A 72,089-nucleotide genomic window follows, 5' to 3' on the forward strand; every position below is an offset into this window, starting at 1 on the left:
TCCATTGAGTGTTTCGGATTTAGGATTAGGGATACTTCACAGGGATTTTGATATGGGGGTAGATGATGTTTTTCCAAAGGTTAATTATAAGTGCCCAGTTGATTTACATACTAGACTGGCACCGGATAAACTTGGCATTTTTCATTTGAATTGTCAGGGGTTAAATAGTACATTGGATTATTTGTCGGAGCTGTGTATGATATCTGATTTTCATATTCTTGCACTTACTGAAACATGGTTAATGAATAATAATTCTGGACTATTGGATATTTTAAATTATAATATGTATGTTAAGAACCGTACTCACCATCAGCATGGAGGACTTGCCCTGTATATTAGAACTGATTTGAATGTGAAGGTTAGGGATAATTTGTCTGTTAATAAAGAGATGATTTTTGAGTGTTTTGTTACGGAGGTTGATAAGAATGGTGACCCATTTTTTATTGCTGTTTGTTACCGCCCCCCTTCAGCTAGTGTAGATTGTTTTTTAGAATTATTAGAGCAAGAAATGGACCTTCTAACTCGTAAGAACATGCCGTGTTTTGTGTGTGGAGATTTTAACAATGATTTGAAATTATTAGCATCTAATTTAAAAGCCCGGAATTTTTTGAATTTAATGTTAGATTATGGGATGCATCCTGCTGTAAATATTTGTACTAGAGTGACGGAGTCATCTTCATCTCTAATTGATAATGTATTTTTGAATGTTCCCCATGATTCGTCAAGTGTTGTGTTAAATGATGTTTCGGATCACTTTGGTTTGGCTATATTAGTTCCGGGTATATTTATTTAAGAATATTAATATTAATTGTGATGCTCGCCCTAAGCCTAAGAAATTATTAGTTGATTCAAATACTATTTCAAGATTTAAGCTTAGGATAGAACAGTTAGACTTTAAATTTTTACAAGAAGAATTAGATTTAAATTTGAAGTTTGAGCTTTGGTATGGTAGGATTAAGGATATGTTTTTGGAATGTTGTGAAGTGTCAGGAATACAGAAGAGAAGAGTTTCTCCGAATAAACCTTGGATTACAAAGAGTTTGTTACAGTCAATTAATAGAAGACGTTTTTTATATAAGTTGTCAACAAGGAGCAATGATCCTCATGATAAAGTAATATATAGAGTTTATAATAGTAGGTTAAATGCTGCACTCCGACTGGCTAAGGTAGAATATTATAAGGTTAAATTTAAAAAAGTTGAGGGTAACCCGAGTAAGACTTGGAAATTGATTAAGTCGGTGACTTGCCCTGGTAGCGTCTTGATCTGTCCAGATAATATGGGAATGAATAATAATGTTGCAGATGAGATGTGTAATCACTTCGCTACTATTGGACAGCGTGTGTCATCATCGGTGCCAGTATTTGATCAAGATGGAGATTTCTGTCAGTTCCTACCTGAAGATTGTGATGTGTCTGCGTACCTTAAATCTGTAACTATTGATGAATTATTTGATGTTAAAAATAATATGAAAAATTGGTGCATCAGGAGGCAATTTTATTTCGTTGAAGGTTTTGAAGTCGATTTTACCTGTTATATCTAGTCATTTTTTAGGACTGATAAATAATTGTTTAAAAGCTGGAATATTTCCCGATTGTCTAAATTGCGCGAATGTTATCCCGATATTTAAAGGAGGGGATAATAAATGTTTTAGTGATTATAGACCGATTTCTTTACTTCAATTTATTTCTAGAGTGTTTTAAAAGTTGATTCATAGTAGGATGGTAAGTTTTTTCGAGAAAAGACAATTTTTTAGTTCTAGTCAGTTTGGGTTTAGGAGTCATCATTCTACAGAGCATGGAGTTTTGTTCTTAACAACTTTTATTAATGATGCTTTAGACAAGGGTCTGAAGATAGCTTCGATATTTTTGGATATTACTAAAGCATTTGACTCTGTTGATCATGACATACTAGTTCAAAAGCTATATAGTAGTGGTATACGTGGTGATTTTTTAAATGTGATAGTTAGTTTTCTTAGTGGAAGGACTCAGTGTGTCGTCATGGATGGAGTTACATCTAAAATTGAATATATTTCGATTGGAGTACCCCAGGGTTCCGTTTTGGGCCCTTTGTTGTTTTTGGTTTATATTAATGACCTTTGTAGAGCTTCAAGTAATGTGTCTTGTTCTTTAGACCTTGATACTTACGGTACTAATGGAATTCTACCATGTTTTGCTGATGATGCCCATTTCACTGTAGCTGCTAGAACTGAAAATGAGTTGATGACTATATTGAAACAAGGTATTTCTTCGATTGAAAAGTGGATGCGAGTAAATAAATTGAAACTGAATCATAATAAGTCGAATTTCTTTATTTATGGTAGAATTACTGGACACTATCCATGGATTAATAGTATAGAAGTAGGGCACCATACTATTGTAAGATCTACTAGTACTAGACACCTTGGTGTTATAATTGATGAAAGCCTTAGTTTTAAAGACCATATTGCATCTGTTAACAGCAAATTATCTCGTAATATTGGTATTATGCGTAAACTTAGGTATCTTTTTCCGTGTGAAATTCTGAGAATCTTGTATTTTTCTATGGTTCACCCCTATCTCATTTACTGTTGTATGGTTTGGTCGAAAACACTCGTAACTAACCTCCATCCGCTCTGTGTAACACAGAATATGGCAATTAGAGTTCTGTATGGTAATCAAATTGACATATCTGTATCGGTGAGGAATCTTTACCGCGAGTATAAAATTCTACCGTTAGCAGGAATATGCGTATTCTATAATGCTCTGTTTATGTTTAAATATTTAGCTTCGGAGTTACCATCATGTTTTTCAGGAATGTTTAGTCTTGCGTCTACTATTCACGATCATTTGACAGCTATGGTCACGTCTAGGTCTAGGTTTTCAATTCGCCATGTTGTTCCGTTAGTTTGGGAGAGTTTGCCAGAGGATTTGAGGAATGTTGGGGGTTTGCAGGAGTTTCGTAAGTCGCTAAAGAACCATTGTTTTGATGTGTATATTTTGAATGGAGTATTCCACGCCACTTAAGTTTTGTTTTTGAGGAGGGTTTAGTTGCAGCTGAATATGTTTATAATTATTATAATTTTGTTGGGTGTTGTTTGGAGGTTCGTTGGTTTTCGGGTCCGGTAATTTGAGCTCTAATTATGTTTTTTTTTTTTTTTCTATTTCTTTTTTTTCTTCTTTTTTTTATATATTTTTTTTTGGTTTATTGGTTTTTTTATTTATTAGGATGGTTTTCTCCCGCACAAGCATTGCTTCAGGGAATCGATGATGTATATGTTTTTTTTTTTTTTAAATAAACCCATTGTTACTTAACTACGTCTTAATTATATTTCTATGTCTTAACTTTATCTAAAAAAAAAACATAAGTTTAAAAACTAATATAATTAGATTTATTAAAAAAAGAAGAGAATTGAAAACCTCGAATTATTTCCCTTTATGTGTTATTTACTTTGTCTTTAATAACTCGATGACCTGTGTTTCTGAAGCTAGAGTCTCGCAACAGTGACGCAAAACATTTGTTTTGACGGCAAAATTTGATTGCAAATATTCATTCAAGATTATTTCTGGTTAAATGGAAAATAAAGGTTAGTAAAATATTATCACCTACCGATGCTTTCCCTTCATTTTGTTAATATTTCTATTATATCTAGGCAGCTATTACGCCTACATAATGCTAAAGATAAAGAATAAATAACAGACAATGCCATCTTTAATTTTAATTAAAGGCCTCATTGCTATTGTATGATTACTTTCAACCAATCAGAGGCCTTTTCTATTGATAAGCCTACGGAATTTAATAGTAGTTAGCTTAATTAAGCGCGGGGTTCAATTCTATTATCTTTTCTTATTACGGAAATTCTTTGGCTAGCCCAGTATCATCTTCACCTAGGAAACAAAATTAACTACTTAATAGATACAACTAGATAACAACTTCATACAACTAGTTCATACAATTTAATACAACTGGATACAACTTAGTTAGATACAAACTTATCTAGACACAGAAATGAGACAAACAGTTTCCTTAATGATGGCCAATTTTTTTCAATTTCCAAAAAGTGGCCACAAGTAGTATAATCCTGTTAGTTCATAGAGCTTTTTTGTGAAATGAATCAGAACGGGAGATTGTTGACATAGACAATTTTAGAGGTGTGCTCATATGTCTCTTGTGTAAAACAAGACTTTCATAAATATAACAATAAATTGGGTATTCAGCTATTTGTGACAATCTCTTTGGATTTTTGACACACAAGGGAAGAAAGCAGCAAGTTCGTTAATGCGTTAAAATGCGTTTTAACGCATAAAATGCGTTTTTGCAGCGACATTTGCGCCATTTTTGGCCTTAACAAATTTATAGAAAAGAAAGTTAAAACCAAATAGCAATAAGACCCTCTCCCCCATATTCAGAACACAGTTTTGAATCTTACCCATCCATAAGACTAGATTTTATAGGTAACCCTTGCCTTGCAGAGTATACTTTTATTAGTCGTATAAAGGCTGACAATTTCTTCCTTGTCCAGGCATAGATAATAACATATAATGGAAACTACAAAACCAGACAAAAAGGAGTATGTAAAACATTTAAAGATACATTTTTAACTTGTTTTCAACTGGATGCAAGTCATTCTGATGCAATCATACTTAACGTTGACAGCGTTGGTCCCTTTTCCTGAAAAGAGACAAAATGAATAGTAGCATATCTTATTACATTAATCGAGCAAAAATTGTACAAGTAAATTTTTTCTCGGAATATTTTGCAAATTTTTTTTTTTTTCTGAAAATTGACATACTAACATTTTTAAAAGACGATCTAGATACGCCATAACTTTGGGAAAAATTCATTTCCCCTCTCAGCCCACTTTATTTTTTCCATAAATCGTCTGCTGACTGAATTTATAGACCCATGAAAGTTGAAAACCTTGAGTATGAGTAGTACGAGTCTCAAGACACAATTTATTTGTCGACAAATCAGTTGATCCAAGCTTGTGTCGAAATATATTCCCGCTTGACAGCTATAAAGTGAATATAGGATTCTCAACTGCTTCACATTAAAGGCTACGTATTGCAGCAAAAAGTTACAATAATAATTATATACCAGGGGACCGAGTTTCACTCACTGATTATTGTTTGTTTAATAAGGTTGTTAGTAATAAGATAACTGCTCGTTGTCTGATGCGAAAAAAGCAAACAAAAACAATCTAGATAGGTCACAACTTTGATAAAATTCGTTAAGGGCCTTAAATAATCGTGGAAATTTTTTTGTCCATATGTTTGACTTCAAAAATACCCTGATGCCCTAATATATTACTCTCTACAACAAAGAAAATAAAATAAGTCCTGTGGTGGCGCAGTGGGTTTGATCTCAGCTTGGTAATACACAACCCAAAGTTCGAACCGAGCTGTAGCACCACGCTGCAGGGCCGACGCACGGACCCTAGTAGTCAAGGACTGCCGTTAATCCGACACAATACAAATACAAAATAAAATGTAATTAAAGTTGTTCGCGAATGAGATTAAAAAAACTGTTTCTTTTCATCAAACCAATCCTATACTATACTATCCTATACTCTGTTTTTGTGCAAAGGACGAAGGAGTGAAGGAGTTAATCAGCTCTTTTTGGGCCATCTTACTCTAAAGATTGGTCAGACTGATACGCATTACTTCGTCTATCTTTGATGAACAGCCATATAGCAATTGCTAAATTACTTTTAAATTACGACTGTAAAGTTAACAATAAAAATGGAACGCGTTCCGATACGCCACTTCATTTGGCTGTTAATAGTGGTAATATAGAAGTTATTAAAATGCTTTTGGATAAAGGTGCTAGGATTCATGCAAAAAAAAAAAAAAAAAAAAAAAAAAAAAAAAAAAAAAAAAAATGTGGCGAAACTCCACTTTCTGCGCAGTAAGAAAAAATAATATCGAAACTACATAATTACTTTTAAAGTGTAGAAGTGATGTTAATTAAAGAACCGAAAATGGTGATAGTCTACTTCGTTTAGCAGCTCTATACTATAAAGATACTATCCTATGCTATAAAAGAATATTTGAAAAGTCAACGTCCTAACCGCTGGAATTCAAGAGAAATCAACAGTATTTTAGGCCATTTAATTTCAACTAAAAAATAACAACTTCCTGGTTTTCTGTGTATTTAATAATCTTCATTTGATTTTCGAACGCTTGTACTACAATATGCATGGCCCCTTTGGCAAAAAAATTAAAATCAGGAGTTTTAGCCTGATTAATTTAATATCTGAAAAAATAAATGGCTCGAAAAGATCTCTGGGCATTAATGAACCATTGTCTTTAAAAATATGCGTTCGGAGGGACTTGAAGCCACGATCTACTGTACATTGACAATAATTGCTCGCAATAATTTTTACCACGCAAATTTGTCTCCAAGATTGGTCGGGAGGGCCATTTTTTAGAATTCTTACAAAAAATTCTTACAAAAAGAATTCTTACAAAGGAATTCTTACAAAAAGTTACAATGCATGAAAAATCAGCCTAACACAGTGACAAGAGATAAGTAAGATATAGAAATAAAAAAAACCAAAATTTTAGTATATAGCTGTGGTGGTAAAAAAAAAAACCGTGTGGTTTTACAAAAACAGTAAACACATTTTTTTGTCAAAAGCCACCAAATATCAAAAACTAAACGGCAGAAAAAATGTGATAATTAGATATACCATTTATCTAGGAAACTATCTCACACGATGATGCAAAATAGGACTTTTTCTTTGATCTTAATGATGAGAATTAACAGAATTTATAATTAGCCAAAATTATTCGAATTGAAAGAAAACGTGGCGATTTATTTACGAAGTTATTAAAATTACAAACACGATTATTAACTAAACCCAAGGGTGAGTGGACTTATTCACGGGAGTTATCCCCCATCCCATAATTCAGACAAGTTAGAAGTGTGAAACCAAATTGAGAATTTTTATTGCGTACAAAAGAGACTTTTATGTTATTTGCCTGTTCTGTAATGGTCTTTCTGTTATTATTGTTAGTCAAATTTTATAAGTGGGTGATGGTACTTGAAGCAGTATGTAAAGCAGATAGTATGTAAAGCAGATAGTATGTAAAGCAGTATGTGTATCTCATGAGTATGTAAAGCAGTATTTTTCAATTAGTTTAAAAGTCTCGACGTTGTTCCTCCCAATTTTGTTTTATAATTAATTTAGGCGTATTTAAACTATGAGTTTGAAACATTCGACAAAATTATTTAAAATAAGATTAATTTAATAAAATATATTAATTTAATTTAGGATTAATCTGAAAGACAAGTATATTGGATTAACGTTTCTCTTTTATCACGCTTAATTGAAATATGCAACATATTTACCATGGCTAGTCTTTTCAAAGACAACCTAGGCCCTGCGAGGTGGAAAGGAGAGGTCCCTAACAAACCCCTCAGTCCGACTGAACATTAATGAGATAAAAATAAAATCATAAAATGTTATTTTATAAAAACATTTTCAGCAGTGTAAATATAAGTATATACATTTAAATATAAGTAATTTAAAAGTATAATCGTATTATACCGCTGTTGAAATTAAATAAAACAGCACGCAGTAGCAGCCTTTCACAATGAGTAGTTTAGTGGGAATTGTCATCTTCAGATTAAAAATAGAAATAACTCTTATAGAAATAGAAAATAGAAATAATAATAGAAATATAAACAAAACAGCAGCCATTTTCAATAAGTAGTTTAGTGGGAATTGTTATCTTCAGATTAAAAATAGAAATAATTCTTATAGAAATAGAAAATAGAAATAATAATAGAAATAAAAATAAAACAGCAGCCATTTTCAATAAGTAGTTTAGTGGGAGTTGTTAACTACAGATTAAAAATAGAAACAATTGTTGAGATCGAAGAAGAAGCATAAAAAAGGGCTCAAAATTTGCTAAAAGTGGCAAAAAAGAGGAGAAATGTAAGAATAAAGAAAATTAGGTAGAACTTCATTAAAATTAATTTACACCATCTTGCTAATATAATCAAAGTGTATATTAATTAGTTTCATTTAAGTCTATGATTAGTTGGTATACAAAATTCCCCCCCAGGAAAAATACGAGGCTTTAAAATGTCTTCGGTAAATCCATTAAAACGGACGGTTTGTATCAAGCGAAAGACCTCCGACAAGCGTGATGAGGGAGGAGGTGACAAATTAGATGAGCCTGAATTGTCTTTAGTCATCTTCATACAATTGTCTTTATATCATCCTAAAATGACCGGGTTTCATGGGTTTTATTTGATTTTGTGAGTTATTAAATTTTTCCTTTTGGCATCTTAGACTCACCATGTGAGTCGTTTATAAGAAAGAATAAATTTTTGAAAAACAAAGCCAAAAGAGTGTAAAAAAGGCCGCAAAAGGAAATTGGTCGAAATGGACGGAGGCAATTACTTCAAATGAGGCCAGACCTTTTAGAAGGGGAAACGGAAAGGGGGGCAAAACAGGGGCAGATGCTTCCTCTTATGTGTGGGTACCTAATACAGGTAATCAAAATCTTGTATTCTTACCAGACACGTTGCTTTGGCGATTAGAAGAATCCGCCATGGTAAAGCACCATGAGGTGGTGACATTTTTCTTGACATTTTCTGACGTTATGGTGGACTGCCAAACAAAAGGCTCCAACCTCCCACTGAAAGAAAGATTGCAATGAAACTAAGTCCCTAAACCAAACCTTAAAAGTTAAATTTTTCCAGCTTTTTGCAAATACAGCGTTGGTTATTCACTAATGACTCGCCGTCTAAAAATTGTTGTTATTCTTAGAAACATAAGATACTGGAGTCCACCGTATGTGTAATTTAAAAAAAAGGAGAAGACGGAAGATAGATGATCATTAAGTCAAAATTTGAGCACAATTCAGAAAAGGACAAAAAATAGGAAAGGAGAGGAAAATTCGTGTGATAAAAAAATACTAAGTAAATACATTCGACAATACTAGTCAATGATCTTGTAAACATAAAACAATTTATCGATTTATTGCCTGATTCTTAGAATAAAGTCAGGTTTTTCCCATCACTCAAATTTTTGCCCAACAGTTTCAATAGTTTTCACTTACTTACTTACTTACTAACTTAAGTCCCATCCATCCCGATGGGACGTTTTGGAGCCGCTCCTTTCGAAATTTCATGAACCAGTGCTCGACATTGCTCGATATTCTCGATATGTGCGGTTCTAGATAGTTGGGTGATATGTTACCAATCAAAGTTGTCAACCCACCTCTTACCAGGTCTTCCCCGTGGTCGAATAGGGTCCATTTTCTTAACGTACCGAACCAGCGCAGTTGCTGTCTTCGAACTTCACGTCTAGTGGTTTTAGTCTTCTACGAACTTCTTCATTTGTGACACAGTCATTGTATTTAATCTTCACTATCCGGCGTAGGCATCTTATTTCAAATAAAAGAAGGATGTCCTCGTCTTCAGCTTTTATTGTCCATGTTTCACACCCATACAGTGCAATGGCTATGATCAGGCTGTTAAAAAGGTGAGTTTTCAGATCGTTCGAAAGTTTCATTCTTATTTTATTTATTAACTCGTCTTTCTCAACTCACCGAGTTATATTTTTGACACATAAACCCGCTGAATTTGTGAGCCATTTTTTAACCACTTCCGAATGTTCAGTCACTTCCTAGTTGTATCAATATAAGCACTTCCGATGACAGTGCAACAACATAACACCTAAATTCCTCCTCTTGTATCAATAAAACAGCAAAAACGGGTAATGGGGCACAGCAAAAAGAATAAAACAAACATTATTATACAAGACTTGATAGCGATAAGACAATTCTTTTTTCATTAGACAAGCTTATAGGAAAGATATCTTGCAGAGAGGCTGCAATAAAGGAAATGGAAAGGATGCGGAACTATCAGCCACAAAACTGAAGATTATCGGTATTTTTCTCTGTTTATTATCTCTCACTTCAGGTTCTATATATCTTCATTTGTTTGTCGGTTTTTGTGTTTGTTTATATGTTTGTTTTTCGTCTGTGTTGGTTCAAGGTGTGTCCTACTTCAAATGGCTCCAATTCTGGCTCAAATGGCTTCTTCATAAAACTGGCTCCAATTGGAAACCGAGAGGACATAGAAGCTAGAAACATGAAATGTATAGACATTTTCAGAAGAATAAATGCACTTTCATGATAATAAAATCGGAAGACTAAAAGGTCGAAAATAATAAGTGTAAACAAATCAGTTTTCTTTTATCTCATTTACAAAATGGACTAAAAATTACAGTTTTTTTCTTAGAATCTACTAATATAAGTTAAACCTGGGGGCGCAAAATAGATTCTTAATCTTAAAATCAACATGAATTAACTAAATTAATTTTTAATTAGCTTGATCTTTTTAACAAAATTAAATAAAAAAAACAAGTTTTTTAAACTGAAAGTAAGGAGCGACATTAAAACTTAAAACGAACAGAAATTATTCCGTATATGAAAGGGGCTGTCCCCTCCTCAACGCCTCGCTCTTTACGCTAAAGTTTTTTATTGTTTTAAAAAATAAAGTTGTGAGACAGAGTCAAACTTTAGCGTAAAGAGCGAGGCGTTGAGGAGGGGACAGCCCCTTTCATATACGGAATAATTTCTGTTCGTTTTAAGTTTTAATGTTGCTCCTTACTTTCAGTTTAAAAAACTTGTTTTTTTTATTTAATTTCTGATCGTTTTTTAGTTAATACAGCTTTTATTTTGGCTCACCGTCATTGAATAAGTAAAAAAAATTTGCATAAAAATTTTACTTTTCTTTTGCTAAATGGCTGTCTCTAAATTTGGTTCTGACGTAATTTACAAATTATCTTACGTAACGAACTTCTATATTCGTATATTTTTCTTCTGGCAAAAAATACGCAGATAAAAAAGTTGCAGATATTTGCAGATATGAGCTTGAAATCTATGTAATAGGGTTTTCTGATACGCTGAATCTGACGGTGTGATTTTCATTAAAAATTTTTCACTTTTAGGGGATGTTTCCCCCTCTTTAAAAAATCAGGTGAGTTTTCTGAGGCTCGTAGCCTTTGATGAGTAATACTAAACTTAATAAAATTCATATATTTAGAATCAGCATTATAAGCCCATTCTTTTGATACATTTATTGACATCAAAGTTCCGTTTTTAAAAGTTTCGCTTACTATTGAGCCGTATCGCTTTATTTTTTTTTATTGTTTTTTTTTATTGCGTATATGTTATTACGTATATGATGGAGTTCTCCCCTTAGTCAATACCACGCTCTTTACGTTAAAAGTTAAAAAAAATTTTAATACACAAACCCCTGAATACCAAAGACCGTTTAATTAAAATATATAGCTCTTTCGAAACAGCTAAAAAAAAACCTTTAGCGTAAAAAGCAAAGTATTGACGTTGGGGCGAACCCTTTCCTATACGTAATAATTTCTCTCCATTTTAAGTTCTAATGTTGCTTTTTACTTTCAGTTGAAAGTACTTGTTTTTTTTAATTTAATTTCTGATCGTTTTTTAAATAATGCTCGGCGGCGCCCCCTTCATAGAAATGTCCCTTACCCCAAAGAAACATCCTCCACGGAAAGATTCTCCCGAGTAACCCCCTACTCCAGCCCCCCTCCCCCCCCCCACCAGAAAAAAATTCTTCCTGAAAATGTCTGTATACTTCCCAATAACAAATACAATATGTAAGCAATGGGCAAAGTTCATAACTTGCAGCCCTTGCCCTGGGAACTGTGGGGGATTAAGTCATCCTAAAAGACTTATTTATTAGATTTTCGACTATGCTAAACACAAAGGCTATCTCAAAATTTTAATTGGGTGACTTTGAGAAAAAAATGAGCGTGGGGGGGGCCTAGTTGCCCTCCATTTTTTTTGGTCACTTAAAAAGGGCATTAGAACTTTTAATTTCCGTTCAAATGAGCCCTCCTACGATATTCTCGGACCGCTTGATCGATACGATCACCCCTGGAAAAAAAAAACATATAAAAACGCATCCGTGATCTTTCTTCGGGCAAAAAATGGAAACTTCCACATCTTTGTAGATAGGAGCTTGAAACCTCTACAGTAGGGTTCTCTGATACGCTGAATATGATGGCGTGATTTCCATTAAGGTTCTATAATTTTTAAGGGGTCTTTCCCTCCTTTTTCGAAAATCAGCCAAATTTTCTCAGGCGCGTAATTTTTGATGGGTAAGATTAAACTTGATGAAACTTATATTTTTGAAATCAGAATTAAAATCTGATTCTTTTGATGTGTCTATTGGTACCAAAATTCCGTTTTTTAGAGTTTCGGTTACCATTGAGCCGGGTCGCTCCTTACTTACAGTTCGTTACCACGAACTGTTTGATTTTCTCAACTCGCCGAATTTTGTCATTTACGTATTTATAATTTAGATAAATTCTATGTATGTGTTATGTAAAGCCAAATCTGTTCCACCATTCATTTCTACTTATTCATAGATTCTCGAAAAAAAAAAAATCCATTTTATATTTTAGTCCATTTTGAAAACAAGTTCTAAAAAAATTACTTTTTTTCCGAATTTGAGTGTTATTATTTTTTCAACGCAGTCTAGTTATTTCATATGTTCTTTCTGTCAACTGTAACTTTCTATTAGAGTCTAATTTATTTTTAGCACCCATAATTTCTGGGTAATCTAAACTTTGTTGTCTAAAACACCAGATACAGGGACATATACCATGGATACAAAAACTATAAATAAATAAAAAAAACTGCTTATTATAATTAACATACAAATTTATTATTTATAAGTAAATAATAAAAAATAACAAAATTTAACTGCATTTTGAATTATAGCATAAGACGTTACATCAACTTTTTTAAACAGAAAAAAAAAATCTAAAATACTCAAATTTCTCCAAGATAATAAACGAAAAAAGATGTGTTATGCAAAGGCTATATAAAAATTGGAGCCCTATTGAAGACAGCATATTTGAATTCACCCAAAAAATTTAACCAGAATCGTCTGTTTATTATTATTGGTTTGAAAAGAAAAATAAGAACATTAGCAGTACAATGTATAGGGCGGTCTTCGCGACATGGAAAGCAGATCTGGAGCCACTTTCCATGTGTTTCTGTGGATGAAGACGGAAAGGAATCACTTTTTGATCAGGTTTTCATGACTTGGAAACGCTTTCTACTTTTTTGGAAAGCGAATCCAGACAGGTCGTGGAAAGTGGAGTTGGAAACGACATTTGTGGCGTTATTTTCAAAAAGGCCGAAGACCGTGGCTAGATTTGTGAAAGAACATTTTTGTGGCACAAATTAAGAGGGTCAGGTCCTATTACAAAGTGCAGATAGGCTAGATAGTGGTCCTGAAACTTATTCCACTAGTTTTCCTGCTCCAAGCGTCATCTTCAGTTTCTACTTTCTCATTTTCACTTTGCAGCAGTTTTTGAAACGTGCGACCGAGCAGGAAAGTGTTTCTGGAAGTCTCGCGTAACCGCCCTTATGTTAATGTCACACAATAAAACCAGCAAAGTTCACTGCAGGGCGTTATTTCTGACGAGCCGCGTCTTAGCAGCTGAAAAGTGCGAGTCGCAAATATATAATAGGAAGCGAAGCTAGCTTATAAGACGTATACCGATCCTCCTGGTACCTGGTTGGTACCAGGTTGGCAGGTACGTACCTGGTTCGCAGGTACGTGGTTGGGTGCAAATCATCTAACGCTTCCCGTGTTCTTCTCCTAGATTTCTCCAGGTACCCATTTAGAGTTGAGTGGACTCTGGCTGAGCTTACAGAGTCACATCATTCCCCCCCCCCCTTCTAAACCAAATAACCAGCGACACCAGGGCTCGAACCCCTGTTCTCAGGATTTCAAGTCCAGTGCGTTAACCACTCCGCTAGGAAGGCTCAAATAGACCTGCTTGTAAAAATTATCGAAACATCGACTGGAGAAAAAAAATTATTTGAAAAATAGATTTCCCATGTGATGCCATGTTCTCCCATAGCTCTTACGTAGTAAGACAAAACTACGTTTAGTAAAACAAAACTCACCAAACAATCCCCATAATGCATAGGATAGTGGGATAGCAGATAGGGTAGGAAAAAATAGGATAATTGTAGCATTTTAAAACTTAATGGGTTCCTTTGTGAAATTGCAATCTAATAAAAAGAACTAAAAGTGAAATTCCTCATGACTGGTTCTTAAGTATGAAACTGTAAACCACTAAAATGAACAAATTTTTTTTGAGTCGCAATATTTTTTGCAAGTAAACGCCCTGTTTCACAACCCTGCTTTGCTTCCTTATGCTATTCACTACGAAATAAAGAACATAGTCAAAATTGTAAGCTTTTTTTAAAGCTATGAGTACAGAAATTCGGATCCAGCGCTAAACTTACTAACCAAAGACACATTCAGCTACCATCAGGATTCGCCTTTCAATTCTAGCTATTTCTAGTCCTTTTAGAATTATCGGCCTGGTATCTTTCCCATAGTCACGAATATCAGATGAAAAGCGAAGCTGGCTCATAAGACCGACGTATCATAAAATTATCATAATTATCATATAAAATTATCATAAAATCATAATATTATCACAAATATAAACTAGAAAAGCAAATTATTTAAAATTGCCTTTTTCATTTCATGCCATGTTCTCTCGTAGCCTTTGTCCTGGTCCTAAGGACAAAGTATACCGAAATAATCGGTATAAATACGGATTGGACACAACTCTTTCTTGTTTCCTTAAGTTGTTGAAAATGGAAATAAGGAAAAGAGTTAAAATTACAAGTTTTTATTTAATCTATGAATACAATAGTTTAAATTTAGTGTTAAAAACTACTAACCAAAAACACCTTCCGCTAGCACCTGGATTCACTTTTCAAGTCTTGCCAAAATAGGCCTGACAGCTTTCGTGTAGTGGCAAATATCAGATGAAAAGCTAGGCCAGTCACAGACTTCACTAGGCAGTTCGCAAACAACGCCCTGATGCCACAGCAACAATTATTAAGTAAATCCGATAGTTTATGAGGCGGAATTCAGCCAGGAGGTGGCTGAATTCAGTACAAAAAAATCAGATCAGGATCGCTCACTCATTATTTTTTTTCATCAAAAAAAAAAAAAAAAAATTAAAATCAACCGCTAAACTTTATTCATTTGAAAAAAAAAATTGTAGTGCAATCTATGTAGACATCACATGACAAGAAGAGCTTAAAAAAAAATTAGAAGAACTGAAAAAATTTTCTTAAAAAATTGTAATTAGTTATTTTATTAGAGCATCTAGTAAGAGGTAAATAAATTATCTATTTACTGAGATGATATTTCTCTGCAAAACAGTTTGGCAAAGAACTTGAAAAAGGAGAGTAAATGAAGTATGAAATTAATCTCCAACTTAAACTGAAAAAATGATTCGCAGCACCAAATATCGATTGCCTTAATATGGAATAAACAATGTCATGTTTCGTCTAGAAATTTGTTCTTCCTCGTTTTTCCTTGAACTGGCCATGTGATCGTACAAAAGGATCCTAGTGTCACAGATTCCGTCTATCCAATACACTAGGCTATGCGTTTAAATTAAACATGCACAGGAACTCTAAATCATAAAATGACAAAATATAATAAATCTTACTTTTCCAGAGAAGAACGGCTAAACAAGTGACCCTTCAGTCTGTAGTGCTAGGTTATCCCAATAGAAATATAAAGAAACAAACCAATAGGCCTATAAATGAAACAAACAAGATATTTTCTACGAATCGCTAGTCAGCAAAGCATTACCTTTTTAATAGCTCTGCTAAAAAACCCATAGGAACGTCAAAATCAACAGACGTCAAACCTTTATCGTCAACTTTCAATGAAGCAAATATCTTATCCATAACATTGACAACTTTGGCTTGAGGAATTTTGAGATTCTTCAGTATCAAAATAGACATTTCAAGTACCAAATGAAAGTGTTTGAGAACCTTGACGGATTCATTTGCGTACTCAATGAAGTCAGAATTTATTGAATCAGGCAGGGCTGATAGAATTTCTTCCTTGTTTGCCAAATTTGCGCCTAAAATAAATAGAAATTTTAGGGGATAATATTTCCAAAAACCAGAAATTGCTATTTCTCTGACATAAGTACATAAATTGTAATAATTGAATGCAAAAAGACTTTTAGCCTAAAAAATCTTAGATAAATAACGTTTTACGACTTGGAAAACTTCATTTTAAATATTAAGAGATTAATATAGCAATCCACATATTTTGAAACTTGGCTATCGGACAAATATTTTCTAACTGCGTAGGCCCAATATATCCAATTACTTTTCAGAGAAAATCAAGGGTAACGTCATTTATTATTATTACTATCATTAATGATTTTATATACTATTATTAATCATTTATTAATTAGTTAGGAACACTTACCAAAATTTACTTCTAGTTACCTTATCTAAGAAGTATGTTTTATCTAAATTTAAGACGAGTAAATTTTGAACATTCTAATGGACAATGTACTGCTTAATTTTTTATTCAATTAAATAATAACCGACAAATTCAACTTATTAATAAACCTTAATCTTTTTGATCTTGTGTTTCTTTAGAATATCAAAACAGTAGGTTCATACTGCTTACACACAGTTAATTGTAGAACTTAAAGAAAAAATAGAGCTCTTGTTCACATCATAATCACTTTTTTTTAGCCAAAAACTAGTTTTTATATTTTTAGCCAAGATGTCGTTTTTTTACATACACTTCTTTATAGTTTCTAAGCTAATAAAGTTTTTTTTTTTGCCAAAATTTTTGTCGGATAGGAAATTCAAATAATATAATTAGTCAGACAAGGCTTACTTGGTGATGCTCTAATTCAAAGGCTTTTATTTTAACTAATAACATGATCTCAGATAGATGGCACTGCGATTACATTCTCAAAAGATTATAATTTCTACTCTTTTAGTGTGAGTCTAGCACTCGTTACCACCTTTTTCTAGTGTGACTCAATACTGCAAACGGTCAATAGGTTCATAGTAGGCTATAATGTCGAACGTCCGTATAAAGGTTTGTGAATCCCGTTCATTTTTCAACAAACAGGGCCTGCCTAATTATCAAGGGTGACTCTTTCCTTTTACATCTCGTGACGTTTGTGGCTAGGAATAGCAATATGTGAAACTCCAACTAAATCACTCATAAAATGAACCACTAACGCTTCTTGTTTCTTTCAGTTTCTGTTCTCGTTTCTTGTTAAGTTTCTTTCAGTAAGTTTCTTGTTTAGAGTATATTTTATTGCGAAAATTGTAGAGGATCTCAATCATAACATATTTTCGACGCTAAGACTTACATTTTCCATCTAGAAAAAAAAAACCAGTAATTCCCTGACCGATTATCTTTTTAGGTAAGACCGGTGATATTGTTCAATGTTTCCAAATGTCACAGTTTTTAATGTTTCATTACACGGGCATCAACATATGAATATATTATGTATATGTTCATGTTGTATGTGAAATACCCCAAATTGGTAGTGTAATTTATTAAATAGACATTATTTCAGACTGCAAGGTGGATTAAAATATATACAGCAGACGGAGAGTGGATTTAGGTATCATCATACTTGTTAAAAAAATATCTTTTCCCGAAGTGGCTGTGCAAAGAAAACAGACCTTGCGCATACTTATATAGCTAATATTATGTTCAAAGGACAGTATAATAATAGTACAAATTAAATCAGAGCAACTAAAAACAAATAAACCCAACATAAAAGTACCAAGGAAAGTGAAAATGAAATCTGATTATTTGAATTGATTAAGTGGAAGCTTACCCAACCCTACATGTACCTCAGCCTCAACCCAACCTCAAAGGAACAAGGACAGAGAAAATGAAATCTGATTGCTTGAATCAGTTAAGCGGAAACTTATCCAACCATACATGTACCTCAACCCAACCTCAAAGGGCCAAGGAAAGTGAAAATGATTATTTGAATTGATTAAGTGGAAGCTTACCCAACCCAACATGGACCTCAGCCTCAACCCAACCTCAAAAAACCAAAGATAGAGAAAATGAAATCTGATTGTTTGAATTGGTCAAGCGGAAACTTACCCAACCGTACATGTACCTCAACCCAACCTCAAAGTGTCAAGGACAGTGAAAATGAAATCTGGTTGTTTGAATTGGTTAAGCGGAAACTTACCCAACCATACATGTACCTTAACCCAACCTCAAAGTGTCAAGGTCAGTGGAAATGGAAGCTGTTTATAAGAATTGTTTAATTGGAAACTTACCCAACCATACATGTTCCTCAGCCTCAAATTATCAAGGACAGTGAAAATGAAATGTGATTATTTGAATTGATTAAGTGGAAGCATACCCAGCCCTACATGTACCTCAGCCTCAACCCAACCTCAAAGGACCAAGGACAGAGAAAATGAAATCTGATTGTTTCAATTGGTTAAGCGGAGAATTATCCAACCATACATGTACCTCAACCCAACCTCAAAGTGTAAAGGACAGTGAAAATGAAATCTGATTGTTTGAATTGGTTAAGCGGAAACTTACCCAACCATACATGAACCTCAATCCAACCTCAAAGTGTCAAGGACAGTGGAAATGGAAGCTGTTTATTTGAATTGATTAAGTGGAAGCTTACCCAACACTAAATGCACCTCAGCCTCAACCCAGCCTCAAAGAACCAAGGACAGATAAAATGAGATCTGATTGTTTGAATTGGTCAAGTGGAATCTTACCCAACCATAAATAAATCTCAACCCAAACTCAAAGTGTCAAGGACACAAAGTTTAGTTGAGGAACATACATGTTCCTCAACCTCAAATTATCAAGGACAGTTAAAATGAAATCTGACTATTTAATTTGATTAAGTGGAAGCTTACCCAACCCTAAATGTACCTCAGCCTCAACCCAACCTCAAAGAAACCAAGGACAGAGAAAATGAGATCTGATTGTTTGAATTGGTTAAGTGGAAATTTACCCAACCATAAATGTATCTCAACCCAACCTAAAAGTGTCAAGGACAGTGAAAATGAAGTTTGATCATTTGGATCAGTGGAAGCTTACACAACCCTACATGTACCTCAGCCTCAACCCAATCTCAAAGGACCAAGGACAGAGAAAATGAAATCTGATTGTTTGAATTGGTTAAGTGGAAACTTACCCAACCATACATGTACCTCAACCCAACCTCAAAGTGTCAAGGACAGTGGAAATGGAAGCGGTTTATTTGAATTGGTTAAGTGGAAACTTACCCAACCATACATGTTCCTCAACCTCGAAGTATCAAGGACACTGAAAATGAAATCCGATTGTTTAAATTAATTAAGTGGAAGCTTACATTGCCCTATATGTACCTCAGCCTCAACCCAACCTCAAAGGACCAAAGACAGAGAAAATGAAATCTGATTGATTGAATTGGTTAAGCAAAAACTAACCCAACCATACATGTACCTAAACCCAACCTCAAAGTGTCAAGGACAGTAGAAATGGAGGCTGTTTATTTGAATTGGTTAAGTGGAAACTTACCCAACCATTCATGTTCCTCAGCCTCAAATTATCAAGGACAAAGAAAATAAAATTTGATTGTTTGAATTGGTTAAGCGGAAACTTACCCAACCATACATGTACCTCAACCCAACCTCAAAGCGTAAAGGACAGTGGAAATGGAAGTTGTTTATTTGAATTGGTTAAATGGAAACTTACCCAACCATACATGTTCCTCAACCCTAAATTATCAAGGACACTGAAAATGAAATCTGATTATTTGAATTGATTAAGTGGAAGCTTACTCAACTCTACATGTACCTCAGCCTCAACCCAATCTCAAAGGACCAAGGACATAGAAAATGAAATCTGATTATTTGAATTGGTTAAGTGGAAACTTACCCAAGCATACATGTACCTCAACCCAACCTCAAAGTTTCAAGGACAGTGGAAATGGAGGCTGTTTATTTGAATTGGTTAAGTGGAAATTTACCCAACCATACATGTTCCTCAACCCAACCTCAAAGTACCAAGGATAGAGAAAATGAAAACTGATTATTTAATTTGGTTAAGCGGAAGCTTATCCAACCATACACGTACCTCAACCCAACCTCAAAGTTTCAAAGATGGTGGAAATGGAAGCTGTTTATATGAATTGGTTAAGTGGAAACCTACCCAACGATACATCTTCCTCTACCCAACCTCAAAGTACCAAGGATAGAGAAAATGAAAACTGATTATTAATTTGGTTAAGTGGAAGCTTACTCAACCTTAAATGTCTTGAACCGGATAATGACTTTTTAATGAAAATAATCACCGTATGCAGTTGTACAGTTTTTGGCAATAGCGGGTACCAAGTTTAAAAAAAAAAGAAAATATGGGGTGAAAATCAGCAAAAAATAGATAAAAACAAGCTGCACCAAAAACCTTAGGAAGCAAAATGTAGCTTATAGCAAAAACATATCAGATGTAGCTGATAACTCACTGGTGAAGGCGTGCACGTAGTCGTGTTTGAATTTCTCGATCCCGCAATCGACTAATAATTGTAATGGTTCTACTTCTCCAAAAACCGGGTTGCTTGATCCACGCAGACTTTTAATTAAGGCCTTACCCAATAAAGTCTTCCCTATCGAAGAAATCTGAAATATAAATATATACATAAATATACGCAGTCAGCCACAAAAAATACGTTAAAGGGGGGGGGGGGAATCTGAAAATTTCTAGGGGGAGTGTGATGCTTGAAAAAAGCAGCTTGTTTTAATCATTTTTCAGGATTTTACCAAATGATAATTTTACTAAGACATTTTGGCGTTTTTTTCTTTATATATAATATTCTAGTTAATTTTCATCCACTGTCCTAAATCCAGCCTGAAAGTACAGAATTCAAGGAAGTACGCATGCTTGAAAAGAGCTTGTTTTAATGATTTTTCATGATTTTACCAAATGATTAATTTACTAAAATATTTTTGGCGTTTTTTTATAATTTTGCCGTTATTTTAACCCACTTTCCTAAATCCAGTATAGAAGTAGGGAAATAAAGGAGTGACAATTTATTATACACTGTCTTCGTATTATCTCTGTTAAATATCAAATTGACCTTAGGATTGCGTAGTAGAGATCCCGTTGAAATATGGATTTAAAAAGAATCTGGAAGTCATAAATAAAATGAAAGTAAATGCCATTAGATGTGTGCCATTAAAAATGTTGTTATTAAAAACGTGCCATTAAAAACGTAAAACATTGAAAATTTGTCTCAGCTTTAGGTACTATGTTATAATTATGTGATTTTACAACACATTAATTAAAAAAAAATTTCCACAAAATAATTTTTTCAAAGAAAAGTATTATTAAACAAAAAATGAGCAAAAATAAAATCAAATAATCTACGAGGCGTGAAACTACCACAAATCAGCATAATAAATGAAATCGATAAATAAATGAAACCCAAAACGAACAGAAATTACAATAAATAACCAAATCAAACTCAAAACGAGCAGAAATTAAAATAAGTTGGGCTCAAAATCCCTATGCCTTCCCAAGGCCAGAACATAATTTGCACTTCACTGAAAAAAAAATATAAATGTTTTTACTTTTATAACTTTAATAAATCAAATAATATTAACATTTTGATTACTAAATATCAGTAAATATATATTAAACTGACACATTTGTATTTTTTTCAGTAAAGTGCAAATTATATTCTGGCCTTGGGAAGGCATAGGGGTTTTGAGCCTAACTTATGTTAATTTCTTCTCGAAAAAAAAGGCTATCTCAAATTTTGATTGGATGTGTTTCGGGAAATGGTGGGCGTGGAAGGGGTGTTAGTTGCCTTCAAATTACTTTTGACTATTAAAAAGGGGACAAGCCACTCCAATTTCCAATTGAATGAGCCCTTTTCTAAGTTTCTACAACAACTTTTTCGATACGAAGTGCCATGCTCTAAAGGAAAAAATAATAGATAGTGTACTGGGTTAACATCGTTCTTATGAGCCCTCAGGGCATAGCTTAACACCCTCGCCTTGAGGGTTGTGGGTGAGTGTCCTCCTCAAAAACATATTTTATATCAGAAAATCAACTACGCTGAACAAAATCGCCATCTCAGAATTTTGATTGGATGTGTTTCGGTGAATGATGGGCGTGAGGAGGGGGGCTATTTGCCCTCCAATCACTTTCGACTATTAAAAAGAGCACTAGCCGTTTGAATTTCCAATCGAAAGGGCCTTTTTTGAGGTTTCTACGACAACACCTTCTACAAAAACATTATATGCCCCCAGGGCATAACTTAAAACCCTTGCCCCGAGGGTTGTGGGGGAGTCTCCTCCTCAAAAAGATATTTTCTATCAGATAATCAACTACGCTGAACAAAATGACTATCTAAAAATTTTGATTGTATGTGTTTAGGGGAATGATGTACGGGGGGGGGGGGGCTAGTTGCCCGCCAATCACTTTCGACTAATAAATAGGGCACTAGCCCTTTGAATTTCCAATCGAAAGAGCCTTTCTGGAAGTTTCTACAACAATGCTTTCTATAAAAACTTTATATGCCCTCAGGGCACAACTTAAAACCCTTGCACTAAGGGTTTTGGGGGAGTGTCCTCCTCAAAAGCATATTTTATATCTGGAAATCAAATACGCTGAACAAAATGGCTGTCTCAAAATTTTTATTGGATGTGTTTGGGGAAAGGATGGGCGTGGGGTAGGGGTCTAGTTGCCCTCCAATTACTTTCGACTATTAAATAGGGCACAAGCCACACCAATTTCCAATTGAATGAGCAATTTTCGAAATTTCTACGACAACTTCTTCAATACGAAGTGCCCTGCTCTAAAGGCAAAACAAAATGATACATTGTGGCAACATCGTTCTTATCTCAGGGCATAATTTAAAACCCTTGCCCCGAGGGTTGCGGGGGAGTGTCCTCCTCAAAAACATATTTTCTATCAGGAAATCATTTACGCTGAACAAAATGGCTATCTCAAAATTTTGATTGGATGTGTCTGGGGGAATAATGGGCAGGGGGGAGGCTAGTTGCCTTCCAATCACTTTCGGCTATTAATAAGGGCACTAGCCCTTTGAATTTCCAATCGATTGAGCCTTTTTTGAAGTTTCTATGACAGCGACTGCCGCATCTTGAATCTTGCCGCATATCGCCCGCATCTTGAATATGCTTGTCCAGTTTGGCATCCTGGCATCTCCCGTGATGAATCAGATAAAATTGAATCTTTTCAAAAAAGAGCCAAAGAAACTTTGGTACCATATTCACTCCTTCTAAAAAAGGCCAAGCTGGAAACTCTTGAGCACAGGAGAGGAACACTGTGCCTCCGTTTTGCAAAAAATGCAATAATAAACCCTCGCACGGAAAACATTTTCCCCAAAAGACACTCCCCATCCAGACACCGCCTGCCACGTACTGTATCTGAATCCATCCCTATCTTGTCCCCCATCCGTTGTTTAACCTCCAGATATGAAAAAACCTTTGTACCCTTCATTACTGATCAAATAAACCACTAGTTTTTTTTTTTTTTTTTTTTTTATTTGATTTTTTTTTTCTTGTGATTCCCATGCTGGTGTCCGTTCGGCTCTTACGTTCCCTCCCCTTTTTATATACTCTCTTTTTAACATTGTTTTTATCTCAATTTTTGTTTTGGTTTTATTTTAATTTGTGCCTTTTTAACTTTCTTACATTTGACACATTTTGTTTTTAGACTAATGAATGGCTTTGCCTTTCTGATATTGTTGTTTTTGGCATTGTTTAGCCAGTTTTTTAGTTGTTGTGCTATTTGTGTGTCTTTTTTTATTATATGACCCCGAAATGCGAATTCGGCCCTTCGGGGCTTGTGATAGTCATTTTTTGAAATAAATATCTTATCTTATCTATAAAAACCTTATATGCTCCCAGGGCATAACTTACAACCCTTGCCCTGAAGGCTGTGGGGGAGTGTCCTCCTCAAAAACATAATTTCTATCTGGAAATAAGCTACGATGGACGAAATGTTTATATGTAAAATTTGATGGAATATGTTTCGAGAAACGGTGGACGTTAAAGATGTGTCAGCCAGCTTCCAATTACCTTTAACTGCTAAAAAGAGCACACACCCCTCCAATTTCCAATTGAATGAGCCCTTTTCTAAGTTTCTACAACAACTTTTTCGATACGAAGTGCCCTGCTCTAAAGGAAAATAATAATAAATAGTACATTGTGCCAAGATCGTTCTTATATGCCCTCAGGGCATAACTTAAAAACCTTGCTCCGAGGGTTATGGGGGAGTGTCCTCCTCAAAAACATACTTTCTATCTGGAAATCAACTACGCTGAACAAAATGGCTATCTCAAAATTTTGATTGGATGCATTTGGAGAAAGGATGGGCGTGAGGGGGGGGGGGGGGTATTTGCCAACCAATAACTTTAGACGATTAAAAAAGGCACTAGCCCATTGAATTTACAATCAAATTAGGCTTTTTTGAAGTTTATACGACAACGCCTTCTATAAAAACCTTATATGCCCCCAGGGCATAACTTAAAATCCTTGCCCCGAGGGTTGTGGGGGAGTGTCCTCCTCAAAAACATATGTTCAATCTGGAAATCAATTACGCTGAACAAAATGGCTATCTAAAAATTTTGATTGGATATGTTTGGGGGAATGATGGGCGGGGGGGGGGAGGGGGGCTAGTTGCCCTCCAACCACTTTCAACTATTAAAAAGGGCACAAGCCATTCCAATTGAATGAGCCCTTTTCGAAGTTTCTACGACAACTTCTTCGATACGAAGTGCCCTGCTCTAAAGGAAAACAATAATAAATGATACATTCTGGCAATATCTTTCTTATATGCCCTAAGGGCATAACTTAAAACCCTTGCCCCGAGGGTTGTGGGGGATTGTCCTTCTTAAAAACATATTTTTATCTGGAAAGCAACTACGTTGAACAAAATGGCTATCTCAAAATTTTGATTGAATGTGTTTGGGGGAATGATTGGCGGGGGGGGGGGGGCGGATCGTTGCCCTTCTATGACTTTTGACTATTAAAAAGGGCATGAGCGACACCAATTTGCAATCGAATGCACCCTTTTCGAACTTTCTACGACAACTCCTTCGATATAAAGTGCCCGGGTATGGAGAAAAAAAACACATTGTGCCCACATCGTTCTTTACTTAGGCAACGTTATTGCGCTGCTTATGATTCTGTTGACAGTAGATTAAGTGTTCATAGAGAAATCATATTTTTATCATGTCTTTCTGTCGAACTCTGATATGATTTTTGTATATGTAAAGCCGTCTTGTTCAATGTCGAGACTGTAAAAAAAAAAAATTCTAAGAAATTGTTTGTTTCTTTCCTCTATACTTTCCTTATGTTTTGGAGGAGTAAAGGATACTTTTTGTCTATATAAGGACGTCCAATAACAAGAATATACACATGTTACCAAGCAAGAATTTTGGAAATAAGTCCCAAGTTGCCAAGGAGCAAGGTCCTAAATGTTATTTAAAACAGTAGAGGAAGCTTCATGCAGCCGTCACATGGATCCAGTCTCGTTTCCCAAGCCTCACTGACATGAATATCAATTCTCCGAATGTTGCCTCCCTGAATGACATTCCTCAAAATCTGATTTCCACATTTCCATTTCCTATGCTTCTAAGTTTCTTTTGGGGAAGGGGAGAAAAAAATAAAAGTTTTCACAATTCAAAAATTCTTCAAATGAAAAATTCTCGAGAGTTATTTTCCTCCAAGGACAAAGAAGATTCTCGGAGATTTCATACGAATTAGGGACAATTAGGGATAACTTTTCTCCGTCGAAGCCTGATACAATTTCTAACATGCATAAAGCAGTGTTGTTTGCTGTCCAATCCCTAAAAAAAATGAAAACATTGTCATTGTTTTGTGTGAAATTTCTGTTTTTGTATTAAATTTCTTAACCTTCTTTGCAAAAAGTATCACTATTTTATTTGTCGTCAGGCAGTCTCATCGCTTTTGTCAGTCACAGCAAAATATTTCATTGCATTTTTTTTCTATCATAGACAGAGTAACATTGTTTTTATCTGACGCTGTTAACAATGTCAGGTTTTTTTTCCTATTGCAAAATAAAAAAAAAACTCGTAATTTTTAAGTTCGTGGTGTCTTTTGAGATCAAAATAGTTCCTCACCCAATGAGATTTCGTTTCTTCACAAGCCTTCTTGTCTTGATTTGTGTTTTTTAGTTCCAAAGCTATGTTGCCGCGATATATCTTATGTTTTACACTGTTATATTTAGGACAACTCTAAAGACTCTATTTTTGATTTAATGAAAGCCCAACTATTAAAATTTCGTAAAATGCTTTTAACAGTTTCTGAGCCAATTCATATACTGTGATTCTTTGCCCCTAACAACTCTAACTTACAAGTAAATCTGCTGAATATAGCTATCGTGATACAATGGTAATTTAATGATAAGCAGCACTGCAAACATTTCAATTTAAACAGTTTTGTTTATAAATGTTGTTTTATTTGAAGTTTCACAATATTCTTCGTCCTGGCAATGGGGAAACTGTCTATGGCGATTACTTTAGTCCAATTAATACTGTAAATGAAAGTAATTCAGAGAAGAGCAGTATGTGAAACATTTTAATTTTTTGCAGTTTTTAATTGGCCGGCAGTTTTAATTGGCAGTTTTTAATTTAACCAATTAAAAAATTGGCTTTCAGTTTTTAATTTTGTGCAGATTTAATTGGCGGTTTTTATTTTTGTGCAGTTTTTAATTGGCTTGCAGATTTAATTGGCAGTTTGTAATTGTGCAGTTTTTAAATTTTATCAGTTTTAATTGGCTATGGCTTGAAAAGGGGGTTAGCGGTGTGACTCTGTAAGCCCTGCCAAAGTCGACTCGGCTCCAAATGGGTAGATGGAAAATTAGGGGCAAAACATGGAAAGCGTTGGATAACGACGGATAACCCCAACCACGCATTGCACTCCCAGCCAAAAGCAGAAAATCAGGAGAGCCATACCTGCGCTAAGCGGACCATCGATCAGCATGAGAAAATGTTTTGGTGATTTTGCTTAATTTGTGCATATATTTTTTTAATCAACATATTATTATATTTTTAATATTTCTGTATAGTAGTTTAGTTAAATAGAGCAATATTTAGCAAAAAAAAAAAAAAAAAAAAAACAACCGTGATTGTTTGATGTACGTTTTGAATCAGTTTTGGTTTTTCAATATGTCTTCGCAGGCAAACATTCAAAAGTGACCGCTATTCAAATTTGTGAGATATTAATCAAGCGAAAAAAAAATACAAATTATGCGCTGAATTTCTGTGCTGACACACCAAAACAAAAAATGTACTTAAATAAATCGTACTTAAGTACGATTACTAAAAATTTGTACTTTAGGACATTACTCTATTCATATACTGTGACTTTGAAGGGGGCGGATATCACTCATGAAAGGAAAATAACGTAAAGGAAAGTAAAGCTTTAAGGAAAGTAAACTTACAAGGCATAACTTTCCTTCCCGGCCTGCAGCAAGAACATAATCAAGACCAACTTTAAGATCTTCGTAGTTGGAACAATCTGAAAAATCAATAATGAACAGGCAATATTTCTTTATCTAAACACTGTTAGTTTGCATTTAGCAATTTTTAATACGAGTGGCCAAAACGTCGGGTCATTCACTTTTAGAAAACCAAAAAAGATGGTGCCATATGTACAACGAAATAATAAAATCAGAGCAGCTAAATACAAACAAACCAAAGCTCTAAGTACCAAGGACAGTAAGAATGAATCTGACTGTTTGATTTGGTTATGTAGAAACTGACACAACCATATATATATCTTAAATCGGAAATTGATTTTTAATGAAAAAGACCCCCATGTGCAGTTGCGCAGAGATAGAGGGCGTAAAAAAAAACAAAAAAAACGTGTGCTTTTCCTTTAGAGCTATGGTTCTCTTTGTGGATTAACAGATTGTTAATTATTGAAATCATAGAGATAAAAAGCAGGGTTAAATTCAACTAGATAGTTTTGATAATTAATCTTCATGGTTCAACTTGGCAACACTGAAGAAAATGTGATACTGCCCAAAAAACTTTATAATTTCGAAATAATCAAAATAAAAATTCTAGAAAACTGCGACACTCAGGTATGAATACACCTCAGATGGGTTCAGGGGGCAAAAAATATTTTTATTTTGATATTCTTGGTGCTTCAAAACATTGAAAGGTTCTTCGGTTCTTTGGAACGAAGGTTAAAAGAAGCATTTAACCAATTGAAAAAGCTGGCCGGAGGACTAGCCGGATATACGGAACTTAAAATGTAACTGGTACAATAAATTGTATTACAAGGCTAGTCCGTTGATTTTGAATTGAAAATAAAATATTTTGCAGTAGGCATCAAGACATGGCTAATTGTAGAAAACAGCCAAGACAGATAGTCAAAGTAATTTAGAGGCAAAAATTTTTAAATAGCACGAGTAAATGGTGGGAATAAGTATGACTCTTTGATTGGACAAGTACTTGTGTGTTAGTTTTTGGAAAGGTACGCCTGCCTAGGCACTCTTTTTGTTACCTTATTAAAAAGAATTTCATTCGTAATAAGGTTTCACTCCTTATTACCTTATTATTTCATTCCTTATTATGGTGAAACACAGCAATTTCAACACTAAAATAATTTAATACTGTAAGTTATTTTAAACACTAAAGTTATTTTAAGTTATAGCTATTTACAACACTAATATAACTTGATATAATAAACAGCTCTCACCTAAAATTAGTATTGTAGAAAATATATAAAGTTGGACAAACCTCCTTCAGTCATACAAAAATCAGCATAACTTGAAATATTATTTATATTTGTGAGTTTAGATGTAATTTAAAAAATTTTTTCAAGTCTCAGTACAGATCTCGTTCTTATTGCCTGTACAGGCGTTGCCCGTGTCTTCATCTTTTAATATAAAATGGTAGTTTTAAATTATGGTTAATGAACAATTTGGGCCGTCTTTTGTGAGTTTTAAGTGAATCGTATTTTTTTTTAGCTTTATTTGATATTATCGTCTTGTTTTATTAATCGGGCCCGAATTGAAATTCTGCCCTTTGGGGCTTATGATAGCGATTTTTTTTATGAAAAAGGGAAAATTAAATAGATTACAATTCAAACTTTCACATCAGATACAAATCGATATCAGGAGTTCAAAAATATCTGTGAAATAATAGGCAAAATTCCAAGAGGACTTTAGTAAAACAAGCACGTGTCAGGATTTGGTTAAGTGACTCAAGAGAAACAATTTTAGAGAAACGGTCTTTGTCCATCTTGTCTCGAGGATGCATAGTCCAACCTCGACACTCTTTCCGAAGTGACACAATTATTGGGAAAAGACCTCTTTGTTCATACAGTCCGATGTAGCACTCATAATCAAGCTTTAGACATTAAATTATCCCCGTCCTTAAATAATTACTCAGAAAAACGTCCAACATATTTTCTTCTTCTTTCTTTAGCAGCACCATGAATTGACTTCTACACCAGCTGCACCTGTAGGTTACTGCCCCTGATATGACATAGACATAAAATTATCACCGTCCTTAAAAAATTTCTCAGAAAAACATCCAGTATATTTTCTTCTTCTTTTTTTAGCAGCATCATCTGCACCTGAATTGACTTCTGCACCTGTACGTTACTACCCCTGATATGACAGACATAACATCATCATCGTCCTTAAACGGTTTTTCGGAAAAATATCCAACATATTTTCTTCTTTCTTTAGCAGCACTATCAAAACCTGAATTGACTTCTGCACCGTCTGCACCTGTGCATTACTGCCCCTGGTATGTAATAGACTTAGAATTATCACCGTCCTTAAAGAATTTCTCAGAAAAACGTCCAATATATTTTCTTCTTCTTTCTTTAGCAGCATCATCTGCACCTGAATTGACTTCTGCAACGTCTGTACGATACGGCCCCTAATATGACAAAGACATAAAATTATCACCGTAATTAAATAATTTCTCAGAAAAACATCCAATATATTATTCTCTTCTTTCTTTAGCAGCACCATCTGCACCTGAATTGACTTCTGCACCTGTACGTTACTGCCCCTGATATCACTGTATTCATCCCTTCTTGGATTCTTCAGCTCTCAGTGATTTCATAGACACCTAAGCTAATTGAAAACAGGTCCGTTAGTACTTCCTACACTTTCTTAAGCCATAAGCCTACCCCAGCTGAGAGACAAACCAAAGTATACTCTCTTGTAATGAACGGAAGCCAACTGATTCTAATTTTAAAAGTATAACAGAGAAATACTTGCTTCAACTACCCGCTGTATAGCCATAAATAGTTGGCTTGGGGTTGTGGAAACTTACGAATAAGGTAGGATTCTGAAATGAAAAAAGAATACTGTATAAATACTAACCAAGCATTACATTCCAAAAAGAATCAACAACATCTAGGTTTTTCCGATCAGAAGTAAATCCAAAAATATCACTACCAGAAAGTTGGTCAAGTCTTTCTCCTTCTTCTGAAAAGAGATTTAAGAATATTTTATTAATTCAGTTGCTTGATTCGAGAAGAAAATTCGACTTTACCTATAACTTTAAACAACAAAGTCACCGGAAGCCGGATAATATTTTTGGGTAAGATTTCGCAGAACTTATTTTTAGCGAATTTTTTTTTAAATAGGACCCTTGCTGGAAGTATATCAACTTTTAGACTGAGTAGCACAGGAAGGGTATTTCAAGGGGTAGATTACAGAAATTCCTGCTTTTTGTGCAGCTATGGTGACATGGTACTGTGAATGGCCTAAGAATGAAGTGAAAATATATAAAAAACAAAAGAACTTCGGATGTAACTTTTTTTTACATTTCCTATGTTTTAAATAATTTTAAGTTAAATTGACAGTGAGGGACTCGAAGTTCTGAAGCTGTAAAAGGATATATTTCAAATCCAGAGACTTGTGCAGGATTTTGGTTCAGCAAGGGACGGCAAGAAGAAGAAGATTCGCCAGAATTTAAAATTTTTTTTAGGTAATTCTATAAGAAAAAGACTAGGAAAATACAGGGAAGATCGTATTTTTAGAACTATTTACAACAAGATTAGACTGATTTTATAAAAATGTAGGCGAATGATGAAAAACAGCATAGAGATATTAATTGAGACAATTCGAACGGGCTGAGCAGACGAAACATCAAGAATATCAACTCCTGCCAAATTTCTACCGTCTATTATTCCTCGAAAAATCACTCATTTAGCATAAGTAAATTTTACTCATGAGCCCTATAGTTAGGGGCAGATCAAGAAGGTGGTTTTTGGGACATATGCATCGAAAACTGTGCTGATTACAGGCACAGAGGGGCTAAAAATTACAATAGGGGCCCAAAGTTGCGTTGGGTTCTTCCCCAAAAAGTTGATCCGTATCCACCCTGCTTATAATTTTATTTTTCCCAATTAAAGATTTATGAAAAATATTCCCAGGCATTTAACATGACCGATTAACATATGATGACAGAGAGCCAAAACAATTTGCATGTTGGATCACGTATACTACTCCAGAGGGTTGCTGGATGGCGGCAGATGTGTTACTATAAATGGGAAAAGTTGAAGCTGATAATCTTGTTAGAATGAACTATCTGTGGTACTTTTGGTAGTAGAGAACTCGATATTTCTAAAATTCTTGGTGTATATTATGTGACCATGAGGTGTGTCATCATATAAGCATAATTTCACAGAGGGAGGGACGAATAGAAGATAATTCCCATCCTCCAAGAAGCATCTAAGGAGCCGGGTTTCCACCTTCGAAGTTTTTGCTTCATTCCAGGGCTCATTGGCATTTCCTGGGAAAACTTTTTTACATTTGGTAGTTTATGTTTTTTTTTCGTTTTAATTTATAGGATAAAACAATAGTTGCCACAATACTTAAGCGCTGCTTATTCTGGGATATGCAGTGAGTTAAATACGTTCGACTTTAGTGATCAGGAAACATCGAATACCGATTAAGGATTCAGCCCCTTGGACTTCAAGTTGGGAATTATACTACATTGTATTTTAATTATATTATATTGTATAATATTGGTGGCCGGCGCTATTCCCCCCCCCCGGAAAATAACCCCCGTGGAAAATAAGGCTTTCCAAATTTGAGAATTTTATTTGAGTTTAATTGTTTTTTATTTCTGTTGGGGGAAGAAATTTTGGTACTTGTGTATTATGCGCCACTCAATCAAGTTTACGCTGTGTAAAACTCGAGAACACACCGGTTTTTCGTTACTTTAAAAATAAATTTGGGCTATAGATTTGCACATTAGGGAGAGGGAGGGGTAAAGTATAGCGGGTCTGCATGCAAAATATGTTTGGTACACTTATTCTGCATATTAGATAGATAGATAGATAAGTGTATTTTAAAGCCAAATATACGGCCATGAACACAGTAAAATAACACTAATGAAAGGGACAAATAACATAAACTTTGATAAGCGATCATCATAAAACACTTAAATGAAACACTATATTAACATAATAATAGTACTTACTACTTGGAAAAACGGTCATTGAAAAAAAGAAACATTTAACGCTTGGAAAAAACACTTAAATGAAACATTACATTTACTTTATACTCGGATTTTTTTTTTCTTTTTAGTTAACAAAATTTCCAGATTCCTCACTATTCTGCTGTAATTTTTTAGTGGCCACATGCCTAGAAAGAATTGTTTTCTGACTTCAAAATATCCAAACACTTTACCCCCCCCCCCCCTATGTGAAAATATATAGCCCAAATTATATGTTTCCTATATATTGTGTCACTTGTCTTTGTCCTGTCTCGCGCTAAGCTGAAAAAACTAGTGAAGAAACAGGTTTTGTTTTCGAGTTTTACACAGTGTAGACTTGAGTGAGTTGCCGTGATTGAGTGAGTGAGTTTTAAGGGGGGTATACGCCTAGAACCATTATATTATATTGTTATTATATTGGCTAGCACAAAGTTAGAAATGACAAACCACGTTTTTAGCAAAGCTAATTTTTAGAACAATACCACTGCTACTAACATCTCACCGCAGCACCAAGCCACCTGAGGCCAACACAGCTACGCACGCTCTTCTTCCATCCCAATCTATTTTAAAGCCTACCTCTTTACGCCCTCACAGAAAGTTACCATTTCCTTTCTTTATGACATCCTCCCACCCCAACCGAGGACAACCTGCTTTCCGTTTAGCCCTAGAAGGTTGGCCGAAGATGACAATCTTCGGCAATCTGTCACCCTTCATCCACATAACGTGCCCTAGCCATCTCATCATTTCTCTCATTATAGCCATAGAAAGCGTTTTAGAACAATAAATTATAAATAAACCTTTTTTTTAGAAAGAAAAGGTATAATTGACCACACATTACAAAATTTTAAAATTTAACTGGTTACAAGCACACATATCATTTTAATGGTTACATATTATATGCATACAAAAACCATGTTAAGGATAAAACAGTTTTTATTATTTTTTATTGCTCAAGATGGGTACCGCGATTCACTTAAATGGGATTTTTGGCTATAGTGATTCCAATAGTGCAATTTTCATTTCCGCCAGACACTTTTTTGTGAGGTTTCGGGGTATTTTTCGAAATTCCTCAAATTGGAATCTAAGGATGATTAATTTTAGGACGGGGAAAAATTTGCCAAGAACAATCCCCAAATAAACTTGAAAACACAGTGAAAAAACTCTATCCCCTTAAAGTGACTGCATGTACCTATAGTGTGCGAATATCTACTTCGATATTTAAAAATACATCTATTGGTACAGTATGTTTTCATATGGGAAAAGAAACAGAAAGAAGGGGACAGAGAGAAAGAGAGAGTGAGAGAGAGAGGGAGAGAGAGAGAGAGAGAGAGAGAGAGAGAGAGAGAGAGAGAGAGAGAGAGAGAGAGAGAGAGAGAGAGAGAGAGAGAGAGAGAGAGACTGGAAAAGGTCGAAAGTCTAAATGTACAACAATCAATAATAATTGTATAGGCCTACATATACCCTTAACAAGTTACCTTCAGATATAACTTACCGAAATTCAGTAAATTTTTCGTTTTCTCCCCAATGAGAGACTTCAACTGCTCTTCGGGGCTTTTCTTATTTCCAGTCGAAACCCACTTCAACTCACCAGTTGAGAAAGCTTCAATCAAATTACCTAAGTGCTTCAATTGACTCCAAAGACGAGATCCAGCTGAGCCCGGGTCTTCTGGATGAATAGTTGCTTTCTAAAACCATAAAAAATTAATTAGTGTGAGAATTGTCAAAAGAATTTAGACGATCAACAATTTCTATTTGGCTCCTCACCTCTTGATTAGCGCTTAAATATAGAACATGACCAATCTATGTCTCTTAATGAGGTCTAAAAAATCTAAGAAGGTGGACAATTTTGGTCTATATTGACATTTCTTTGAATTTTCTAGATCTTAATTTTTATTAATTATATCATAGCCAAAAGAAGGCTAAGTTAGTTTTTTTTTCTTCTCCAGAAAAACTGAGTTTTTAAACGAGGAGGTGGGCACTCTACAGGCACGATATGCAATGCCGGCGTCATATTTGCAAAAAAAGGAATTTGACAATAATTATACCGTGATTAAGAAAAAGAAACGAATTAAATCTGATTAAAAAATAAATACTATTAGCAAACATACCTAGACAAAGGCGTGACAGAGCAAAGTATTCTCAAGAGACTGATCTAAACGACTCCACCCCTCTGGTGGAGTTAAAAAAAACAGTGGCCTAAGCATAATTATGTTTTATTTTTAAGCCCCTCTCCAGCCCTCGAAGGGTAGGGCCTGATTGCATCTGCATTAGAAAAGATTTATTTAGCTAATAGAAGTGAAGTATTTGCCTTGTCAATTTTTGAACGAAAATTTATATATAAATCCAGGTAATAAGTGTTGCTCGTAAAACTGTTCAGGCCTTGTTTTTCAGAGAAAAATCCAGCTATAGATAAAATTCAATGGATTTTTCAAAACATAGACGCGCGTGGATAATGGTCGAAACTCGGAACGAAAATGGTGTTTTCATCCCAACAAAAAGCCCGAATATACTATGGAAAATCCATCTGTAGGTATTTATAGGTTTTAAATCATGGCTTAAACATATGCAACTGGAATTTATTTAGCTGGAATCGGGATACGTGTCTAAAAAAATAAACATCAAAGTAATTCAGAAAATAAAAACATATAAATGAAATCATACAAATAAATCGAATTTAATAAGAATCCTTTTGAAATCATGTGAATTGCCCTCAGCAGCTAAAAGCTACAACAAAAATTGTTGAAAATCAAAAGCACGAAAGGTCCTATTTATTACAATTGACATTGGGGATAGTTAGTCTATCAGCACCTCAAAATGCAAACAGGAAATGAACACTAGCACAAAAGAGGACACAAGTTGCACGGCAAAGCATGATTTTCTCTCATTATTATTTACAAAACAGTTGTACGTGGAAAAGATTGTTCACAGAAAAGTGAGAGGCCATTTCGTTGCGACTCGTTGTGATGCTTGTTGTCGTATGTCTTCTAAGCACAACCTTCGTTGTGCTTCATTTTCGTATATCATTAACTCAGACATATTTCCCATGCCTTTTGCTTTAGCTCTTCGGATTCATTCATCATCTTGTATAATCTTTCATAGATGCCAAAAAAATCTTTTTCTCAACTTTTACCCCAGTAATTATTTTAGCTTTAATTACTTATTACATAATTCAGTAACAACCAGACGTGTTCCATAGCACATCTATAAAATATCTGCATAAAATATCTACCATTAGCCGAATTATCGTATTATTCTTTAGTTTCAAGTCAATGTGTGGCAAATCAGCAATTTCAATTGAAATCAGATTTTAGGCGTGAATTCAATTCCTCCTTCTTGTTTGTCCTTCGCAGAATCATAATATTTATAGGATTTGTATTCTCCACTGAGACGATCGACAATCTCACCTTTAATTTTACTTACTTTTTTTTAGCGGCGTTAAAGTAGCGCATTCCTTAATTTCATTGTAATTTTGATTACCTTGTGAATGCATCCTGTTTGATTAATGATGCTCATTGTCGCATGTCTTCTACCCGCAGATCTTGTTGTGTATCATTTTTGTTTGTGATTCTTGCTTTCCCTTGTCTTCTAACCACAGATTTTGTCATGGAACATTCGTTAGTGATCTTGATTGTGGTTTGTTGTGATGCTCGTTATCACATATCTTCTAGCCACAGATTTCGTTGTACTTCATTTTCGTTCACCTTTACTTCAGACATTTTTTTTTTCATGCTTTTTATTTTAGCTATTTGAGCTCATTCGTCATCTTGTATAATTTCGCTTGACGTCCTACACACCAAAAACGATACGGTCACCCTTGAGAAAAAAAATGATGTAAGTTGCTCTTTAAATACATGTGAATGTAATGACATATTTTTCCCAAAATTAATTATGCTGATGATGACTTATAGCATACCAGACTCAGCCAGGCCTCCTAAAATGTCTTCTGCCAGCTAGTTTTGGCCTGATTCACAGCAAAACTGGTCTTGATATAAATCTGCCCGAGTGTGAATAGATTGTTTTTAATAAATCTAGTCGAATGAAACCGCTAGCCACTGCATTTTTTATCCCTCTGCTTTTCTTCCTACTGAAAAGCTAAAGTGGTTTGGCATTACTTTTCAAAATGATCATTCTTTGACAGGCTCTAATCTTACTAGTAATGCAATACATAATGTAAGGGTTTCCTATGCTAAATCCCTACTAATTGGTGTAGATTTAATCAGCTTGCTTTGTAATACTTTTTGTTCACCGTTGTTACACTATCTTAGGTTTTTTTTTTATGTTTACCAGAAACCAGAGCTTATATGTCTACTTACAGTGCACTTCCTGAGAGGGTGTAAAGACGGAGGCTTTGAGTAGATTAGGATGGAGGAGGAGCATGCGCAGCTGTGTTTGCCTCAGGCGGTTTGGTGCTGAGGCAAATTGTTAGTAGTAGTAGTAGTAGTATATTTCTTATGGATCTGCCGCGTCCAGGAACTTCAATCCTCCGATTCCTGAGGCGAGTCCCACAGCTGCTGTAATCTAGCAACTATACTTTATTAGATTTGACGATTATATATACCCGCGAATACCTCACAATTCCAAATTCTGAAGTAATAGGATAAAGGTTGCACCTTTTCTGAACCAAAATCATACAATGATTTTTAATCTGCACGACTAGAGGAGTAAAGTGGGCCCTTGGTCCTTCTGACACTCTCCTTCCCTGCCATCTCTAATTTTTTGGCAGAAATAGAGGCTGGGGTCAGCTTAATGGGTTTAATTAGCTTTCCTAAAACCAGTATGTACTTTCTCTTCTGTTCTATATGTATAATCTTCAATATACTGTCTCTAACTTTGTAACCTCCAAGTTTCAAAAACACATTTACCATACTATCAGAACATGGGGCCGTATTGTTTTTTAATCCTTGTCGTGCCATCTTTGCTCCTCCTCGCTAAATTCTTTTATCATGACTTCCAAATTATTATTTTCCAATTATTCTAAATATTTCAAATTTTTTTTTTCAATAGTTTATGTTTCTCAAGCTTTATCACGCTTTTGCACATTCATAAGATATTCTGCCCATCTCTACTTATCATTAATTGATGCCACATTCCTTACTTTAAATAAAAAGTAAGATAAACGCTTCAATCCCTATGCAGTGTGAAAATAAGAGCATTGACTCCCGTGGCTTTGAGAAAAATAACAGAGTGGGGGTTATGGGGACGGCAGTGCCCCTTACATATACGATAATTCCCTTTATTTTGGTATTTAAGGCCACTTTTTACGTTCATCCTTTGGTGAATCATGTTGATCTATATATGTTATTTTATCTACTTATACCATGCATAGAAAAAAGCCCCGCTTTCAGCTTTTAAGGTCGTTTTTACGGCTTTTAGTGTTTAAGGCCGCTTTTTACGTTCATCCTTTGGTGAATCATATGTTATTTTATCTACTTATACCACACATAGAAAAAAGCCCCGTTTTCGGCTTTTAAGGCCGTTTTTACGGCTTTTAGCGTTTAAGGCCGCTTTTTACGTTCATCCTTTGGTGAATCATGTTGATCTATATGTGTTATTTTATTTACTTATACCATACATAGAAAAAAGCCCCGTTTTCAGTTTTTAAGGCCGTTTTTACTGCTTTTAGCATTTAAGGCCACTTTTTACGTTCATCCTTTGGGGAATCATGTGGATCTATATATGTTATTTTATTTACTTTACCATACACGGAAAAAAGCCACGTTTTCGGCTGTTTCAAGAGAAATTATGGGTGCAACAAGTGTTGAGGAGTGATCGATAATCTGGTTAAATTAAAGAAATATTACTGTTGTATGCAGTGAAGTTTTTATAAAAACGGTATAATTTGCTATACAACCTAAAAAATTTTCGCCCTCCTAGATGGGGCACTATAATTTGGTAATGTTATCATTCCAAGTAAAAGTGTATTTTCTTTTCTAAAACCTAGAAGAAGCGAACCATTTTTTTCATTTATTATCATTTGCTAAGAACAAAAAAAATATAGTTTGGTTTCTTTATTCCCTGAATTGAGCTTCATTTTTTTGACACTATAATGTTTTTTGAAACTATCATCTTTACAAATGTAAATGAAATTATCTACTGAAATTCACTAAATATAGAGTTTGATACATTTAGTTTGATACCAAAACGTCATACAGATAACAATCAAGAAATAAATAAAAAATGCAGTTTTTCTGTGAAAATTGCATTTTATTTTAGTACTATTAAGACGAATTTCAAAAAGCTACGTAGATTATTAGGTACTTACGTGTTATGGCGACCACACTAAAGAAGTGACGTTAGGTTAATCATAATGAAATATTCCTAAGTATGATGAAAATATAACACTTTAGTAATAAAATTATCGCAAATACAACAGAGAATTATGGAAAGCAGGCTGCCCAGAACGCATTACCTTAAATACCTAACCTAACCACATCTACATATTAAATATTTAATTAAAATATACTTTCATAGTATTTTGTCTCGCTCAGGCTAAGCCGATTATCTCCGAGTGGACACAGAAAACTGGTTCATTAGAGATCAAGAATAAAGTGTGATCGCTATAACACGTGGGGAACCGATTATTATTTTTGCCATAGGTGGAGACATCAAATTGAGTCGGGGCTCAGGCTACAAAACCATTGCAAATTTTATTTTCGTCATTATTTTTTACTGTTATTTAAAATGGATATAAGTTACCGTTCCTGAATTGATATCAAATGGTAATTCTTTTATTTTTAAAGTTTATTCAGAACAGTGTTATTCGATTGCTCTGGGCTGTAGTTTGCTCTTTACTAGGTTGTAGCTATCATCGCAATCTATTTTTGTGGGAGGGGGAGCATTATATAGCACATCTCTCGAACTTTACCACAGATGAAAGGTAGCACAGAAAAAAGGCAGCACAGTCATTCTAAACCTAAGTAGCGCCGATAAAACCTTTTGTTTCATTATTGGGATAATTTCGTTTTGAAGCAAGCACCAGGAAATCAATCAATAGCATTGTAGAACAAGTCACAAATCACTAAGAAGTTAGACTACCCTTATGTGGATGTAAATACCAAATTTCTGAAATCTTTTGAAGATTTTCTATTCAAGTTGATCACTTCAATGGTCATATAGGTTAGTTAAGTTAGATCAAACAGTTGAAAAAAACTCGAGTAAATACGAATAAACTACGTTACCACTTTTACTTTCTCTGTACCAATTGGAGGACACTCTAGAGTTTTTTTGGGGTTTGACCAATCACATTCGATAATCAAAGAGTTTCCACTATTGGCTTCAACATCCTTTGAGGAATGAAGTAAGTACCGGGCCCAAGCACGAATTTTGCACTAGAAATAATAAATACGTAAAATACAAAATTAGCAAAAGAACCATTCAGAAGCCAAATAGTGTCAAAGCAGTAATTGGCTCTTAACTTTTTAAAATGAAAAGAGCATTTGCAAAAATAAGGATTAACACGAACAGAAGCACACAAAAATTTCCATGGTCGAATAACAGTGTTTTTTAGAATCCATGTTTAGCGTTTTTAAGAAACCAAGTTGAATTCTGTGTTCTTTAGAACATGTTTTTAGAATTCAATTTACGTAAGTCTATTCTATTGCAATGGTTGCATCAGCACAAGCACCTAGTAATTAGCCCAGAGTAGAAGAAATTCAAAAGCCAGATTAAAAAAACTGTCAAGTTAAAAAGATTTCTCATATATGGCTATCTAAAAAATAGTAAGTTTTATTTAAATTCAACTGAATCTAAATAAAAGTAAAGTACGAATTATGTTCTGGTCTTCAGAAGGCAAGGGAGGCATCATCCCTATCTCCTTAATCTTGAGTTATTATCTCTTCATGACTGTTATATTTAACTATTTTAAGTATTTAGATTGCATTAAAAGAAGATAAACACGAAGGATATTATTTGGTGAAAAATGTATCAAACTTAATTATAACATAATTATAACACTACCGACGCAGAGCAGGATATGGTATATAACAAAATAAATTAAGGGAAAGCAACATCAAGTACCCTAAAGATCGTTAGAAAAAACTAACCAGATCAAACAAGAAAACTAAAGACAAAAGACAATAGAAAAAAAGCAGGGAGAGGGACATCACTGGACGATTATAATGCGATCGAAAATTTAAGCTAAATTTATCGTTAATATCATGTTTAGCCAAATTAACCAGATATTGCACAGGATTGAAAGAAGAAAGCAAATATGTACCCCTCCCAAAGATCGTAAAAAATAGAAGGGGGCTCATTCGATTGGGAATGGAAAGCCATAGTCCCCTTCAAGAGTCGAAAATGATTGGAGGGCAACCAGTCCCCCCCATGTACTTTTTGGTTACATGGCCCTAAAAGGGGTTACACGACGTCATCATGGGTCAAACGTCATCGTAGAGCGATAGCTTCAAAAATGTGGTTCGCTTTTTATTAAGTTACAGCAAAGAAAAAGTCGAGCGGTTGTTTGTGTATGGTATGTTCTTTATAAAAAAAATTAAACAACGCTTTGTCTAAGTCATATTCAAGTTTAATCACCTATTTGATGATCTCTTATGAATCGTCTAGAGATTTAATCACCTATTTAGATGTTAAATTGTCATTCAATACCGGATTTGTTTATTCAGTTGCCCTTTCACCGTTACATCAAAAGGGTCTTCTTTTATTTTAATGGTTGTTTTTACGAGTATTTATTTATTTTAGTGGTTGTCTTTGGCGTTTTTTTTTTAATTTTATTATTCTGCACTAAGGACGGATGAATAGAGGTTTCGGCCGAAGTATCTGAACCGTTTTTACGCTGAAAAAAGTTTTTTTTTTGCAAATTCACCGCAATGGGTTTACAAAAAAAACTTTAAAAATCGCATCAAGACGTGTTTTAATGCATTTTTATATGTGTTTACGAGTCAGACAAAAAATAAAAAAAAACTTTAAAAAAAATCAAAAATGTGTTTTTATACAATTTTATTACGTTTTAACGAGTCAGACGAACATTTCGGGGGAGGGGGGGGGGGTCAAAAATCCCTTTTAAATGAGACCTTTTAATCTTTCTTCACTCAGATTTCCAGGATCTCCCTTCACGACACCAATAGAGAGGGGTAGCTTAACACTTGCTTCAATCAAGGGTTTTAGTTTATTCGCGTTTTCAGCAAACGCGTTTTTTTGGTTTTACCACGATGCGCCGATCAAAAGTTGATCGCTTTAGTTCGGAGATTTCGTCCAATTCTTCGGGACATTGTCAACGAAGGCCTTACGGTTACTTGGTGACGCACTGTTTTTGGGACAATTTTTAAGAGTAACGGCATATGTCGTAGCTGTGGCATGTTTTTTAGGCTGCTGCTGAAAAGGGTCATTTATGGTTGTGCCACTCTGGCTCATGCATTCCACTAACCATCAACTTTCCCAGCCATTTCGTCAACCTTAGAAATCAAAGTCACGGATGCATTGGATATAGCACGGGTTTGACACGGCGAAAAAAAAAAAATTCGCATGGCTTCACAGCAATGACTATAATTTTTCAAATATCCGTTACATTTTTCTTTTTTTTCGTATGCTTCACTTTTCTTGTATAAATTCCTAGTTCTTCGTATAGATTTCCTTCGTTTTACAAACAAATCACGGTCATAAAAGGTGGTCGTTTTGCATGTCATCACGTCCAACTTAACGCTATTTGTAAGTGATTGCGTAAGAAAGTTCTGCAACAGGTCAAACACTAACCTCTCCGACACGCAAAACAAAATTAAATCCATATTCCGAGTGTAAATCATAGCCAGGGACGGTCAAAAATGTGTTCTCAGGCAAGTCACTTAGGTAGCACTTTGGAACGAAATATGAAGTGAACTGAGTGAATGTCAGTCAACGATTGATGTCTGCAATAAAACAGAAGACAACCCTTATGGGAAGTGCCAGTACTCAAATCCCCTTCCTCAGCAGTTAAAAAATAGATATCCGGTGAGTACCAATGTGGCTCTTCTTGTCTGGTAAATAGTCTCTCCCCGAATTAGCGCCATTTTTTTCTGAAGAAACAAACGTTTAATATACAACTATAAATCAGTTCATAAATCTGCTGTAATAAACCAATTCCTTCATAAAGCAAACGCTGCCATCGACCAAAAAGCGAATTAAAGTATAAAGTCCATCAAATTCTTAAATATAAGATGGGCATAGTCATCCCAAACGTTAACAATTATTAGGTGCTGAAATAAATTTCTTAAAACTAAATACAAAAAAGGTACGCAAAAAAGACGAAATAAAGTAAAATCAATTTATGCGTCATCAATATCTGCTTCACTTTCACTTCCTGATTCGTCACCAAATTCGAGTTCGTCATCCAATCCATCGCCAACAAACAGATTGTCTGAGATCTTGACACTTTCAGGAACTTCACCATAAGTTTTCAGGTTTCTGGCTTCATCGGGATTATATTTCTGAATTACATCTGCTTTTGCATCTTGAAAATCTCGAATGCCAACAAGAATAATATCTCCTGTGTTAATCCATACCTTTTTACGAAGTTTTCCTCTAATATGACATAGCCTTTTTATACCATCAAAACACATTGCTTCGAGGCGGCAATTACCGAGCATTTTGGTAACTTGGGCATATTCCTGCCCATCTTCCTTGAATATCAATTCTCTTTTTTCAGTCTCATTTTTATTCTTTCCTCTTCGGCCTTTCTTTCCTCCTTTTCCTTTATTTTTAGGCATTTTTAATGAGAGTCTTCAAACAGACAAGATTTATTCAATCTTATTTGAGTACTGATCGAAATTGTTTTATCATCACAATTATTTTGCAGTTTTTGGAAATTTGCCGTTAAAGGACTCATTTTAAATGAGACTGCTACATCTAGATGATTTTGCAATTACCAAAACATGAAATTTAGAATAAATTCCATTTTTTAACAAAAAAAAAACATTATTGTATAGAAGATGATGAATGACGTCACAATTGTGCGTTACAACCATAAATGATGTTATTGTAAAACTATGTGATGTCATTATTTACAACTGGGATTCGTTCTTTACTAATCAGTTTATTACATAACGCCCTAACAATTTATAGTTCATGGGGTAATATTTGGCCAATATTTCCTAACATCAATAAATTGTATAAAAGAGAAAATTTATAGTTTCCTAAACAAAAGAAAACGAATAAACAACAATGATAGGGAAAAGCCGAAAGAAAGAGTGATAGCTAGATAATGAGAGAAGGATAGAGAGGAAGAGAGAGAAAGAGAGAGGGAGAGAAACAAAACACATGCCAATTCAAAGTAGTTAACAGATAATTTCTATGCTTACCATTGAAGGACTCGAGAGAGAAAGATGGTATTGTATCTGACAGTTAATTGGAATTCTAGAATCGCTTTTGTCAACAGTTGAAATAAAGGGAAAATTGGCCAAAAAAGTGATTTTCGAATCATCTTTAGTTTCCTGCCCAATGAGGAGAATCCTGCCAGAATCAAGCGAATCACAATAAAATAAGGAAGGTTCATTTTTGCCCTGCAAAAACCTTTCAACAAGCACGGATCTGAAAAAGAAGAAATATATTTAAACCCTGACAAAGAATTCAAAATATGCAGAAAAAATGGACAAATTAATGAAGCAGTTTTACTAGGGCTAGCCAGTAGTCACAATTTCAAGGTTAACATACCACTCCTTAACAAAACTACCCAATGGTTAGGTCTCATCAGGCCTTTTCTTAGAATTCTGTTTCGATTCGAGCTATATGATAATCTCTAATCTTAATTCAAATATCTGCAGCTATATCTACCTTAACTTAATGCAAGCTTGACTTTGCATGACATAGATCAAAATTAAAATTAAATGTACGTAGTTTGTAGGAATTTCCTAATAGGAGAAACAATTAAGTAATTTTGTTGCCCCTCATTTATACTCAGGCACGTTCGCAGACACTTATTTCAGAGAAGGGGACAGGGGTAAGTTTACCAAAAACTTCAGAAAATGCAGTAAATTAAGATTAAGTTTTAAAAAATCGTCTAGGAGGGGGAGGAGGATTTTCCTTGCGTGCCTACCCACTCCTAATCTCTAGCCCTATTTTTACATTGCAAAACTTTGAGTTTTTTCCGACCGAGCTTCGCTAGGTGAAAAGAGGGAGATTGTTTTTTTAAGAACTAAATTTCATTTGTTTATTTCTTCACAAGAAGTAAATTTAGCATATTCGTACGAACAAATTATTCTATACCATTGATAATCAAATTAATTGTAATTTGTTTTTTTTTTAAATATTCAGCACAGACTCATCTTCGGCAAAAATTATACAGCAATTACAATTGTCTGTCACGTCGTTTATATTAAAGATTTAGAGAAGATTCGATTATGGAAAAAACATTACAATAAAAATTCAACTATGATGATAAAAATGGGGGAGGGGGGGGATCGTCGAACCCGCAATTTTCGGGTTAGAAGTAACAAATTTTGCAAAGATCGTGGTCTATTTAGATTATATTTTTTTACGCCGGATAATAAACATTGTCGAAGCTAGAATCATCCTAAACAAAATGTAATCAAAACAATCCAATGTGTATATTCTCTTCCATGTATATTCGCTGCACATAAATTTGATCAGCCCAGGTCGAGAAGTTTAAGAATACTACTGATGTGATTGCTACTCATTTACCCTTGCAAAGCTCAGAACCAACTGTCAACATTAAGGCTGACAGTTCTCCAATTTCAGGGTCTCTAATTCCAGTTAGCAGACGATTTAAGAAAAAAATTATTAAGGAGGATAGGGTGGGGAAAACAAATTTTGCCAAGGTGAAATAATATGGGGAAAATGATATGAGGCTAATTTTCAGAAAAATTGACTTGATACGATAGCCAAAAATTGACTGGATACCTAAACTCCTGTTTGTAGTAATTTTTGTTCGTCTTAAGTTTGACATGAACATTCCATTTAGTTTTAACTTGTTTTTAAGATTTATCTATATTAGTACCTGTTATATTTGTGTTTGCTACGATTGTTTTTTTTTATTTCTGTTAGTTTTGGTTTTTATTTGTTTTTTATAGTAATTTCTGGTCGTTTTGAGCTTGAATTATAGGAATTTATTCCTGCTGGGCTAGAGTTAAATATGGCTTTTTACTGTTCTTTAAAAAACTTTTTTAGGAAGTTTTTTAAATTAATTTCTGTCCCTTTTTGACTGCCAAAGTTTTGTTATTGGTTGATATAATGAATACTTCTCCTGTTTTTCACGTCTCCAGCTTAAGAGTTAAAATATCGCGTTCCAATTTATTAGTTTAATTAGAGTCTACTCATTTTGTTTCAACAAATCCCTTAACATTCTCTGAAAGTTTCAACTAAATGCCATTAGCCGTTCCTGAGATATTGCAACCGGGATGTATACAATATCGTTTGACTGAGCTCAACATCCCCCTCAACATTTTCTGAAAGTTTCAAATTAATACCTTACCTGTTCCCGAGATATTACAGACACTTCATTTTGACAACCAAAATGCACATGATATCTTTTGGTTTAGTTCAACATTCCATTCACATTTCCTGGAATTTTCAACTTACTAATCTTAGCCGTTCATGAGATATTGCAGTTACACCCATTAACAGCAAAGATGCACATAGTGTCTTTAAATTCAAGATCCTCCCCAAAATTCTCTGAATATTGCATTTTGATATCCTTCCCTAGCTGTTCTTGAAATATTGAAGATATGCCGTTTTGATAAGCTAGATACATAGTGTCTTTTGATTTCCTTTAGAATCCCCTTTTAGTATCCCATTAAAGCTTCAACTTAGTATCGATAGCCGTTCCCGAGATCAATATAGATACGCCCTTTTGAAAACTTGGATGCAAACTGGTGTCTTTTGATTTAGTAAGACATCCCCGTCGATATCTAATGGAATTTACAATTTAAGGATGCACAATACCATTTCGACAAGCAAGATACAGTTATATTTTTTTATTTAGTTTAATTGTTATAGTTGTGATAGTAGAAGTTGCAGAAGTATTTACAGTCACAGTCGCAATCGCAGTACTAATAGTAGTAGTCAAAGTCGCAAGCAGTAGCAGTTGCAGTCAAAATATGTCGCACTCGTTGTCACACTTGCAGTCTCAAGTAGTCAGAGTCGCAAGTGGTCGTAGTAGCAGTCAAGTTGCATTTGTATTCGCAGTCGCAAGTAGTTGCAGTCTCAGTCATAAGTTACCGTAATTGCAAATAGTCTTAGTAACAAGTATTCGCAGGCTTAAGTAGTCGCAATCGCAAGTAGTCATAGTAGAAAGTTGTCACAGTCGTAAATAGTCACAGTTGCAACCAGTCGTAGTCGTAAATAGTCACAGTCACAATCTCAAGTAGCCATGGTCACAAGAAGTCACATTCGCTAATATTTGCAGTCCCAAGTTTTCATAGTCGCATCACAAATAGTCGTAATCGCAGTTGCAGTCATAATAGTAGTAGCCATAGTGGTCCTGTGAGTATTTAAGGTAATAGTGACTCCTAAGATTTTGCATATATACCCTTTTGATAACCTGGATGCACCTAGTGTCTATTTATTTAGTTTAAAATCTACTTAGCCCTCCTTGAAGTTTCACCAAAATACCCTTAGACTTTTTTGAAACACTCAAAATCAAACATTTCGCCTCTTTCCCAATGATAAATTCAGTGTAAACAATTGGCACACTACATAAAATAGAGCCATTTCTCCAGGGGCTGTGGGGGGCAGGACATCCCCGGAGGCAAAGTTATTAGACTTTTGACTATCTCAAAGAAATTGGCTACTCCATAATTTTGATCAATGTTTAGGGGATCTAAAAAGGACAAGGGGGGTGCTTGCCCTCCAGCATTATTCTACATACCCTGAAAGTTTCAGTCGTTCCTAAAATATTGTTGATGTGCCCTTTTGACAATCATCGTGCACATAGTGTGTCCTGATTTTGTTCACCATTCCCTGAAATACGTCAAAAGCAGGTGTAGTCGTAATTGCAAGCAGTCGCAGTCACAGTCGGAAGTTGTCGCAGCTGGAAGTAGTCACAGTCATAACCAGTAGTATTTGAAGCCACAGTAGTAGTAGTAGTGGCCGTGAAAGCTTCCAGTTAATAGTAATTGCTCATAAAGCTTATTCTTTTTGTGTCTAGGAACAATTATCCTACTCGCATCAAAGAAGAGTATTTCATTTTTGATCTTCTATTAGAAACATAAATAATACAGTCCCAAGCTCAAATATGAAAATAGAAAACGTGCAAAAAAAGGAGGTCGACAATAACACGAAATACTAAAGTTTTTAACCTCTAGTCCATTCTGATGCTTCAAAGGCTCTATTTTTTTAAACATATGACTTTTCACTAGCAAAAAAAATGTTGAAAACTTTTCGTACTAAAATTGTCCAGACTGCATCTTGATGGCCTTGAAAAAACTTCTCTTGTTCAGCCCAATGTTAACTAATAATAATAATAATAATAATAATTTTATTATAAGCCAAAAAACAGGCCATACAGAACAGTATTCTTAATCACACTCCACAAGAAAAATAACATAAATATCAAGTTTCACTCATTGATGTCAACACTTCATTTACATATTTACATAACTGCCTGATTGTCCTTTTTACAGTCGTTTTAAGGATCCCCGGGCACAACCACTTAACACCCGCAAAAAAAATTTCACATAATATATAAAGTTGCTGGCACTCGGTGAGAATATGGGCGACATCCTCAATACCTAGGTTACATCTGGGGCAAGAGTAATCCGCATTTGCATCTGGGGCCACTCTTTTTCTTTCAAATACTCTTTTTCTATTTTTTAATGGCAGGCAATTTGCTCGAATACGAAACCAAGCCCTGAATGTCTCCCCCGGTAATCTTTTTTAAAAACAATATTCAAATACTAATATCTCTTCTACATGGGAATGAAACTTCAATGTTTCAGATATTTTAATTTCCTGGGTCCACATTTTGATTTCCTGGTCTTTTACTCTTTCTATAAACATAGCCAAAAACGACTAATTGAAACCATAAAATACATAAGTCTTCCTGCAGTTTTTTTTTTATCATATGTATTCCCAGAGGGGAGGGGGCAAAATATTGATCTAAAGAAGCCACTTCCCCTGGAAACAAAGTATGTCCCCCATAAAATACATTTTTTCTTATTTCCTTCTAAGAAAAATGCCCGGGCCCCCTTCCCTCAATCAGACTTATTTAAACTCTTCACTTTCATATCAAATATCTTGTAACTCGAATCCTTTTCAAATTATTTCGGCCAAATCATCCAAGGCAACTAGCCAAAAAAAAAAAAAAAAAAAAAAAAAACACCTGGCATGCAAAACATAATCAACGATGAAAAACTAACCTTAAAAAGAAAAAGAAAACAAGATAGTTAAAAGGTATCTAATTCCCCGGAACCATAAGAAATTAAGCGGAATAATAAAAACGTAAAAAGTAATGTCGGTTTTCTTTGGTCTGTTCTCCTTCAGAAATTATCTATTTTTACAATGTGGTTTTAAGAAAATAATGAATTTAAAACTAAAAATATATACAACAAGCCAGAATGTGGAAAATATATTCGCAAAGTTTATCTATACTTCGCTGTCATTCTGGAGTTCCAAAATAGCTCGACTGCTTAGTTCAACTTCAACTATCACAACTAAAACAATCAAACTAAATAAAAAAGAATTAACTGCATCTTGCTTGTCAAAATGGCATAGTGCATCCTTAAATTGTAAATTCCATTGGATATCGGTGGGGATGTCTTACTAAATCAAAAGACACCAGCTTGCATTAACAATTATGCACAATTTCTACAAGTATATTATGACCGTTTCATTCAGTGTGTATATGCCAGGATAACCGCTGGACATTGCAGCCAGTGAAATTAGGTAATTATGAAAATTTCGGTAATTCTTGAGTTTTTGCTCAGTAGCATTTAGGATCTATTCACCAAAATCATCGTTTTGTGATAAGCCCTCTTCCATTTGGATAAGCCATCCTTCGATATTCTTCCATCTGAGTGAAAATTCTAGCAAAATAAGAATAAAAAAATAAACCCACTATCATTTTCTACTACTACTGCTACTACTAACTAGCTGCAGCACCAAGCCACCTGAGGCCAACACAGCTACGCACGCTCTTCCTCCATCCCAATCCATTCAAAGCCTAAATGTATGTTGTACGCTTTTGAAATCGGATTTTTAATTCAAATTAAGATCCTGGATATTTATTCAGAATTCAAAATTTACATTTTTGAAATCAGGTAATTGCAACGCAGAAAATCTGTCCTTCTTCAGGCATAGGAATATTGAACACAGACCCTGAAATGTTTGTCCATATCCTAAAATTTTTTTAATAAATCATATAATAAATAGATCAATAAATTAATTCTTTATTAACAAGTAATCAAAATACATATTAAGAAATTAAATTTTCAGTCACACACTTAGAACGGCGCAATATAAGTTTGACTTCAAGCCATTTTTCATTACTTTTGGCGCTATGTCCTTCCGTAATAGTATACATACAACACATCAGCACGTTTACACTGTTTTAACTGTGAAGTGAGCTTCTGAGGATTGAAGCCTTATCTGATTCCCTTAATAGTTTTAAATTGAGATGATAATAAATCTTTTGTGTCAAGATTTCTTTTAACTAAATATTTTAGTTAAACAGACATAGTTTGCTTGAATACCTACAGGATGAAAATTCTACACCGCAATACTTATAGTAAAAAGTTTTCTAGTGGTATACATCTCCCTGGAACGTTCTGCCATATGTGGTTATTCGTCGTATCTATTTCTTCAAATAATTTTTTTTTACTTACAAATTTCTTCAAATAAATTTTTCAACATACAAACTCCTTCAAATAAATTTTTTAACATACAAATTTCTTCAAATAATTTTTTCAGCATACAGATTTCTTCAAATAAATTTTTCAACATACAAATTCCTTCAAATAAATTTTTCAACACATAAATTTCTTCAAATAATTTTTTCAACATACAGATTTCTTCAAATAAATTTTTCAACATACAAACTCTTTCAAACAAGTTTTTCAACATACAAATTTCTTCAAATAATTTTTTCAACATACAGATTTCTTCGAATAAATTTTCAACATACAAACTCCTTCAAAATTTTTCAACATACAGATTTCTTCAAATAATTTTTTCAACATACAGATTTCTTCCAATAAATTTTCAACATACAAACTCCTTCAAATAAATTTTTCAACATACAGATTTCTTCAAATAATTTTTTCAACATACAGATTTTTTCAAATAATTTTTGCAACATACAGATTTCTTCAAATAAATTTTCAACATACAAACTCCTTCAAATAAATTTTTCAACATACAGATTTCTTCAAATAATTTTTTCAACATACAGATTTCTTCAAATAAATTTTCAACATACAAACTCCTTCAAATAAATTTTTCAACATATAGATTTGTTCAAATAATTTTTTCAACAAACAGATTTCTTCAAATAAATTTTCAACATACAAACTGCTTCAAATAAATTTTTCAACATACAGATTTTTTTAAATAAGTTTTTCAAGATGACTAGACAAAAAATAGCGATGATGACCGTTTTTACTAGATGTTGTCTAGATAAAAACAGTCATCTATTCATAGCGATTAGCAAGCCCTCTCATAAATGGCATGAGGGCATAAAATCAGGAAATACTGGGGAGGCCAAGTATACCTTAAGTCTTGATTGGAGGGAGCAAAAAATGCCCTTTCTCCAATTCATCTAAGTGTTTGTTATTACCATAAGCCTCCACGGGACTTATTCTTGAGCATTTGTCTAGGATTACATGATAAGAATGGAAAACTAAAGGGAAAATGAAAATAAAATGGAAGGGAAAAATAAAGGGAATAGAATGGAAAAATACTCAATAAATTCGCAAATAGAAGATTGTTATTTAGCGATACTATTTTTTTATGATTAGAGAAATAGAGAGAAATGTCTAGAAAAAAAGCAAAACAACGGGTCTACGGTCACTAGTAGGAAAAGGAAAGACGACAAACGATCAAAACTATTAAAAACTAGATGACAGCTTTTATCTAGATAAATAGATAAAAACCAACAAAACTAGATAATGGTAGAATCTACTTTGGAACTAGATAATGCTCAGCATGTTTTTTTTTATGGTGTTAGCACCAGATATCGAAAAAAAAAAATCTAAAAAATGAATAAAATAATCCTTTCCTGAGCCCTCTGAGGAAAATTCTTATAGGAATCCTATGAAAATTACCCAAACTCCATTGCCCTGTTTTGATAGGGGCTATTGGTGATATGACTAAATTAGTTCCATATTAGATCATAGGTTACCTAGCATCATCAGCTTTCACAGGCAAATAAAGTGTTTGAGGATCATGAATCAGTTCTAGTTCAGGCTCGTAGTCATCAACGAGTGGTTTCGAGAGAGCTTCCAAATCAAAAGGGCATTCTAATGGATTCCCTTCATACTCTTCAGGACATTTCTTGTCTCCTTCTTCTTCAGGTTTTGGAGAAATAAGGGCACATTTCTTTTCCGCTTTTGCTTTCTGAAAAAGTAGAAAAGAATTCAATAAAGTCCTTCCTACATATTAGCAACAATAACTTATTATGGATCAATTATTTTACAATACTATAATGAAACAACTTTAATGAGCAGCGTTTGAGTTACTCATCATATCAACATTTTGTTCTTTAGGGTTTGGTTTGCACCTTTTTATACCTACTTGGAATAAAATATTGAACAAATTTGTACGGTGGTAATTTAGAATATAGAACTTTTATACCGGATTAACCAATTATCATCTTTTAGCAAGTTAACTAATTTATCTTAATACTCCTTACCCTTCTTGAACACAAATATCAGTGTTTCACCCGCCATTTGTCGGTTAGATTTATAATTTTATTGTTGACAAGGGAAAAAAAATTCCTTTCTTTTTCTTTTGCCGGAATACGACAAAAAGTTGGCATGGTATCAACATTTCAAAAATCGAAAGCCCACTGTGCTGACAGAGAATCAAATAAAACTTCATCATTCCATATTGTATTGACATAGATGCTAATTCAAGCACGGCTTAGATGTTTCACAAATATGAAAATAAAGACAATTATGTGACATAACGTCTAAAGACAATTATGCACAATAAAGACACCCTCCATAAAAAAAAACCTTCTGATCCCCTCTACAAAGAATTAATTTTTAAAACCGTTTTCAATAAAGAAGTTTTTCAATGAAAGTAAAGAGCTGCATTAAACCAAAAACGAGCATAAATAAAGTCAAATATTTTTTCAAGCTTAAAACTACCACATATAACCATCAATAAATAAATGAAACCCAAAACTAACAGCAATTATAATAAGTAGGCTAATCAATTCAAACCCAAAACGAGCAGATATTACCGCAAAGAAGATTAAGGCTTACGCCCCCTATGTCTTCTAAAGACCAGAATATAATTTTCCCTTTACTGAAACGATCTTTATTTCAAACTATGAACGATCTTTATTCTGGAACGATCGTTATTTCGAACTGTACCTTTTTATTTCACGTAACGTCACAAAAAAAAATCACCATCATAATCAAGATTATTATTAAAAAATAATAATAATAAATGTGGCTTGGTAGTTTAATGTATATACTGATATTCATTCCTGAAAGTTTTAATAGCTTTTAGATTTATTAAATTTAAAAAAGAGAAAATGTTTAAATGTATTTAATTCTCAGTCACAAACGCCTTAGTAGCACTATAAGTCGTAGTAGTAGCATTAGTAGCAGTATACACATGGCACCTTTTGTTTAATTTTTAACATCCCGCTCAAAATACCCTGAAAGTTCAATTTAACACAATTGGAAGTTCCTGGGACGTTGCTGGACGTATTGTTGATTTAATTCAACATTCCCTGAAATTTTCACCTTAATACCCTTAGTTTTTGTAGTATTGAGAGCATTAGTGGTAGTAGCAATAGAAGTAACTGTAGTAACTTGCAAAATATTGCCTTTTTATTCTTTCAACACCCTTTCCCAATATACCGTGTAAGTAGTAACTTAATACACTAAGCTATTCCTGAGGTGTTGCTGGTACGCTCTTTTGACAACCTACATGCACATAGTGTGTTTTGATTCAGTTCAAGTTCCACTCAATATTCCCTACAATTTCTACCTTAATACCCTGAGCCTCAGTAGTAGTAGTCCTAGCATTAGTAGTGACAGTAGTAGTAATAACAGTAGTAGTACGCATATATTGCCTTTGGGTAAGTTGAACATCCCCCTCATCATGCCCTGAAATTTTCCACATAATACTCTAAGTTGTTGCTGATAAGCCCTTTCGAAAACTTATATACACATGGTGTGTTTTTATTTAGTTCAACATTCCCCTCAACATAAACAGAAATGTTCACCTTAATACCTTTAGCAGTAGTAGCAGTAGAAATAATAATTGTACTAGTTGTAATAGTGTGCACATATTACTTTTTGTCAATTGATCATTCCCCTCATCATTCCCTGAAAGTTCCAATTCAAGCCATTACTGAGATATGCCCCATTGACAATCTGCATGCACATAAAGTGTTTTTATTTAGTTCAGCATTCTCCTAAACATTTTCAGAAAGCTTCAGCTGCATGCCCTTGGCCTTTTTGAACACCACGGGTCAAACATGCCCCCCTTTTTTCTAACAAATACTGTATGTAAACAACGGGCGAATTGCATAACTTAAAGCCCTTACCCCAAAAGTTATGGGAGGTCGTCATCCCTAGAGGCATAGTTATTGGACCTTTGAACAAATTGGGCCTTTCAGCTGAGCAAAACGGCTACCGTATCTCAAATTTTGATCGGATGTCTTTAGGGAATTAAAGTGGCGTGGGTGGGGGCTAGTTGGACTTCAATCATTTTTTCTCTTAAAAAGGACACTAGAACTTTCAATTTCCGATCAAATGAATTCCTTCCAAATTTTCTATGACAAATCCTTTCATACCAAGTGCCTTGGTGAAAAGAAAAAAATATATTACTTAGAACCCACTTTGCTCTGTATTAGGCAGCACATGTGGCTATGATTGGTGACTTACAGTTCACCAATTAAATGCAGCCCAAAACGATTTTGAAACTTTAAGAGTTTCAATTTAGAATAACAATTTATAAAATTTTCCCTTAATATTTGTTAAAAACCTTGAATGTGATTAATTTAAATTGTGATGATTCATTTTTAAACAGAATGCTACTATTTATTAATGTATTTTTAAAAAATCCCTTTATTTAAGAAAATTATGCTAATAAGTTTTTGTTAGAAAATAAATAGTTAAATTAATAAATAATTAACTTTAAAAATTAAATTGAATAATAACAATTAAATTCAAATTAAGTCAATTAATTATTAATAATAAATTTTTAACATTTATAAATTTTTATAAATGAATACCCAGACTAGAAGTAACAACAAATGTAAATCCTTCAATGCTTGTAAAATTCAAACACAGAGTAAAGTTTCTATCAATGTTTGTATATATACCAGTAGTAACTATCACTTACCATCCTCAGCAACCATGGTAAGCTGAAGTTGACTAAGGTAAGTGGATTGAAGCAAAACTAGCATAAAGAGGTTGAGTCAAGTGCTTGCAAATCATAAAAGCTCAAAAGATTTGCACTATAATCGAAATATTCAAAGAATGGAATAGCCCAAAAGTGACACATATCTTATAACATGCATAAGATAAAAAAAAAATTAAAATAAAATAAATAAATACTGTTTTATCCTTATGGAGCACACCAACTTGAGACCATTTCTCTGGCAAAGCCTTGAATGTATATTCCAGCAGAGGACAGTCTTTGATAACGAATGGGTCTTTGATATCAACAAAACTAAAATATAAGAACATAGGGAGAAATTTGGAATAATACAGAGAAACAAGTTTTCAATACACATTATGAAATATTCGTCATATGCTTTTCAAGAGTAACACACATAGAAAAGTAAACTTTAATTTTTTTTTTAAGGACTACAGGATTTGTTATTCAGTACAACTACATATTCAGTACCATACAATTGCTTATTCAGTATAACTACATAATTCATGGCAAGATTTGAGAAACGGTCGGTTTATTTGATCAGTTGCTTTGTAATAATTTCTGAAGCCTTATTTGAATTTTCAACAACTCTAACTAAATCTGTTACTGTTCCCAATACTATACCAGATAAATTGAAAAGTATAAAGTTAGTCTGAAGAAAGTAAGGAGCAAAGTTGAAGCTTCTCAGTTTATGCACCATATTTTTGAAAATCTGTTTCAAATAAACTGGCTCATGACATTTCTCTATTTTTATGAAATTGTAAAAAAGCAGTGTATTATAAAAACAAAGAACCGACGGAACAAATCAGGAATAGAAAGTCCAAAGAAAGTAAAGAACAAAGTTGAAACTTTGCAGTTTATACAATATATTTTTGAAAAACTGTTTCAAACAAACTGGCTTGTGATATTTCCCTATGTTTATGGAACCCTAAAAAACTAGCGCCTTATGAAAACACAGAACCAACGCAACAAAAGAGGAATAGAAACAGGAAAATCCTCAACTGCCCTGCAGAAAATAAAAGAATGATTCATAAAGCTCACAACAGTCTTTTACCTGCTATGAACTTTTATAACATGATTTTGACTCTCTAGAAATCTCAAGAAAGCCTAGTTTTCAATAAAGCGCTAATTTTTTTCAGAATTTTATAAATATAGTAAAATATTGCAAGCCAGTTTGTTTGAAACGGTTTTTCAAAAATATGTTGCACAAACCATGAAGCAGCAATTTTGTTCGTTTTAAGTCTCAACCTTGCTTTTCACTTTCATCAGAAAAAATTTCATACACAAACTTTCAACTTTCAAGTTTGTGTCAACAACAAACTTCCATTCATAAACCACGAAGCAGTAATTTTTTTCATTTTAAGTTTCGGCCTTGCTTTTCACTTACATCAGAAGAACTTCTGGTGTTTTTTAAAATTAGTTTTTTTTACATTTTTTTTTTAGATTTTAAAATATTCACAATAAAAATTTTGCCTAAAAGATTTTGTCCAACATAGGTAAAGAGAGTAATGAAGCTACCATGGACTTTTACAAAAAAGGGCATTAAATATAAGTTTAATTTTGCATCTCTCTTAAACTTTGCCTTGAAAAATCTGTGATTTACTACAAAAGAGTCCATGGGCTATTATCCTTTGGTATATTTGAGTATTTACAAATAAAGAACTCAATCTTGAATGAACTTACTAAAAGAAATTAAGATGGTAATTAATATAAATTGCAAAAATGTGTGCTTCCATTGTTTTTGTTTCTTTAACTTTATCATGTTAGAAGAACTGATCATTGGAATTTAATTGGCACTTGAAAGATAATATGCATTTCAAAATAAACTATTCTATCAAATTGAGTGGCAACTGAAGGTGGCGGGGTGCCTGTGCCCCCTAGTTTTACCCATTTCTAGATTAAAAAAAACAACATTTTTTTGGAATCTTTTCATAGGATATGACCCTTTTTTGGGATTTTCATTTAAAAAAAAAAAATTAATAAATAACCCAAAGTGCACTTGTTGGGTGCCATATGGTACTTTATAATGGTATCATCAAATCAACAGTACAGAAAGTGATTAAATATAAAATTAGCTTTTGAACAAGCCCTTAACAGCTCTCTATCTTGTTGCAGAAGCCTTCTATTTCTCTTAGTCAATAGATGATTTACAACTAGATCTAAGGGGGCTGGATGGGAAGTATGTAGAAGAAGGGGGATCTTAAACCTCATGATCAAGTTTTTAAAAATGGAGATTATGAGTATCTTTTTCCTTCTTCACAGCCTTTCCATTCTGGAAATTACAGCCAAATTAGAATTCTTGGGTGCCACATAGCAGTTTCTGATGGTGTTATCAAATCAAATTCACAAAAACCAATTGGATACAAATATTAGATTTTAAACAGGCCCTTAAACAGCTCTCTATAAGGTCCCAGTGCTCCCCCAGCTTTTCCAATCCAGGAATGTCACACATATGGTGCAATTTATTTTGTTGTTTTTTTTCAAGTCAAATTCTTAAAAAGTGGTTACATATAGAAAATTAGCTTCAAATGAGGCTTTAAACAGTTCTTTATGATGCTCCAGAGCTCTGCTAGCAGCAAAGAAAAAAAAAAGAAGACACATCAGTGCTACCCACCCCAAGAAGCAATTTTTCTTGTTCTTCTAGGTGGAGAGAGGGGGTTGTCAGTATTTAATTGATTCTCCATTAAACTTTATGTACAAACAATTCATTAAATCCTTGATGAGACATCTGAAAATAGTGACACTTAAAAAAAAAACTTCAGAAAGACTGGGTCCAAAATTATTGTCCTATCAGTTTGACATCTGCCCCTTAAAAAATTCTTGATGGCATTGTAATACAACTTTAGTTGAGCAGTTAGAATCAAATTAGATTCTCTCAAATATGCAACATGGCTTGCTCAATTGAAGCCTGACAATCACTTAGTCATTTGATATCATTCTTATTCAAACCTACAGTTCTGTAACTAAGTTATTTCAAAAGCCTCACTAATTTATTTCTAAGTTAGGATATTTGTTGATTGACCTTTGGTCAAGCAACAGTCTATGATACAATTGACCCTTATCTTTCAACTTCTAAGCTTGAGTATAATTTGATTCATCAGACTTGGAATAATTCAGGTATAAGAAATTCTACAGGAAGAAGATTTTTGAATCTTTGAAGATGTCATTGCAAACTCAAAATCTAAGCCAGATGATAGTTTCCAAATAAGAAGAATCCCATGCCAATGATGTTTAAAGTACCCTAACACTCTTCTAGATGCCACATCCCTCAAGAATCCCAATTAACTATTTTCATCAGATTAGCCATTCACTGACCTTTCCCTAGACCTGAAATAATAAGTTCTTGAGAGTGTTAGTTAAAATGCTCTCAATACCTTGGTATTTGCATTGGGAATACCAATACCTCAGCATTCCCATTAGGGAATACCAACACCTTGGTATTCCCATTGTGGTTCAACACCTTGGTATTCCCATTGGAAATACCGTTTCTCGCACTTATCATCTCCTAACAGAAGCCATCAAACACTGCATATCATGCTTCCATAGTCTCTTCAAAGCTTTGTTTCAATCAACATTATCTTGCAATGCTGTACAACACTGTTGCTTAGCCCCACATCCTCTACATTGCACCCTCTTGGAAGATTATTACAAATGCTGATAAATTGAAAATCTACTGTACTTTCATCTGTTTCACAAAGTACTCACTTAGATAGACAATTTGAACACACAATTCAAAGTTTGTCAATAGTCATCACATAGCAGATCCTACTATAGCCATTGCTAAACTTATGGAGAAACACAACCACAAGATTTCAAGACATGCTTGGAGCTGACTTCTTTAACTCTAGTTATGTTGTTATACTTGTAGTGATATTTTGTTTCTTTTTTTTCTTTGTAGTGCTCTGTCATCTTCTTTTTGTATGAAGATGGGTTTTCAATAAATAACAATGAGACTTTTGACTTACAACTGATAACAGGTTGAAATACTACAAACACAGTGAAGGGCAGGTAATAAAAGTTTATATAGTCTTGAGTTTTGCCCAAGCTACAAACAGCTCCAGGGAATCAGGAATAAGTTGGAGCTGATTTTTCCAAGTCAAGTGAAAAATGAAAAATCAGCACACTTTGAAGAGAGAAGATGTAGAGATAACTATTTCAATATACCTTTCCAGGAGATCATTGTGGGTAAATATGTAGTTTCCAAAATAATTTAGGTAAGGTGAAAGTGAATACATTAATTCACTTAATACGTTAAGTAAAGACACCTTTTTAATGTTATTTAATAATTGAATAATTACTTTTGGGAAAAATTTAATTTTGAACCCTCAAAATGGCTCAAAACAGCCTAGGAACTAGTAAGAACCAAAAGTTTAAAAATGTGCTTCCAAAAAAACTTGATAGTGAGAAAAACTACCTTTTGTAGCAAATTCAAGAATGGTAATAATTAATTTCAGTAGTCCTAATATTGAAATATAATTATGAAAACAAATAAGCAAAAATGTTTTAAAAGACCCTGAAAGCTCTCAAAAACAACTTCAGTTTTGCTTTGATGCCCTTTATAAAGGAGTTTTGGGCTTTATATAAAAACTAAGTTAGGTTTCAGCTCCTTTAAGGAGTCAAAAACCGAACTTTCGAATGAAAGTTCAGTTTGGCTAGCCGATACTTACCTCATATGTTGATACATCTATTAACAAAAGCTTCTCCGGTTTTGCAGTACAAAGACAGGGTCAAGACACCACAAATCCTCCGAAAAACCAACGTTTCCACAACGATCCAGTTCTTCTGCATAGCCAATTCAGATCGGTTTCTGTTTTGATCTAAATCCCTTATAATTCCTTAACTCTCTATGAGCGAGGGAGGGACTCTATGTACCAACGTATGAGGTAAGTATCGGCTAGCCAAACTGAACTTTCATTCGAAAATTCGGTTTTGGCGTCGCCATTACCTCATACGTTGGTACATCTATTAACAAAAGCTTAGATTCCAACCGATTTGGTGGTGGGTACATAAATCAACTAATATAAAACATTAGATTCAAACTCAAATATTCAAATGTATAAACTATAAAACTGTCTGAACCGCAACAAAATGTAGAGCATCGATTCGATCTTCTATTTCATGAAGATAGTGTTGTCTGGGAGTAGACTCCAAAGACCAGCCAGCAGTACTCATTATATCAGCAAGTGGTACTGATTTTGATAGGGCCCATGACGCCACCATGGATCTTGCGTCATGTGCTTTCCCTTTTCTACACACTTCTTTTGCTGCCTCTGATGCCATAGTTATGGCCTGCTTTATCCAAGAAGAAATGGTTCCAGCTGCCACCTCTCGTGGTGCTGTTTTAGAAAAAGGAATGAAGAACCTTTTTCTCCCTTTTCTGATCGCCACGTTAGCTGTTTGCTGTTCGTAGGCCGATAGTATCCTCACTGGACACAAAGCTGGATCTACATCTAGCACAGGAAGAAGGATAGGAGAAGGTATCTCATGAGGCTTCACGGTTTTGGGTCTAAACAAAGGGAGAAACCTGAGAGTTACTGAATTATTCAAAAATTGTGCTGTACTGAAGGACAAGGCATGAATTTCACTCCTTCAACGACCAGATGCGATGGCAGTAATGAATACCGTCTTAAGAGTAAGATCTTTCATATCAATATTCCACAAGTCAAGAAATCGTGAAGTTCAAAAATACCTTAGAACAAGGCCAAGTTCCAAGGCAGGAATATCATGTTGTGTCTGCGGTGACTTGTGCCAAAATTCTGAATCATTTTCGTCAAAAAAGTATCTTTGCTGATATCTGTTCCTGTAGCTAGAGCTAGCGTTCCGCATATTGCTGCTTTATAACCTTCTATCGTTGATGTTGTGAGGTTTCGACCCGTCTTTAGATATATCATGATTTTATAACTGTCTGAGTTCTGGTTGCGAGAGGATTAATCTTCCTTTCACTATACCAACCTACGAGCACTTGCCATTTTCCATTGAACAATTCAATGGTAGATCGTCGCTGGACCAGGCAATTGCACGGGCTGATTCTTTAGAAAAACCTCTCTTTTTGAGTCCACGCTCGATATCTTCCAGCCGTGTAAATTTAGATTCCTTAGTGCTGGGTGGCGAAGTCGACCCTGCTGGAGGAGATCTGACTAATCTCCGAGGGGTAAAGGCAAGTCTACTAGCAGGTTAAGAAGATTCGTGTACCAAGCTTGGCAAGGCCATCGCGGAGCAATTAGCGTTATTCGGCAGTTCACAGACTTTCGAACCTTCTCCAGAACCTTTGGGATCAGGCCAAATGGAAGGAAGGCATAGCTGTGTTTGTTCGACCAATTGTGGACAAGGGCATCTGTGCCAATTGCAAGAGAATCTGGAACTGGTGAGAAATATACGTCGATCTTCCGGTTCAATCGAGTCGCGAATAGATCGACTTCTAGCAGTCCATACTCTTTTGACAGGGCTCTGAAGACACTCTCGTTGAGACTTGAGGTATGCGATTTTTCCAGGCTGCCTTGATTGCATGTATCAAGTTCTGAATCTTTTCCGGGGTTGGGTACACCCTCTTTACCTCCAGGTCTAACAGCAACCCAAGAAATATGATCCATTGCATAGGTTGCAATTCTGATTTCTTGCTCAGCATGAACCCAAGTCTGTGCAGGAGAATCATCTGATTTCTCGCTCAGCATGAACCCAAGTCTGAGCTGGAGAATCATAATGGTCTTTACATTGTTCTGTACTAATGAATTTTGGTAATTGTACAGAATTTATTTGTTCATGTAAGCATGCAATTGGATGGTTTGAAGATGGCCATAGCTCATGATGGCACTTTGAACTGATATATTTTTTTTTTAAAGGGAACCCAAACCTCATTCTATGAGTTAGGTACTTAAAGTTGGCGGAAACATGAAATACTTTCCAGAGATAATAATTTTGAGTACGCTCTAGAAAGAATATTTGAAAGATGCTGCTGACATCTATTAACAGAATCCAAGAACTTTATCAGTTTTTGGGATAGTGTCAGGAGAGACGTTCTCTGCCTTTAACATCTTTATGAGAGGACCTAACGTAAGGTCACTGTGAGATAGCATGCTCAGAGTCACTCGTGTGAAAGAATCTAAGGCAAAGAATAACTTTCTGTCAACTGATATGAGCTTTATGCCCTCTACTTATGCGGTTGATGGTAACAAAATGAACTTTGGGTTTATGCGTGGTGCCTGTGAAGCTGAAAATGCGTCTTGACATTTGTAAGCTCTTGCTAGGTCCGGGATGCTGAAAGGGTCAAAGAAGTACTACGTTTTGAACCAATATTTTCTTCAATATAATAAGTATATACTGTTATCCAGCTAGCATAGCATATTTGTAATTGGACACTGGAAGTAAATTCCTCTCTAATCACCAGAAAAACTTACCTCATGCCAGAACAGACCTATAGGCCAGCACTGTAGTTGTTACAATACTATGCAATGAAGTTATGTACGTCCAAGGCGTTGTGACCTTATATATATAGCATTGGGGAGAAAGGTACTGTGATAAGCTGTTTTCTCTTGAATGGCTCAATTGCTAAAACCAGCTCTGCCGCCAAGCAAGGCTGTTGGACGGTAATGGTAGGCCTGGGGCAAATGGTGTCACCCAGTACTTTGTATACAAGGTCCAGTGACTCTGCCAAAGAGACCTTGTCATCTGTTCCGGGATCAGTGTCTACCATTGACTGCTCGTCATTGAAATGCAAAGAATCATTGTCCTCATTCTCAGAATTGCCATCACCTGTATCTTCTCGGTCTCTTGAGGCTGTTGTTGAGGGGCCCTCACCCCTGTTAGTGTTGGAGGTGTGGTCCTGCTTGGAAAAGGATCTTCCATCATTTTGTAAACAAACAATCTGTGACTTCATATTTTTCATTTCATCCTGTAGTGATTTACATATTATAAATACATAATTTTATCCAACTATAAAATCTTTATAATTAGATGCTGGGACTAATCTGAGCTGCAATCTCCAGACCAACTTACCCCTTGCCAGAAGGCCAATAACACCATAAGCGTTATACCTTGTGTAATGGTGGTCTGTACACCCTAGGCATTATGACCTTATGTAATGATGGCCTATATACCCTAGGTGTTATGACCTTATGTAATGACGGCCTGTATGCCCTAGGCATTATAACCTTATTTTATGATGGCCTATACGCCCTAGGCGTTATGACCTTATGTAATGACGGCCTGTATGCCCTACGCATTACGACTTTATGCAATGATGGCCTATATACCCTAGGCGCTATGACCTTATGTAATTGCAGCCTGTACTCCCTAGGCGTTATGACCTTATGTAATGACAGCCTATACGCCCTAGGTGTTATGAACTTATGTAATGATGGTCTATATGGCCAAGCTGTTATGACCTTATGTAACTTACAAAATATAAACTTATGAAAGGTATTAACCATACCCAAATACTGGATTTATTGCAGCTAAACCACTAAAATACAAATAATTATCTGGCCTACTAAACACCAGGCCTAGAATAAAAGTAGATATTTATATAAATATAGATAAATATGTTAAAAATGTGTATATGTTTCCTATGTAGAAAACAGGAGAAACATTTTTGAAGTGCATCTATGCATTTAAAAATGCATAAGAGTCCATGTTATCAAAGTTTGGACTAACAATAGAATTTAAAACAAAAAAGGTTGCAAATTTTACATAATATGGTTTTTCATCTTTTCAACATTTGATTTAACCATTTAGTGGCACAAAAATAAACAAAAGAAAGACTCCTGGAACAGTCTTTTAAGGCACTAAAAATCAAATCAAAAATAGAATTTTTATATACAATATCACAATAGTGTCCTGGATATCTCTATTGAAGAAGGTATAATCATTAGCAAACATTATACATATTTCCAAAAAGATGTTGTGAATAATTGAGCAAAATGCCTGCTGGGAGGGTAGGAAGTTCCCTTCCTATTACACAAGTATTTTGAGTATAAACTCATTTTCTTTTTTACTAATAAAAAATGTTTTATATGTTGAATTAAAACCAAGAAACTACCTTGGATAGTGTCTATTCATTTAATCCCTTGTACCACAAAACAGAAACTGGTCTGAGTTAGCCATGGAGAGGGACTGGATAGTTGTGAAAACGCTTGTTTTTTGGAGGGATTGTGGTGTCTTGACCCCATCTTTGTATTGCAAAACCGGAGAAGCTTTTGTTAATAGATGTACCAATGCATGAGGTAATGGCAATGCCAAATGTAATTTCCTCCATAAGCAATTACTCAATTAGGGTAAGATACCTGGTAGTTGGTCAGCTAATCTACTCTTTAACAGCTAAATCATTGTGAAATCTCTGGATTTTTCACTATTTGATGTCTCAAAACCATCTTAATAAATGTGTGTATTATCATGAATATTTTAAGAATACACAACACTCAAAAGTTCATATATGCTGATAGAGAACAGTACAGCCTCATCTTGTCTACATATTTAAAGCTTGGTCCTAATCTTAGAAAATACTGTCTACTCTTTTACACAGGATCTTAAATTTAGAATGGTAAATATTGAGCAGCTCATATTATTGACCCACAAATAAAGTGAAAATACTGCTTAATACTATTTCTTATACTCTTTCTGAATATGATAATCACTTTCTTGCAAATCCAATTTGAAGCCCTTTTAGGACCCTTGCAAACAATAATTTTATTCTATATTTTTTGGCATAAAAATGGGTTATAACATTTGTTTCAAACTTGGTATATTATTATTAATCCATTTTGTAAAGGTTGTATAATTAATAAACATTGATTTGTCTAGATTAAGCAGAATGACAAAAATTCAAAACAATTCTGCCATGTTTTCTTTTTATTCTGTTAGGGCATTTTAAAACTGCTGTTTCACCTATATGTTGAAAAATATCAAAGCTGACAGAAGAAATATGGTGGATGGAAAAATGGAGAAATTGTTTTGAATTTTTTACCAATTAATGCATTGACAAATCAATGCCTGCAGATTATATAGCTTTAACAGAATGGATTTTATAGTGAAAAAGTAAATTTGAAACTAATGTTTTTACCCATTTTATACAAAAAAAAACATAATTACACACATTATCATTTTCAAAGGTCCAAAAAAGGCTTAAACTGAAATTGCAAGAAAAGCAAATATTATATTCAGAAAGAGCATAAAAAGTGGGGTAAAATTTTACTTTAGCTACTTTTGGCTATCTTGGAAAGGGGTTAGCAGGTGTTCAAAAACTTCCAAAGCTGCCAGTAGCAGAATTCCAAAAGCTGCCAACACTTTAGCAGTGCAACTTGTGTTTTGACAGGTTTGCTTTGAGTATTTTTATACGTAAAATTTGCAGAGAAGTAACAAATGTAACTTAGTATAGCTTGCAGTTAGAAATATCAATAGTTTTATGAATCATAATTAACAATGTAATCTAATTCAATAGCAAGCCATATACTAGCCCTAGATATCATACTCCATAATTTTATAAGTACCATTTTATCAAAAGCAATGTATCATATTTACTCTAATATTGCTAGTGGAGTATAGTATTCAAAGTCTGAAGTATGCTGTATATAGCTTACTGCTGTTACTTTATGGATGGAATTGTACACTCCAATGCTATTGGTATTATAAAAATAATGCATACCCAAATGCATACTTGACATTCATTGATCACTACACTAGGGTAATAAAAACAGTATCCAATTGAGCAAAATTGCATAAAACTAAAACCCTTACATCTTGTTCCCAGAGAGGAATTGGGAAGAATTTTATACATCAGAGAAAAGCTGAACATCTAAGCTATACATCAATATGGTTATTATTAAAAGAGTATAAGATCAAACACTTGAAATTGTTAGTTTATTCACTTACCTACAAGGACCTCTTTTTGGAAATACCTATTATCCTATTTTGATATATAGGCTATATCCTTTTAGTGTTTCAGTTTTATTCAAATATTAACAGAATGGTAACTTTCTTCTGATTCTAAAAATGTAACTTTTATTGCTTGATATTAATTCAATAAATCACAAATATTAAATATTATTTTTCTTTTCAACTGCTTGTCAAAACAGAGACCATATTTTTAATTTATGCTGACAAATTATTTGTGAAAATTTGACCAAGAAGGCAGAGTTCTTGTTAATGCTCTCACATTGCATCATGCTGTAGTAAAATTAGGGGCAGGCCAAAAACACATTGCTAATTTATGGAATGCCAAAGAAAAGTGGTCTTTCCCAAATTGAGGTCTTTTACCCTACAACTAGGCTATACACACAATGTATAAGATTGAGAGTCAACTGTCTAAATACAGGAAAGATACTTTTTGATCTGAACATCTGGTCAAGACTCCTTGGTGTTACAATTTCTTCTAATTTGAAATGGGATGCCCATATAAATAATATCCTACAACAAGCAAACTCCTCGCTTTCCCTCCTTAAACTTTTAAATAAATTCAGTTGCTCCCAATCACATTTACTAGAAGTATACATTTCTTTTGTGCATCCCATATTAGAGTACGCTTGTCCTGTGTGGCACCCTGGCCTCTCTAATGAAGCAACACGAAAAATTGAAAATGTCCAAAAGAGAGCTCTAAGAATTATTTTTAAAGAGGGCAAGATACCGTATTTGTTAAATATTTCATACCTAGAGACCCTCGAGAGACGAAGAAATAATTTGTGCCTCCGTTTTGCAAAAAATGCCATAACAAACCCTTGGACGGCAAATATTTTCCCCAAACATCACTCCCCATCCAGATTATGGCCGCCTCGAGCTGTTTCTGATCCCATCCCTGTTTTGTCCCCCATTCACTGTGTTACTTCGAGATATGAAAGAACTTTTGTCCCCTTTATTACAGGAAAAATGAATAAAATATCCCAATAGTTTCTTTTTTTTTGTCTCCCCTTCCCCCTTCTTGACCAGTTTTTATTTTTTAACTCTTTTATTGACTTACTGTAGTTGGATTATTGACACTTTCTTAGTGTCTCTTTTAATTCATATGCATTTATGTCTCGCTCTTTTTTTTCTGTGTATATGTGTTTATTCCCCTCCCCCTCCCTTTTTTTATGTCTGTTATAATTCTTTTTCCGATTCGTATTTGTGTAAGTTTAGTTTGATCAGTTTTTATCTTTTTAACTTTTTAATTGACTTTTTACAGTTTTAATTATTGACTGTTAAATGATTGTTCATTATGATTTTTCTATTTCATTGTTGTTGTTTCATTTTTGCCAGTTTTAGTGCAATCATTTATATTGTCGACTCCAAAGTCCAAATTTGGCCCTTTGTGGGCTTGTGATAGTGATCTTTTTGAAATAAATATCTTATCATATCTTATCTTATCTCAAGATTAGGCACTGGCCAAGTACTGAGGGTCTTACCCTAGTCTGTGAAAGGGGAAAAAACGGCATCAAGTGATGTATTCACTTTCATCATAGTTAAACTATGTTTCAAACTGCATATTTACCCTATTTTGCCTCAAGAGTTTCAACGTTCCCCAACTACTTTCCATAATAGAAAAAAAACTGTCATCAATAATTTTTGTTAAAAGGCTAGCCTATTCGTAACTGGGACCAATGGGATAAAGTAGATTGTCAAATTATCATACACTATATTTGCAAAATAGTGTCAAAAGACAAATCAGATGATGCTATTATTTTTATTGTAATTAAACAGACTTTCCATAGCTTATTCTAATATAAGTAATTACCACAATTTAGCCATTTCAAAAATTTAAATATAAAATGGGAGGCATTGTCAGTAATGAGAAATTGTTCGTCGGAATTGCCAGCGAAAGCCCTGAAACACATCGGAAAGTAAGAACCTGAACCTTTATCTTAGGTTCGTTATATTCCCTATGTGTGAGTGTATGTGAGCACAGAACTCAATGTATATCCTTTGATATTTGAACTCCTAGAATCAAAAGATTTACTGCTATATATCAAAGCATATTCAAGATAAATGAGGAGCAACCAATGCAGTTGCTCATTTCAAATCACAGAGTGAGTCAAAAGAAAAAGGGCTGAATAGTCTTGACTCTTGACTGAAAAGCCCATGTTTGGTGAAATAGAAGAAGAAGAAGTATGAATTGGACAAATCCCATCGAACTCCCCAAAATAGTTCATATATCAGATCCAAGGTTTCAGGGATAAATTACAAATTTTGAAAAAACTCATCACAATTTGTTTATATGCATTTTTGTTATATTTTACGAGTCGGACAATTTTTTTTTGGGGGGGGGAGAGGGGAAGGGGGGTAATTGTCACTTTAGTAGACAAAATAAATTTAAAAATGAAAATATCGCTTTGACAATTCCTTTTCTGTATAAAGAATATTTGTATATAGATTTATATACTAAATATTTGAAATGTTGGATTATTTTATAATTATAATTCAATGATTTTAGTTGTACTGACCAATAGCCACACATATGCAATGCTGCGACGAATCCGAATCCCAGGATTTGGATTCGTCGACCAGCAAGATCACCTTTCCAACTGACTCAATTTTTTGAGGGTCTCTGAGGTATTAGTAAATGAATTTATATAGAAACTTTCGGCAAAACTGCCAGCAAATACTGAACTAAACGTGAAAATGGCGTAACTGGAATATTTCAGGAACTCTTAATGGTATTCAAGTGAAACTACCATAAAATGGTCAGGAGGGGGCCGAACAAAATCAAGACACACTTTCTATAATACTATTTTCAATGACATGAAGGTCATAGAAAGTGCATTTGCGTTATATCAGGAACGGATGAGGTTATTAAGTTGATATTCTTAGACAATATCAAGGTGATTGTTATACCAAACTGAAATATACGAGGTCTGTTAAAATTGTCAAAATGGGATACATGACATAACTCAGGAAGAGATTAAGACATAAAACCAAGTTTCAGGGGAAACTTTGAATCTTTTGAAAGTGCACGACCTACCTTGTTTTTAGAGATAGTTGAGGATTTTGAATGAAGTTATAAGTCAATCTGTGCAACCAAGTTGTCAAAAGGGCAAAACTCAGTAGAAAATTTGAAAAACATATACTTCAAACAGAACTAGCTTCTTGTTCAGCTTCGTATGTGAAAAACGCCTTTTTTAAATCTTTCACAATTCATTTCAATAGCAGTATTTCAGCACACTAATACCTTTTTTTCGGCAGGATTTTCATTGGTTTAAAATGTTTCTAGATTTGACAGATAAACTCATCTATTTACATATTATTTGTTATATAAACCTTGAAGTGTAACAATTCCCTGTAGTAATAAGAGTTAGAATTTCTCAACTAATTTGAATATTTTTTTTATAGATGGCATACAAAGAAAAATTCCAAGCTAAACGTTTCTATGTACATAAAAATTTTTTTTCAGAACCGAAGCCATTGACAAAGCTATCAGAAAAGATTTTTAAAATTTAGAAATGCCATACTTGTGTGAGAAGGTAGTATAAGACAGCAACCAGGTTCTCAGAAGGTAATATAAGACAGTAACCAGGTTCTCAAAGTGTCTCCATTCCCCACCGCCTCTCACCAGCACATTTAAATTTAAAAAAAAAAAAATTTATTTTGGCTATAAAGTAGTTGATGGCACAAATTTCAACCCAAGAGAGGTGGAATTCAAGACACAATAATGCTAAAATTTAAATAATTACACCCTCACCCCCTAACAGAATTTATTGCTAACATTGCGAACATGTGTCAATGCTGGCTGATAGCTTACAACCAAGATACCAATTTCATTCATATTCCCAAAAATGGTATTTCACATCTTTGCAACTATTTGGCAAAGCTAATTATTTATATTAAAAGTGTTTGCTTGACCCTGTTTTTAGTCATTAAATGGTCTACCTTCTTTGATGCCAAACTTTTAGCAACCCCCTGTTTCAATGGTCTTCTTTTCTTTTTTTGCAACGTTCAAGAGTACTTTGCAGGACAATTCTAGTTTTCTACAAAGACTCTTATGAAAACACACCGGGTTTTCCAGCGTTGCACTCTTCCCCGTAACATAAATCCGCCCCTCTAAATTATCAAACTTAAGACTGAAAGTATTGCTTTGTCATTTGATTGCTCTAAAATTATATTCGACGTATTAGTCAATTTTATTTATTTTATAATTATTATTATTTTAATTTAGCAGCATAGATTAATGAGCATAAAGATACGGTACTTCTTTTTCTAACATAAAAAAAAAACAATTCTAGGATACAAGGACTATTATATATCCTGTAATATCCTTTGTTGTCAGTCATCCTTTGTTGATAAGAATTCCTTAAGCAGTAGGTGGGATATAAATTTTTGCTTGGTACCAAGTTTACACAGAGTTGTGTGAATTTACTAACAATCTTTTCAAACCTATCACTTGCAAATTAGATTCACGTCCTAAGGTGAGTTATGTCGATATAATGCCTTGAGACTAATAGTCCAACTTTGTTTTGCGTATTTCTTCTGGTAATAGATAAATAAAAGGTTAAAAATAACTTAAGAAAACATGACATAATTGATGAAACTTTGTAAAATAATAATAATAATGATAATAATCAATTGGGATATATTAATGTTTGAAGGAGGGGTTTGCGATGATACTGTTGCACAAAGTTTTCATTTTGCTACAATTAGAATTTGATCCGTGACTTTCTCATAATATTTTGGTACAAATGCACCAAATGTGTGATCTAAATTATAATTTTATTAATATTGCTACTGCTACGAAACTACTGTAATTTCTACTTCAATTGCAACCACTTTTAAGGGCGTTAAGGGCGTCATAAAGGTGTCAAAAATGCACATATACAATATTTTTGGAACGGATTACCGTGTCAAGATGAAACTTCCAGGGCATCATGAAAGCGATGTTCAACTGACCAAAAGGCAATATGCATATGCTACTACCGTTGTTAATACTGCTGATCCTACTACTAATAATACAACACTAACACTGCTACTGCTTTTACTGCCTCCAAAACTACTGTGATAACAGTACTATTAAGGCTAAGTGTATGAAGGTAAAATTTGAGAGAATATACATGGCAAAATTGAACTAGAAAAGACACTATGCATATTTAATTGTCAAAAAAGGGTATGTTAAGAATTGATTTGTGTATTAAGTTAGAATCTCAGAGAATGCTTAAAGGGGAAGATCAATTGACCAAAAGGCAATATGTACACACTACTACTAATACTACTACCTCTGCAACGTTTACTAGTTTGACTACTACTATTACTATTGCTCCAACTACTACTTGTATCGCAACTTCTTGTACGGTTAAGAACATTAAGATGAAAACTTCAAAAAGTATATGAATATACAGGTTATCAAAAGGGCATATCGGCAATGCCATAACAATGGCTAATTGTAATAAGTTGAGTAGTAATACTACTGCTGTAACTACTATTACTACTATACCTAAGTTGATGAGGTGAAATTTATAGAGAATATTTCAGAAAATTTCTGTTGTACAGATGAAAACCAGCAATCCGTGTGCAGGTTGTCAAAAGGGCACATCAGCAATATCTTAGGAACAGTTTCGTGTGTGAAATTAAAACTTACAAGGCTTGTTATGGGGGATGTTGAACTAACCAAAGAACTATATTTGAATCATAATATTACTGCTTCTACACTACAGCTAATATTATTATTACTGCTGTTACTATTACTGCTACTAAATTTAGGACTACTACTATTAACTGTACTGTTACTACTATAATTACTGGTGCTACTACTACTTTTAATAAACTTAAGGGTATTAAGACGAAAATTTTAGGCAATATTGAAACTGTATTGAAATAAATCGAGCCACATTATGCCCAGATAGACTGTCAAGATGCTTCAGGGCCGGTTGATGGTATAAAGTTGAAAATTTCACCGTGTGTTGAAGGGGATCTTGAAAAAAAGGTGCTATGTAAAAACTGCTACTAATGCTACTACTGCTAATACGACTATTGCTACTACACAAGCTAAAGGTTGTAAGGAGAACCTTTCAAGGAATATTTAGGCGGATGTTGAACTAATCAAAACGAACTATGATTATGTAGATTGTCAAAAGGGTGATAAAGCAATATCACAATAATAGCTTACATTATTAAGTTAGACCTTTCATGATAAGTTGTGACGGATTTTGAACTAGCCAGAAGGCACTATTTGTATACTATTAATACTACTTCGACAGTTACTGTAACTAATGACACTAAGGGCATTAAGTTGAAACGTTTAGGGGAAGTTTCAATTAAACGAAACAACTATACGCATGCAAG

The 72,089-nt window shown here is 34.2% G+C and overlaps 2 protein-coding genes across 2 annotated transcripts; both read right to left on the minus strand.

The window, feature by feature from the left end:
* Positions 1–3,953: 3,953 nt before the first annotated feature.
* Positions 3,954–59,544, minus strand: Zwilch (zwilch kinetochore protein). Its single transcript, XM_089104144.1, has 12 exons — positions 59,528–59,544; positions 55,040–55,154; positions 51,640–51,854; positions 43,649–43,877; positions 39,542–39,691; positions 33,856–34,048; positions 30,239–30,343; positions 27,329–27,405; positions 20,358–20,511; positions 15,683–15,959; positions 8,507–8,628; positions 3,954–4,648 (listed from the first exon to the last, which is right to left on the minus strand). The coding sequence occupies exons 1-12, from the start codon at positions 59,542–59,544 to the stop codon at positions 4,575–4,577; spliced, it is 1,728 nt and encodes a 575-aa protein (XP_088960270.1). The 3' UTR covers positions 3,954–4,574.
* Positions 42,617–43,060, minus strand: LOC148941306 (eukaryotic translation initiation factor 1A, X-chromosomal-like). The gene has a single exon (XM_089104554.1). The coding sequence runs from the start codon at positions 43,055–43,057 to the stop codon at positions 42,617–42,619; it is 441 nt and encodes a 146-aa protein (XP_088960680.1). The 5' UTR covers positions 43,058–43,060.
* Positions 59,545–72,089: the final 12,545 nt, after the last annotated feature.

Source organism: Artemia sp. Qi Xiang Cuo, chromosome 18 (genome assembly GCF_049724085.1).
Source record: "Artemia sp. Qi Xiang Cuo chromosome 18, ASM4972408v1, whole genome shotgun sequence".
NCBI classification, from domain to species: Eukaryota; Metazoa; Arthropoda; class Branchiopoda; order Anostraca; family Artemiidae; genus Artemia; species Artemia sp. Qi Xiang Cuo.

Excerpts from the sequence above, each read along its gene's own strand:
- Zwilch (XM_089104144.1), bottom strand. Across the intron at positions 39,692-43,648 it reads CTCTCTCGAGTCCTTCAATG|TGCAAAATTCGTGCTTGGGC; the intron begins GTAAGCATAGAA and ends TATTATTTCTAG. Across the intron at positions 4,649-8,506 it reads TCGCCAAAGCAACGTGTCTG|GAAAAGGGACCAACGCTGTC; the intron begins GTAAGAATACAA and ends GTCTCTTTTCAG.
- LOC148941306 (XM_089104554.1), bottom strand. The coding sequence starts at position 43,057 with ATGCCTAAAAATAAAGGAAAAGGAGGAAAGAAAGGCCGAAGAGGAAAG.